The sequence below is a fragment of the Oncorhynchus gorbuscha genome, linkage group LG24, assembly GCF_021184085.1.
Source record: "Oncorhynchus gorbuscha isolate QuinsamMale2020 ecotype Even-year linkage group LG24, OgorEven_v1.0, whole genome shotgun sequence".
In the NCBI taxonomy this organism is placed as follows: Eukaryota; Metazoa; Chordata; class Actinopteri; order Salmoniformes; family Salmonidae; genus Oncorhynchus; species Oncorhynchus gorbuscha.
This window is the reverse complement of record NC_060196.1, coordinates 42,502,984-42,575,072: the sequence shown is the minus strand read 5'-3', so window position 1 is coordinate 42,575,072 and position 72,089 is coordinate 42,502,984. Positions and strand designations below refer to the sequence as shown.

General features: G+C 44.1%; 1 protein-coding gene across 1 annotated transcript; it reads right to left on the bottom strand.

Annotated features, from left to right (window-relative positions):
• Positions 1–19,127: 19,127 nt before the first annotated feature.
• Positions 19,128–70,843, bottom strand: LOC124012790 (E3 ubiquitin-protein ligase TRIM71-like). Its single transcript, XM_046326752.1, has 9 exons — positions 68,866–70,843; positions 44,467–44,634; positions 35,630–35,764; positions 29,603–29,707; positions 29,335–29,472; positions 28,758–29,093; positions 27,871–28,032; positions 27,512–27,706; positions 19,128–26,105 (listed from the first exon to the last, which is right to left on the bottom strand). The coding sequence occupies exons 1-9, from the start codon at positions 69,625–69,627 to the stop codon at positions 25,587–25,589; spliced, it is 2,520 nt and encodes an 839-aa protein (XP_046182708.1). The 5' UTR covers positions 69,628–70,843; the 3' UTR covers positions 19,128–25,586.
• Between the last annotated feature and the right edge of the window lie 1,246 nt (positions 70,844–72,089).

Sequence of the window (72,089 nt, the reverse complement as noted above, 5' to 3'; positions counted from 1 at the left end):
CTCGCTTTAAAAGCAGTGGTTCACGCTTTCAGTTTTGCGCAAATGCTGCAATCAATCCACGGTTTCTGGTTAGGGAAGGTTTTAATAGTCACCGTGGGTACAGCATCCCCGATGCACTTGCTGTTTTAGTTTCTGTCTATCGGCTAGAAGCAAAAAAATGGAGTCATAGTCAGATTTGCCGAAAGGAGGGCGGGGGAGGGCTTTGTATGTGTCGCGGAAGTTAGAGTAGCAATGATCCAGAATGCTGCTAGCTCGAGTTGCGCATTCGATATGGTGATAAAATTTAGGGAGCCTTGTTTTCAGATTAGCTTTGTTAAAATCCCCACCTACCATAAATGCAGCCTCAGGACATATGGTTTCCAGTTTACATAGAGTCCAGTGAAGTTATTTCAGGGTCATCAAGGTGTCTGCTTGGGGGGATATACACGGCTGTGATTATAATCGAATGCAATTCTCTTGGTAGATAATGCAGTCGGCATTTGATTGTAAGGAATTCTAGGTCAGATGAACAAAAGGACTTGAGTTCCTGTACGTTGTTATGATTACACCAGGAGTTGTTAATCATAAGGCATACACCACCCACCGCCAGAAAATATCTATAATAAGATAAAACTTTAAAATAAATTAACTATCCCTTTAAAGATGGAATCCGCAGTAGGGGAAACAGCACCACTGGCCGCCCCACCACTGTTGTTACTGTAGATATTGTGTTCTTCCATCTCCAGTGCAATGACGTCAAAGGGGAAAAAACAGTGCTCGTTGTTTGCAGTGACTTCTTTGATGGTGTAATATTGGAAACGGACATGGCTGTTTCACCAATAAGTATTCTAGATTTAATCTCTTATACTGTTATGTTGTAGGGAGTTTGAAGTTATTCATATAATCTACAAAGAAAACCCAAGTTATCAGAGAGCAGATTATTTTCTGTTGAATGGTGTTTCAGATTCAGTAGAATCAGTTGAATGTTGTTTTAGATTCAGTAGTCAGTAGAATGTTGTTTCAGATTCAGTAGAATGTTGTTTTAGATTCAGTATGGAACAATAGAATGTTGTTTCAGATTCAGTAGTCAGTAGAATGTTGTTTCAGATTCAGTAGAATCAGTTGAATGTTGTTTTAGATTCAGTAGTCAGTAGAATGTTGTTTCAGATTCAGTAGAATGTTGTTTTAGATTCAGTATGGAACAATAGAATGTTGTTTCAGATTCAGTAGTCAGTAGAATGTTGTTTCAGATTCAGTAGTCAGTCAAACGTTTCAGATTCAGTATGAGTCAGTAGAATGTTGTTTCAGATTCAGTAGAATCAGTTGAATGTTGTTTTAGATTCAGTAGTCAGTAGAATGTTGTTTCAGATTCAGTAGAATGTTGTTTTAGATTCAGTATGGAACAATAGAATGTTGTTTCAGATTCAGTAGTCAGTAGAATGTTGTTTCAGATTCAGTAGTCAGTCAAACGTTTCAGATTCAGTAGTCAGTAGAATGTTGTTTCAGATTCAGTATGAGACAGTAGAACGTTGTTTCAGATTCAGTATGAGACATTAGAATGTTGTTTCCGATTCAGTATGAGTCAGTAGAATTATTTTTATTTTTTAAATAATATGTTTATTATTTTCCAATAAAAAATGAAAAATATAAAACATATATACAAACATTGACAAAACAAAGCTTAATTCACACGTACAATGAAACAAAATCATATTATGAGGTACATACAGTTGAAGTCGGAAGTTTACATGCACTTTTGTTGGAGTCATTAAAACTCATTTTTCAACCACTCCACAAATTTCCTGTTAACAAGCTATAGTTTTGGCAAGTCGGTTAGGACATCTACTTTGTGCATGACACAAGTAATTTTTCCAACAATTGTTTACAGACAGATTATTTCACTTATAATTCACTGTATCACAATTCCAGTGGGTCAGAAGTTTACATACTGTCACACCCTGACCATAGTTTGCTTTGTATGTTTCTGTGTTTTGTTTGGTCATGGTGTGATCTGAGTGGGCATTCTATGTTGGATGTCTAGTTTGTATGTTTCTATGTTTTGTTTGGTCAGGGTGTGATCTGAGTGGGCATTCTATGTTGGATGTCTAGTTTGTCTGTTTCTGTGTTTGGCCTGATATGGTTCTCAGAGGCAGGTGTTAGTCGTTGTCTCTGATTGGGAACCATATTTAGGTTGCCTGTTTTGTCATTGTGGGTTGTGGGTGAGTCTCTATGTTATGTTGCTTGTTAGCATAGTGGTTTGATTAGTGTCACGGTTGTCACTTTGTAGTGTTCTGTTTTTTCAATTAAAATGACGAATACTTACCACGCCGCATCTTGGTCCTTCTCTCTATCTCCAGACAACATCCGTGACACATACACTAAGTTGACTGTGCCTTTAAACAGCATGGAAAATTCCATAGGCTAATTGACATCATTTGAGTCAATTGGAGGTGTGCCTGTGGATGTATTTCAAGGCCTACCTTCAAACTCAGTGCCTCTTTGCTTGACATCATTGGAAAATTGTAGACCTCCACAAGTCTGATTCATCCTGGGGAGCAATTTCCAATCGCCTGAAGGTACGCAAGTATAAACACCATGGGACCATGCAGTCATCATACCGCTCAGGAAGGAGAAGCGTTCTGTCTCCTAGAGATGTATGTACTTTGGGGTGAAAAGTGCAAATCAATCCCAGAACAACAGCAAAGGACCTTGTGAAGATGCTGGAGGAAATAGGTACAAAAGTATCTATATCCACAGTAAAACGAGTCCTATATCGACATAACCTGAAAGGCCGCTCAACAAGGTTTTGGAGCAGTGGCTTCTTCCGCCATAAAAAAAGCCAGACTACGGTTTGCAACTGCACAAAGGGACAAAGATCACAATTTTTGGAGAAATGTCCTCTGGACTGATGAAACAATAATAGAACTGTTTGGCCATAATGGCCATCATTATGTTTGGAGGAAAAAGGGGGAGACTTGCAAGCCAAAGAACACCATCCTAATCGTGAAACACAGGGGATGGCAACATCATGTTGTGAGGGTGCTTGCTGCAGGAGGGACTGGTGCACTTCACAAAATAGATCACATCATGAGAAAGGAAAATTATGTGGATATATTGAAGCAAAATCTCAAGTCATCGGTCAGGAAGTTAAAGCTTGGTCGCAAATGGGTTTTCCAAATGGACAATGACTCCAAGCATACTTCCAAAGCTGTGGAAAAATGGCTTAAGGACAACAAAGTCAAGATATTGGAGAGGCCATCACAAAGCACTGACCTCAATCCTGTAGAGAATTTGTGGGCCGAACTGAAAAAGCGTGTGCAAGCAAGGAGGCCTACAAACCTGACTCAGTTACACCAGCTCTGTCAGGAGTATTGGGCCAAAATTCACCCAACTTATTGTGGGAAGCTTGTGGAAGGCTACCCGAAACATTTGACCCAAGTTAGACAATTTAAAGGCAATGCTACCAAATACTAATTGAGTGTATGTGAACTTCTGACCCACTGGTAATGTGATGAAATAAATAAAAGCTAAAATAAATAATTCTCTCTTCTGTTATTGTGACATTTCACGTTCTTAAAATAAAGTGGTGATCCTAACTGACCTAAAACAGGGACTTTTTTTTACTGGGATTAAATGTCAAACTCAGTGAAAAACTGAGTTTAAATGTATTTGGCTAAGGTGTATATAAACTTCTGACTTCAAATGTATATAAGAAGACAGCATATAGTCATTACAAGCAGTGCAGTTAAGCCAAAAATAAATATTGAGTGGAGTACAGCACAGAGTAGCAGCAGATCATCAACCCAGTTATGAAGAGGGAATAGACCATTTATCCAGTATCGGCTGCCATATTTTGTAAAACGTTGGACTTCTATTGGAGGTATTGTATCGAATCTTTTCCATATGCATTACATTCCCTCAATCCCGTAACCACTATTCAAAGGTTAGTACAGTCTCCATTTTTCAAAATTGCAATATGAACCTTTTGGTTAATAGAGTACAAAGAGAGACAGCCTTCCCTTCCTGGTTATTCCCATCAACTGTACCAAACAGAGAGATCAAGTCAGTAGAATTTTGATTCAGTAGAGTCAGTAGAATGTTGTTTCAGATTCAGTAGAATATTGTTTCCGATTCAGTTGATCCTTCATCACAGAGGAGGAAGGTAGATGGTGAGCTTACATTACTGAGAAGAGGAGAGAACATTCTCTCTCTCCGGCCTTGTTTGTCTCCTCTGCTCTGTGTCACTAATGCAGATAAACATTGTGTGTGTGTGTCACTAATGCAGATAAACATTGTGTGTGTGTGTGTGTGTGTGTGTGTGTGTGTGTGTGTGTGTGTGTGTGTGTGTGTGTGTGTGTGTGTGTGTGTGTGTGTGTGTGTGTGTGTGTGTGTGTGTGTGTGTCCATCTGTATTGTGGTAGTGAGTAGCTGACGATAGGTATGAAAATGGCAGGAGGAACAGAGAGGGTCAGATGATATGACTATATGTCTGCCTAGGCAGGTTTCCAAAGACCCGGGTTAATTTGACAAAAGCAATGTCTCAAGAAAAACATTGCGACATGTCAATTGGAAACGGCCGATACAGGAACATTTTCTAAAGATCGACAACATTTTTATCCTTTCAACATGTGTGGATTTTTGATGTATGATGAAACTGTTTGTTGAATAAGTTATGATTGCAAAATCATTTTTAAGGTACGCGGAGCACGTGATGTCATCTCATAAGTATAAAACTCCACATTTCATTCTAAATTCCTACTGCTTACAAAATCAATTTGTTCAACTGTATAAAAAAAGTGTTTCTTTGCAGGACAAGGATGGTCAAGAATGCCTCAATTTCTTTGCATTGCTTTTCACCATTCAATGATTTGAAATCCACAGGTTTCATCATGACAGGGACCATGGCGATAAGTTGGCACATGAGAATTATTAGAATATGGCAAATCTCAATCAGTTCTTGCAATCTATCCATACTGGCTTTTGTGTTTAAACTGAGACATGAAACAGATAGGTGGGAGGGTATACAGGCTGTCACCAAGTTTTGTTGGTGTGACATAATTATGTCCAGCTGTTTTTATCAAAACAAGATTGTAAATGGAAACACACCGTAACAGGCAAATGACGTGATCTTCCTGTCTGGGTTGCAGGTCTTATCCGGTGTCCTGTGTGAATTTAAGTAGGCGCTCTCTAATTCTCTCTTTCTCTCTTTCTTTCTTTCTCTCTCTCGGAGGACCTGAGCCCTAGGACCATGCCTCAGGACTACCTGGCATGATGACTCCTTGCTGTCCCCAGTCCACCTGGCCGTGCTGCTGCTCCAGTTTCAACTGTTCTGCCTGCGGCTATGAAACCCTGACCTGTTCACCGGACGTGCTACCTGTCCCAGACCTGCTGTTTTCAACTCTCTAGAGACAGCAGGAGTGATCGGCTATGAAAAGCCAACTGACATTTACTTCTGAGGTGCTGACTTGTTGCAACCTCGACAACTACTGTGATTATTAATATTTGACCATGCTGGTCATTTATAAACATTTGAACATCTTGGCCATGTTCTGTTATAATCTCCACCCGGCACAGCCAGAAGAGGACTGGCCACCCCTCATAGCCTGGTTTCTCTCTAGGTTTCTTCCTAGGTTTTGGGCTTTCTAGGGAGTTTTTCCTAGCCACCGTGCTTCTACACCTGTATTGCTTGCTGTTTGGGGTTTTAGGCTGGGTTTCTGTACAGCACTTTGAGATATCAGCTGATGTAAGAAGGGCTATATAAATACATTTGATTTGATTTGAAATGTCACATTTATTTTCTATGCAAACTTTCTAAATGTCGACAAAAAAATCACTGGACAAGTTAATGGAAGCATAGCTACAGACTGCTTTTTGCAACACAGAGACAAATCTCTCCTGAATGATGTGTGTAACCTTTATTTAACTAGGCAAGCCAGTTAAGAACAAATTCTTATTGACAGTGAAGGCCTACCCCTGCCAAACCTGGACAACACTGGACCAATTGTGCACCGCCCTATGGGACTCCCAATCACAGCCAGATGTGATACAGCCTGGATTCAAACCAGGGACTGTAGTGACACCTCTTGCACCAAGATGCAGTGCCTTAGACCGCTGCGCAACTCGGGGTTCAGTGTCCCATGTAAGAATTAGGGTTAGGGTTACTGTTAAGGCCAGGATGTAGATGTGAAGCTAGGGGTAGGATTGGCCGCACAGGAAGCATGACCTGGGAAAAGGGTAAAGGCTATCCCTGACCTATGAAAGAGCTCTGGTCAATATTGTAGAAATGTCAGTTGATTGGCTGGGACAGAGAGGAGCTTTGAACAATGTTTGTGTTGAAATCTCAGACTACTCCCTGGAGCTTTCTCTCTTCCTCATATCTCTTCTTCTTTTTCTTTCTCTCACTGTCTGATTGTCTCTTTCTCTTTTTTTCTCTGTCCTCTCCATCTCACTCTGCCCCTCTCCCTCCCTCCTTCCCCTCTCCATTGGCTGAGTGGGATGATGCTGTGAGAGCGCCGTGGCCAATCAGGTCCTATAAGTTTAATCTATGTCACACATACGACACTCCTACGTCAGGGTTATGTCAAGCCTACGCCATCTGTCATGAACACTCTTCTCCGGCTTTCTATTCCTTCCATCCATCTCTCTCCCCATCCTTCTCGCTCTCTCCATACTCTCTCTCTCTCTGCGTACTCTCTATTGTCTCTCTTTTTCAGAACTGTGCTTCTCTCCTGTCGTCACATCTGCCAGTGCCACTGCAGCGTCTTAAAGCTTTGTCACAGTGGAATTGACCAAACATCTTTGATAATACTCAGAATATCACAGTACCCAGGGATATATGAATAAGAACAGTATTGCGTAAGAAGTGTTGCTCAGTTTTTTACGAGATACATCTGTCTGTACCATTTACAGGGATGGTTATTCACTGGCATCTTCATCACGCTGTCGGTGAGGTCAGCTATTCGGACCTGACAGCCAGAGAGCCAGGTCAACATTACTGTGGATGTGTGTGACTTTCTCAATTAGAGTGAACGCCACACACACACACATATTCTTGAACGCCACACACACACACATATTCTTGAACGCCACACACACACACATATTCTTGAACGCCACACACACACACATATTCTTGAACGCACACACGCACGCAAACACACCACACACAAACACACATGCATGCACGCTCGCACACACGCACACAAACACACCACACACAAACACACATGCATGCACGCTCGCACACACGCACACAAACAAACACACCACACACAAACACACCACACACAAACACACACGCACACAAACACACCACACACATGCATGCACACGCACACACATGCTCTTCAGAAGACTCAGGCCCAGATTCAATCAGATCAAGAGTTAACCGACGGTAGCCGACACCCACATAGCTGATGTTTTGATGGTGTTGGAGGCAGAACTGTGTTGGAGCTGTCAAATTAGTAAGCATCTGTTCTTAATAATTGTCACAAAGTCACACTGGTGTTAGAAGTTCAGAACGAGAAAGTGTAGGCTATATAGAAATAGTTATGCGCAAATTTAAAATTTCAACAAAATAATGAGGGTTTCTATCAGCCTAATCGAGGCTTAGATTACATCTCACGTTCTAGTGCTTGAACTTGTAAACAAGGTTGCATGGGATTTTTCTTAATGCGACTCCGTGCAAACAATTTTTTATATTTATTTAACAGGAAAGACATATTGAGAACAAAATGACTCTTTTTCAAATATGCCCTGTATAAAACAACATAAATATACACATTATACCCAAAATTCCATCTTAGGTCAGTTAAGATCACCACTTTAATTTAATCATGTGATATGTCAGAATAATAGAAGAGAGAATAATTTATTTCAGCTTTTATTTCTTTCATCTTATTCCCAGTGGGTTAGAAGTTCACATACACTCAATTAGTATTTGGTAACACTGCCTTTAAATTGTTTAACTTGGGTCAAACATTTTGGGTAGCCTTCCACAAGCTTCCCACAATAAGTTGGGTGAATTTTGGCCCAATACTCCTGACAGAGCTGGTGGAACTGAGTCAGGTTTGTAGGCCTCCTTGCTCGTACATACTTTTTCTGTTCTGCCCACACATTTTCTACAAGTTGAGGTCAGTGCTTTGTGATGGCCACTCCAATACCTTGACATTGTTGTCCTTAAGTCATTTTGCCACAACTTTGGAAGTATGCTTGGGGTCATTGTCCATTTAGAAGACCCATTTATGACCAAGCTTTAACTTCCTGACTGATGTCTTGAGATTTTGCTTCAATATATCCACATCGTCTTCCTTTCTCATGATGTGATCTATTTTGTGAAGTGCACCAGTCCCTCCTGCAGCAAAGCACCCCCACAACATGATGCTGCCACCGATGTGCTTCACGGTTGGTATGGTGTTCTCCGGCTTGCAAGCCTCCCCCTTTATCCTCCAAACATAACGATGGTCATTATGGCCAAACAGTTCTATTTTTGTTTCATCAGACGAGAGGACATTTCTCCAAAAAGTACGATCTTTGTCCACATGTGCAGTTGCAAACCGTAGTCTGGCTTTTTTATGGCGGTTTTGGAGCAGTGGCTTCTTCCTTGCTGAGTGGCCTTTCAGGTTATGTCGATATAGGACTCGTTTTACTGTGGATATAGATACTTTTGTACTTATTTCCTCCAGCATCTTCACAAGGTCCTTTGCTATTGTTCTGGGATTGATTTGCACTTTTCACCCCAAAGTACGTTCATCTCTAGGAGACAGAATGTGTCTCCTTCCTGAGTGGTATGATGGCTGCGTGGTCCCATGGTGTTTATACTTGTGTACTATTGTTTTTACAGATGAACGTGGCAGCTTCAGGCATTTTGAAATTGCTCCCAAGGTTGAACCAGGCTTGTGGAGGCCTACAATTTTTTCTCTTGGCTGATTTCTTTTGATTTCCCCATGATGTCATACCAAGAGGCAATGATTTTGAAGGTAGGCCTTTAAATACATCCACAGACAGACCTCCAATTGACTCAAATGACGTCAATTAGCCTATCAGAAGCTTCTAAAGCCATGACATCATTTACACAGTAACTGAACAAAAACAAGATCCCACAAACTCAGGTGGAAAACAGGCTGCCTAAGTATGATTCTCAATCAGAGACAATGATAGACAGCTGCCTCTGATTGGGAACAATACCCGCCCAACAAAGAAATAGAAAACTAGAATGACCACCCAAATCACACCCTGACCTAACCAATAGGCTCTCTGAGGTCAGGGCATGATAGATACAGTGAGTTATAGTTGAAATAATCTGTCTGTAAACAATTGTTGGAAAAATTACTTGTGTCATGCACAAAATAGATGTCCTAACCGACTTGCCAAAACTATAGTTTGTTAACAAGAAATTTGTGGAGTGGTTGAAAAATGAGTTTTAATGACTGTATATGCAGTTGAAGTCAGAATTTTACATACACTTAGTTTGGAGTCATCAAAACTTGTTTTTCAACCACTCCACAAATGTCTTGTTAACAAACTATAGTTGGAGTCATGAGAACTTTCTTCTGAATCTCAGTCTATTCTTGTTTTGAGAAATGAAGGCTTTTCCATGCAACAAATTGCCAAGAAATTGAAGATCTCGTACAACGCTGTCTACTACTCCCTTCACAGAACAGGGTAAACTGGCCCTAACCAGAATAGAAAGAGGAGTGGGAGACCCCGGTGCACAACTGAGCAAGAGGACAAGTACATTAGCGTGTCTAGTTTGAGAAACAGATGCCTCTGTCCTCAACTAGCAGCTTCATTAAATAGTACCTGCAAAATACCAGTCTCAACGTCAACAGTTGAGGTCATCAGACTGGGGTGAAGGTTCACCTTCCAACAGGACAATGACCCTAAGCACACAGCCAAGACAATGCAGGAGTGGCTTCGGGACAAGTCGCTGAATGTCCTTGAGTGATCCAGACAGAGCCCAGACTTGAACCCGATCGAACATCTCTGGAAAAACTTGAAAATAGCTGTGCAGCAACGCTCCCCATCCATCCTGACAGAGCTTGAGAGGATCTGCAGAGAAGAACGGGAGAAGCACCCCAAATACAGGTGTGCCAAGCTTGTAGCATCAAGACGACTCAAGTCCGTAATCACTGCCAAAGGTGTTTCAACAAAGTACTGAGTAAAGGGTAGGAATACTTACGTAAATGTGGTATTTCAATTTTGTTTTTTATATATAAAATAGCAAAAATGTCTAAAATCCTGTTTTTGCTTTGTCATTATGGGGTATTGTGTGCAGATTGATGAGATTGGAAACATTTGGAAAAAGTCAAGGGGTCTGAATACTTTATGAATGCACTGTATATATATATATATACACATTAAAATACAAAAACACAGTCATGAGAAGCACAAATAAAACATCACAAGTCACCCAGTAAACAATGGCAATGCCTATTTTAGGTATAATGCTTTAGGTATAATGTTTAGGTATAATGTTTAGGTATAATGTTTAGGTATACTGCTTTAGGTATAATGTTTAGGTATACTGCTTTAGGTATAATGTTTAGGTATACTGTTTTAGGTATAATGTTTAGGTATACTGTTTATGTCATGTTTTGTCTTAGATTGTCTTGTCATTATGCTTTCCCTTCTGTTCGTTTCCCCCTGCTGGTCTTATTAGGTTCGTTCCCTTTTTCTATCCCTCTCTCTCCCCCTCCCTCTCTCTCCTCTCTCTATCGTTCCGTTCCTGCTCCCAGCTGTTCCTATTCCCCTAATCATCATTTAGTCTTCCCACACCTGTTCCTTATCTTTTCCCCTGATTAGAGTCCCTATTTCTTCCCTTGTTTTCCATTCCTGCCCTGTCGGATCCTTGTCTATTGTTCACCGTGCTGTGTCTATGTATTGCCCTGTCGTGTCGTGTTTCCCTCAGATGCTGCGTGGTGAGCAGGTGTCTGAGTCTGCTACGTTCAAGTGCCTTCCCGAGGCAACCTGCAGTTCTTGATCAAGTCTCCAGTCTGTTCTCGTCATTACGAGTAGTATTATGCCTTTTGTTTGTAAAGTAACTTTACTGGATTAAAAACTCTGTTTTCGCCAAGTCGCTTTTGGGTCCTCATTCACCTGCATAACAGAAGGATCCGACCAAGGAATGGACCCAGCGACTACAGATGCTCGTAACACTGCCGTCGAGATCCAAGGAGCCATGCTCGGCAGACACGAGCAGGAATTGTCTGCTGCTCGCCATGCCGTGGAGAACCTGGCCGCTCAGGTTTCCGACCTCTCTGGACAGTTCCAGAGTCTTCGTCTCGTGCCACCTGTTACTTCCTGGCCTGCCGAGCCTCCGGAACCTAGGGTTAATAACCCACCTTGCTACTCCGGGCAGCCCACGGAGTGCCGCTCCTTTCTCACCCAGTGTGATATTGTGTTCTCTCTCCAACCCAACACATACTCTAGCGAGAGAGCTCGGGTTGCTTACGTCATTTCACTCCTTACTGGCCGGGCTCGAGAGTGGGGCACAGCTATCTGGGAGGCAAGGGCTGATTGTTCTAACAATTACCAGAACTTTAAAGAGGAGATGATTCGGGTTTTTGACCGTTCAGTTTTTGGTAGGGAGGCTTCTAGGGCCCTGGCTTCCCTATGCCAAGGTGATCGATCCATAACGGATTACTCTATAGAGTTTCGGACTCTTGCTGCCTCTAGTGACTGGAACGAGCCGGCGCTGCTCGCTCGTTTTCTGGAGGGACTCCACGCAGTGGTCAAAGATGAGATTCTCTCTCGGGAGGTTCCTTCCAGTGTGGACTCTTTGATTGCTCTCGCCATCCGCATAGAACGACGGGTAGATCTTCGTCACCAAGCTCGTGGAAGAGAGCTCGCGTCAACGGTGTTTCCCTGCTCCGCATCGCAACCATCTCCCTCCTCTGGCTCAGAGACTGAGCCCATGCAGCTGGGAGGTATTCGCATCTCGACCAAGGAGAGGGAACGGAGGATCACCAACCGCCTGTGCCTCTATTGCGGATTTGATGGACATTTTGTCAATTCATGTCCAGTAAAGGCCAGAGCTCATCAGTAAGCGGAGGGCTACTGGTGAGCGCTACTACTCAGGTCTCTTCATCTAGATCCTGTACTACTATGTCGGTCCATCTACGCTGGACCGGTTCGGGTGCTACATGCAGTGCCTTGATTGACTCTGGGGCTGAGGGTTGTTTCATGGACGAAGCATGGGCTCGGAAACATGACATTCCTTTCAGACAGTTAGACAAGCCTACGCCCATGTTTGCCTTAGATGGTAGTCATCTTCCCAGTATCAGATTTGAGACACTACCTTTAACTCTCACAGTATCTGGTAACCACAGTGAGACTATTTCTTTTTGATTTTTCGTTCACCTTTTACACCTGTTGTTTTGGGTCATCCCTGGCTAGTATGTCATAATCCTTCTATTAATTGGTCTAGTAATTCTATCCTATCCTGGAACGTTTCTTGTCATGTGAAGTGTTTAATGTCTGCCATCCCTCCCATTTCTTCTGTCCCCACTTCTCAGGAGGAACCTGGCGATTTGACAGGAGTGCCGGAGGAATATCATGATCTGCGCACGGTCTTCAGTCGGTCCCGAGCCAACTCCCTTCCTCCTCACCGGTCGTATGATTGTAGTATTGATCTCCTTCCGGGGACCACTCCTCCTCGGGGTAGACTATACTCTCTGTCGGCTCCCGAACGTAAGGCTCTCGAGGATTATTTATCTGTGTCTCTTGACGCCGGTACCATAGTGCCTTCTTCCTCTCCGGCCGGGGCGGGGTTTTTTTTTGTTAAGAAGAAGGACGGTACTCTGCGCCCCTGCGTGGATTATCGAGGGCTGAATGACATAACGGTTAAGAATCGTTATCCGCTTCCCCTTATGTCATCAGCCTTCGAGATTCTGCAGGGAGCCAGGTGCTTTACTAAGTTGGACCTTCGTAACGCTTACCATCTCGTGCGCATCAGAGAGGGGGACGAGTGGAAAACGGCGTTTAACACTCCGTTAGGGCATTTTGAGTACCGGGTTCTGCCGTTTGGTCTCGCCAATGCGCCAGCTGTTTTTCAGGCATTAGTTAATGATGTTCTGAGAGACATGCTGAACATCTTTGTTTTTGTCTATCTTGACGATATCCTGATTTTTTCACCGTCACTCGAGATTCATGTTCAGCACGTTCGACGTGTTCTACAGCGCCTTTTAGAGAATTGTCTCTACGTAAAGGCTGAGAAGTGCTCTTTTCATGTCTCCTCCGTTACTTTTCTCGGTTCCGTTATTTCCGCTGAAGGCATTCAGATGGATTCCGCTAAGGTCCAAGCTGTCAGTGATTGGCCCGTTCCAAGGTCACGTGTCGAGTTGCAGCGCTTTTTAGGTTTCGCTAATTTCTATCGGCGTTTCATTCGTAATTTCGGTCAAGTTGCTGCCCCTCTCACAGCTCTTACTTCTGTCAAGACGTGTTTTAAGTGGTCCGGTTCCGCCCAGGGAGCTTTTGATCTTCTAAAAGAACGTTTTACGTCCGCTCCTATCCTCGTTACTCCTGACGTCACTAGACAATTCATTGTCGAGGTTGACGCTTCAGAGGTAGGCGTGGGAGCCATTCTATCCCAGCGCTTCCAGTCTGACGATAAGGTTCATCCTTGCGCTTATTTTTCTCATCGCCTGTCGCCATCTGAGCGCAACTATGATGTGGGTAACCGTGAACTGCTCGCCATCCGCTTAGCCCTAGGCGAATGGCGACAGTGGTTGGAGGGGGCGACCGTTCCTTTTGTCGTTTGGACAGACCATAAGAACCTTGAGTACATCCGTTCTGCCAAACGACTTAATGCCCGTCAAGCTCGTTGGGCGTTGTTTTTCGCTCGTTTCGAGTTTGTGATTTCTTACCGTCCGGGTAGCAAAAACACCAAGCCTGATGCCTTATCCCGTCTGTTTAGTTCTTCTGTGGCTTCTACTGATCCTGAGGGGATTCTTCCTTATGGGCGTGTTGTCGGGTTGACAGTCTGGGGAATTGAAAGACAGGTTAAGCAAGCACTCACGCACACTGCGTCGCCGCGCGCTTGTCCTAGTAACCTCCTTTTCGTTCCTGTTTCCACTCGTCTGGCTGTTCTTCAGTGGGCTCACTCTGCCAAGTTAGCTGGTCATCCCGGTGTTCGAGGCACTCTTGCGTCTATTCGCCAGCGCTTTTGGTGGCCGACTCAGGAGCGTGACACGCGCCGTTTCGTGGCTGCTTGTTCGGACTGCGCGCAGACTAAGTCGGGTAACTCTCCTCCTGCCGGTCGTCTCAGACCGCTCCCCATTCCTTCTCGACCATGGTCTCACATCGCCCTAGACTTCATTACCGGTCTGCCTTTGTCTGCGGGGAAGACTGTGATTCTTACGGTTGTCGATAGGTTCTCTAAGGCGGCACATTTCATTCCCCTCGCTAAACTTCCTTCCGCTAAGGAGACGGCACAAATCATTATCGAGAATGTGTTCAGAATTCATGGCCTCCCGTTAGACGCCGTTTCAGACAGAGGCCCGCAATTCACGTCACAGTTTTGGAGGGAGTTCTGTCGTTTGATTGGTGCGTCCGTCAGTCTCTCTTCCGGGTTTCATCCCCAGTCTAACGGTCAAGCAGAGAGGGCCAATCAGACGATTGGTCGCATACTACGCAGCCTTTCTTTCAGAAACCCTGCGTCTTGGGCAGAACAGCTCCCCTGGGCAGAATACGCTCACAACTCGCTTCCTTCGTCTGCTACCGGGTTATCTCCGTTTCAGAGTAGTCTGGGTTACCAGCCTCCTCTGTTCTCATCCCAGCTTGCCGAGTCCAGCGTTCCCTCCGCTCAAGCGTTTGTCCAACGTTGTGAGCGCACCTGGAGGAGGGTGAGGTCTGCACTTTGCCGTTACAGGGCACAGACTGTGAGAGCCGCCAATAAACGCAGGATTAAGAGTCCAAGGTATTGTTGCGGCCAGAGAGTGTGGCTTTCCACTCGCAACCTTCCTCTTACGACAGCTTCTCGTAAGTTGACTCCGCGGTTCATTGGTCCGTTCCGTGTCTCCCAGGTCGTCAATCCTGTCGCTGTGCGACTGCTTCTTCCGCGACATCTTCGTCGCGTCCATCCTGTCTTCCATGTCTCCTGTGTCAAGCCCTTTCTTCGCACCCCGTTCGTCTTCCCTCCCCCCTCCCGTCCTTGTCGAGCGCACCTATTTACAAGGTACGTAAGATCATGGACATGCGTTCTCGGGGACGGGGTCACCAATACTTAGTGGATTGGGAGGGTTACGGTCCTGAGGAGAAGAGTTGGGTTCCGTCTCGGGACGTGCTGGACCGTTCACTTATTGATGATTTCCTCCGTTGCCGCCAGGATTCCTCCTCGAGTGCGCCAGGAGGCGCTCGGTGAGTGGGGGGGTACTGTCATGTTTTGTCTTAGATTGTCTTGTCATTATGCTTTCCCTTCTGTTCGTTTCCCCCTGCTGGTCTTATTAGGTTCGTTCCCTTTTTTCTATCCCTCTCTCTCCCCCTCCCTCTCTCTCCTCTCTCTATCGTTCCGTTCCTGCTCCCAGCTGTTCCTATTCCCCTAATCATCATTTAGTCTTCCCACACCTGTTCCTTATCTTTTCCCCTGATTAGAGTCCCTATTTCTTCCCTTGTTTTCCATTCCTGCCCTGTCAGATCCTTGTCTATTGTTCACCGTGCTGTGTCTATGTATTGCCCTGTCGTGTCGTGTTTCCCTCAGATGCTGCGTGGTGAGCAGGTGTCTGAGTCTGCTACGTTCAAGTGCCTTCCCGAGGCAACCTGCAGTTCTTGATCAAGTCTCCAGTCTGTTCTCGTCATTACGAGTAGTATTATGCCTTTTGTTTGTAAAGTAACTTTACTGGATTAAAAACTCTGTTTTCGCCAAGTCGCTTTTGGGTCCTCATTCACCTGCATAACAGTTTAGGTATAATGTTTAGGTATAATGTTTAGGTATAATGTTTAGGTATACTGCTTTAGGTATAATGTTTAGGTATAATGTTTAGGTATAATGTTTAGGTATAATGTTTAGGTATACTGCTTTAGGTATAATGTTTAGGTATAATGTTTAGGTATAATGTTTAGGTATAATGTTTAGGTATAATGTTTAGGTATACTGCTTTAGGTATAATGTTTAGGTATAATGTTTAGGTATAATGTTTAGGTATAATGTTTAGGTATAATGTTTAGGTATAATGTTTAGGTCTACTGCTTTAGGTATAATGTTTAGGTATACTGCTTTAGGTATAATGCTTTAGGTATAATGTTTAGGTATAATGTTTAGGTATAATGTTTAGGTATAATGTTTAGGTATAATGTTTAGGTATAATGTTTTAGGTATAATGTTTAGGTATAATGTTTAGGTATAATGTTTAGGTATAATGTTTTAGGTATAATGTTTAGGTATAATGTTTAGGTATAATGTTTAGGTATAATGTTTAGGTATAATGTTTAGGTATACTGTTTAGGTATAATGTTTAGGTATAATGTTTAGGTCTAATGTTTAGGTATAATGTTTAGGTATAATGTTTAGGTATAATGTTTAGGTATAATGTTTAGGTATAATGTTTAGGTATAATGTTTAGGTATAATGTTTTAGGTATAATGTTTAGGTATAATGTTTAGGTATAATGTATAATGTTTAGGTATAATGTTTAGGTATAATGTTTAGGTATAATGTTTAGGTATAATGTTTAGGTATAATGTTTAGTATAATGTTTAGGTATAATGTATAATGTTTAGGTATAATGTTTAGGTATAATGTTTAGGTATACTGTTTAGGTATAATGTTTAGGTATAATGTATAATGTTTAGGTATAATGTTTAGGTATAATGTTTAGGTATACTGTTTAGGTATAATGTTTAGGTATAATGTTTAGGTATAATGTTTAGGTATAATGTTTAGGTATAATGTTTTAGGTATAATGTTTAGGTATAATGTTTAGGTATAATGTATAATGTTTAGGTATAATGTTTAGGTATAATGTATAATGTTTAGGTATAATGTATAATGTTTAGGTATAATGCTTTAGGTATAATGTTTAGGTATAATGTTTAGGTATAATGTTTAGGTATAATGTTTAGGTATAATGTTTAGGTATAATGTATAATGTTTAGGTATAATGTATAATGTTTAGGTATAATGTTTAGGTATAATGTTTAGGTATAATGTTTAGGTATAATGTTTAGGTATAATGTTTTAGGTATAATGCTTTAGGTATAATGTTTAGGTATAATGTATAATGTTTAGGTATAATGCTTTAGGTATAATGTTTAGGTATAATGTTTAGGTATAATGTTTTAGGTATAATGCTTTAGGTATAATGTTTTAGGTATACTGCTTTAGGTATAATGCCAGGAGCCACAGTTCCATCTCCAACACCACCAAATCAAACGCTATGGGGACGTCAGCTAAAACGGATCTGATTGAATAGAGCCCTTAGTCTGACATGAGAACATTGTAGAGCTCTGTCAACAGAAAACTTCTTGCAGAACAACAAACAGATTGTTGGGATGATTGGGTGTGTGTGAATGACAATGTGTGTGTGTGTTTACTCAGGCGTAGCAACCTGGATCATCTCTCTGGCACTTTGTAGACAAGATAAGCCCTGTACAGCTAATTGGCTCCTCTGAGAACACACACACACACTGGAAATCATACATACACAGAAAAAAACACACACACACTCGCCTGCGCACACACGCAGTGTGTTGATTGGTGTGTGTGTGCAGTCATACTTAATGGTGTGTGTACTAAAAGGCACTTCCCCACCATCTGGTGGGTTTCACCAGGTGTATTGTGGGTTGTTGTGTCCTACTGACATCTGAGTCGTGACTGAAACTCTTTCTGGACTGTGTGTGTGTGTGCTCAAGTGCACCATTGAAACAGTATGAAATGTTATGTTATCTGGTTAAATGTATTAAGGCAATAGTGACATCAAGCTGTAGAGAGAGGCAACTACAGCTGGTACCACTACAGCTGGTACAGAGTAAACCAGTGGTCACCTACTTCGATCAGTTAAAAGTGTGCAGGCTTTAGCTTCAGCCCAGCAAAAAGACACTTTTTGATCACCACATTGAATGGTTTGATGATTAAACTGCATTAGGTGTGAATTATCCCTGGACCAGAGTTGTTGAACACAATGTCTGGTACGGAAGGGATGGGCAACTTGAGATGTGTATGCATAATTTGTATTTGAATCATGCAACAACATTGATAGGAGATTTGTGCAACAACAAAAAAATCCAGTTATACACAAGTATTTCAGGATTTAGCCCTAATTGATTTGAGGATGGGAATTCACATATCCTGCAGCTTCCCCTTTCTCCACTAAGGGGCACAGTGTACAAAATGTACATTCCACTACATTTTTAAATTACCCGTCATTTAGCAGACAATTATCCAGTGTGACTTACAGTAGTGAGGTCATATATTTTAATACCTTTATTCATACTGATCCCCCGTGGGAATCAAACCCACAACCTTGGCATTGCAAGCGCCATGCTCAACCGACTGACCACACGGGACCTGGATGCTAGTTTGATGGATGACGGTCTACTCCGCTGCACCATCAAAGAGTTCTAGAAGCCCAATGTTCCTTTCTATTCTTGTTTTCCCAAGAACTCCACTAAATCAGTTACATATATGAGCATTTCCCAAAAGCTTTCTGAATGGAGATACAGGGAAAATGAATGGTTTATACATGACTGTGCAAGAGAGAGAGATGAGATTAGTAGCACAGCCTACATACATCCATAATAATATGACCTTGAATGCATGCAGCTCTGTCCCCTGCAGCACACCAGGAGAGGGTACCAGAGTTCAAGGATCGCTTCGAACAAGAATGATACTAACTCTTACACAACGTAGGAGCTCAGTTGAGTTGATGAGATTTCTGTCTTCATTTTGAGCAAAACATTTTTTTAGACAACTGCAAACCAAGGAGTTGGTCCGATGTGGTTATTGTCCTCCCCGTTGCTTCAGGAACAATATAGGAGCAAGAGAGGCACAAGAGGACATTTCTCTCCAAAAGGGGTGAGATTCCTCCATGAGTGTTTGTGAAGGATATTCTTTAATTATAATAAACAATAAATAATCATAACAATGGTCAAACTTTCACACTTAATCATGAGATAGCTTGCAATTTATGAGAAAAAAAGAGCTCCAGACAGAAATCAATGAAATACAAGTTTATTTAAGTGTAAACCAAATAACTGCATAGGAAACGTTTAAAGTCCACAGAAGACAGAGTGTAGCAGGTAACCGATATATTATAGTCTACTTTGCCATATTTAGACTGAAGGCCTGACATCGGCACTTCCACACCAACCACAGTGTGAAAGGGGGAAACACACAAACGCACACAGGTATGCGCATGCACATACACACACGAAAGTACACCAACACAAAACACTCAAGGATGTGCGCCCCCCCCACACACACACACACACATATAGAAGCACCAGCAGCACCCATCTAAACTTGGCTGGTCCCTGCCTTCCTCCTACCTCGTGGACTGAGAGGAGAATACATTCAGTGGATTTCTCTTCAACAACACGATGCAGCGCACAAACACACACACACTACCTGCCTGCACACAGGATACAAAACAGAACAGGGTCAAACTATTTTAAGACACAGCCACTTCTCTAGCCGTTAACTCCTTGTTTTATCTAGACAACTTGTTAGGACAACTCCTTGTTAAAAGCTGTGATGTTGAATTAGCTGTGCATTACTAAGCCCTGGGGGTGTGTTGATGGTGTGTTGATAAACTGAGACTTAAAATTCTTAAAGATGCCATATTGTCACAAAAGCTCCATGACAGTAACATTCTAAATTGCAACTCAGTGGAACATCATTGTCATGGAATATTGGATGACAATGTGGCATCCGTTCTAATTCTCCAGACTCTGATTGGTTGGTAGTACAGTATCAGTCCTGTCCTGTGTTCCTGCTAGCAGCGGATAGGGTGTGATCTAAAATCAACATGAACTCCCAACAAACCCTTTTCTTTAAAAGCAATACATTCCAAAAGGGTCGCAGAGAGTCGTGTGGTCTGGAGTATTTGTCCTTTTGTGTTAATCAAACAATTGAAAAATGAAACGAAAATAAAACATGAAAATAAAAGAGTACATTTGAGGGAGATTATCTAAAAAGCCCCCCAAAAATTATACGGTTATTTTCCAGATTGAAAACTAATGTGTACTATGCTAAACGGACACACACATAGAACTTTTGGTCGCGTTCCAGCCCGTCTTTACCACAGTCGTGCTGCACATCTCACAAAGCCTGTAGAGGTGTTTAAAAGCACAGGAACCATATAGAAATCTCATCGTTTGCACAGCGCGAATGCAAAACAAGAATGTCCTGAAACGTGACCAATGAGACCAGTACTGAGGTCATAACAGAAAGGTTCACTACATCATCACAAGGGGGGACATGTTTCACTGTGACACCCGCATCACTGGGGAGACATGTTACACTGTGACACCCACAGGGTAGGGACATAGAACTACCTGAGTTTCTTTTATTTTTTATCTTTCAATTTTTTTTCATATTTTTATTTTCTTTAAAGATGATACAATCATTGACAGAGGTCTAAGACCTTGCAGACTTTCCAGCTGGTGCAGTTTCACTTTTAAAAGCATCTCTTCTTTTTCTTTTCTCTTAATGCTAAGAGAGGCCTGAAACAAAATGGTGGACAGAACCACAGGGGCCAATAAAACCCCCGATAACAGGAGTACAGGCGACCAATCACATCCTCCGAAGACATCACCACACTTCCCGGATATCATTGAGGGGGAATCAAGCGATTCTAGCGATGCTAGGCAGCTAAACTTGTCAATAAACCTAGCTTCTTTTCACAGATAGTGAATGAGGTTGCAAAAAACACTAGAGGGGGGGGGGTTAAAAAAAAGCTGACTGTGCAGCTTTACAAGTTGTTGTTGTACTAACCGGCTCTGCTACATCTCTGTTTTAAGGGATGGCGAGTTGAGCTGTTTTTTTCCCCATCTCAGGATTCAAGACATGGCCAGTCGAGCACTGGTTGGCTTCTGCAGAGCCTCTTGGTTACAGGAAATACATTCGCAAAGGTCAAAAGGTTAAATACATCCAATGTACTCCTAACACACACACATCTTTGGCTATATAATCATGATAAAATCATCCAGATTCAGTAACCCACCCATCTGAGTTTACAACACCCATTTATCTGTGAGACGTTGGTTCACTGTAGAGAATTTTGAAAGAATGCAACAAATGAAAATAAAAACAATGAACAAAAGTTTAAAATACATGTTTTTCCTCTTTAAGAGTGAAGACCTAAGGATCTTAAAGATAGAATTTCCTGCAACTTAATTTTAAAAAAAGATTGATTTCCTGCAACTTAATTTAAAAAAAAGATTGATGCAGACTACACATTTCATATAGTAATACTGAAACCCATCGACAGATCATATCGGTGAAGCGGTTGTGGGTTCTAAGCAGCAGGGTCTGGGGACTCCAACTCACTTGCCCTTTAATGTGCTAACGTCTCCACTGTATTAACATGTAATAAACAGGCTTATTAATGTGAAATAAACATCTTATTCACTCAATGTGTTCCTATACACCACAGTTTTGCTTTGTCAAAGAGTTTGACTTTTACACTCATCTCAAAATAAATTACTATCCTCCTCAACCAACACTACGCTAACTCTAAAGTCCACACTTGTAAATGTTCTTACTGAGGAGAAATTGTGTATTGTGTTGAAATTAGAGGTCATTCTTGTACATCTAAGGGGAGTAAGATGGAGGTCCTAACTCTTTAGAGAGAACACTCCCTCTCCCGCTAACGCATGGCAACAAATGACAAGGGGTATCTTACATGATCATGTGCCTCTGACATCACTAAGACTCTAAGGCCAATCAGCCAACAGTGACATCACAATCACTCTCACTGTTGGACAATCAGGTTACAGCTCTGCTGATCTGCAAAATGACATAAAGCAAAAGGGGGCCAGCCCCCCTAAGTGCATCCAATCAAAGCACAGGGATCTGTCCCCAACTGCTTTGATTTGCTAAACACATATCTAGGATATAATGGTCCAATGACATTCTCCATCTATGACAGTGTCATTCTGATGCCAACTCCATTTGGCACCAAACTCTCACAGATATCTTTTTGGCACAATTCTCAGATCTGCATTATTTGGTTTCTCCATATGATTAAAAGGCACAATTCACCACACTTCTAAACAACCCACTCATGGACACAGTGTGAAGAGAAGGCCATTTGTAACTTGTCATTTCAAATTAAATGGAGATCTTTGGTCTGACAGGTGAGGTAACATGTATTAAATTGTGAGTTGAGGTAAAAGTAACATGAGGTATGTTAAAAAGTAAAGTAAAGTGAAACTAAGGTATACAGTCCATAAGAGAGACTTTATGTTTATAAGTTACTAGTCAACATACTTGAGAGGTAGGCCTATGTGTACTGTATGTAACATGAGGCATTTCAAGTGTGAGGTCAAATGTGTGCTGAGGTATATTTGCAAAATGACATTTGTATGTTGATGAGGTCTGAGAATATAGGTTCTGTAACAATATGTATATGCAAGTTACTGGTTGAGGTAGGCTACATTAGAATTGAGATACACATGAGTAAATGTGAGGAATATGAAAGTTGAGGTATATATATGTTGAGGTAAATGAAGAGATGTGTAAGTTGATGTAAATTAGGATGGAAAGTGCAGGCCTACTCTTTCCTCTGAGGTAAGAAGTTCAGTCAGCGACCCACTAATAGCGCCCATACCGCTAGGCTAGGATATGCTAAGGGAGTGGCTAACTTTACAAGGGAAAGGGGTATTTACAACCCCTCTAACAGTTCCACCTCAGAGGTGATAAATCAGGAATCTGTTAGCACTCAATGGTTGTGTAGGCTGAGATGCTAATGCTAATAAGGGATGCTAGTTATGAGTCATATGAGTTATGAGTCAGTGTCACGTTAACATAGGTGGTGATGCTAGACTGAAATCACACACATATACTCTTTGGTTGCTGTGCGATATGGTCTGGTTTCAGACCTTTCTACAACGTTCTCCTCAGACGTGGGCCTGAAAAGTACTTCAAAATCAAAGCTACATAAACCTATTGAGTTTTATATGGCTGGGATTCTTGTCTCAACAGGATGTTACAGTACTGTGTGAATGTTAATAATATTTCACCACAGTTGGCCCTATATTCCTCTTCTCCCCACCTGACTGTGATTGACAGCATTGGCAGTGCTTTGAATGCATCTTTTTGGTGAGAGTTGGAGGGTTTTAGACCTCCAACACTAATGATTAAACAACAAAGTGTTTCTTTCAATTTGTAGTTCTTTAGATGCCAAACCTACAGGTGGCCGTTGTGCAGAAATTCTATCTTTGGTTGACTCCACTAGCTGGGCTCTACCAGTATATACCTCCATCTTTTGGAGGTCAGGTCCCAGATTCACAAAACACTTCTTACGCAAAAACTTAAGAAGCTTCTTAAGAAAAAAATAAGAGGTTCATAAGATAGTTCGTAAGTGCAATTCCTCAACAATATCTTAAGATGTAATGATTTTCTTACGAACTTCTCAAATATCTTCTTACAAATCTTAAGATGTTTGTTGCTAGGGAACCATTTTAGCTATCTAGCTAGCAATTGCAATCATGTTAGCATATTTCTTACTGAGATTACTGTTCTAAAATATGTTATTGGGTTTAAAATAATCAATACTGAAACTTTCAGATGAAGTTTGTGAGTGAATTAAACATGTTCAATTGCTTTTTAGATTTTCTTCTCTCACGGCCCTGAGTTTAAGACAATGGTTTAAAAACATTTCCAATAACTTTTTTTATGCACATGTTCCGGAACACTCTCTCTCTCCAGCATTCCAGACTGGAAGTTAATAAATAGGGAGGGGCTTTGCAGTGACATCACAAGGGGATTAGATTCAATTCTAGGCCCCAAGAGCAAATCGGAATGTCCCACAAATCAACACACAATCCAACCCTGATCTCATATTAGCTCTCACTGTTGTCGGTCACGTCCTGTGGACAGTTACTCAAGATGCTCTCTTTATGGAGGCATCGTTCTCCACCTGCATCATTCACAACAAGATGTCACTCCGACACGATTCCTAATCAATAACTGATACGGCAGCGTAGCCTGGTTGCGAGTTCAAACCCCCGAGCTGACAAGGTACAGATCTGTCGTTCTGCCCCTGAACAGGCAGTTATAACCCACTGTTCCCAGGCCGTCATTGAAAATAAGAATGTGTTCTTAAATGACTTGCCTGGTTAAATAAAGGTAAAACAAACAAACAACATCCTGATAACTCCAGATAAACTTCTGAAATACTTTGGTGGGCCCTCTGTTTCAGAGTAGACAAACACTCTTTTTTTTGCATTTTCATTATTTTTCTTATACTGTATATAGATCCAGCATGCTTTGCTTAATCAATCATGAACATATTCCTGTAATACTTTGATGCCTGACAGGGGAATCAACAATAGTCAATTGATAATAGGATCATTTGGGACAGCAGGGACAATCTCCCCACAACAACGACTACCTCGTGATTCCAACCAATCATCAAACCGCATCTGTCCCAGTTCCGCTGCGATCTATAATCAATAAACTAGTAAAGCTTAAAGGAGATTCTTCTGATTCTACTGATCAGTTTTACCTCAACATCAGTCTCCTCCTGTGGCTTGAGCTAACTAACTAACTAACTAATTAACTAACAATGAATCAGTCTAAACAGGCTTGGCATTACATAAAACCCTCTCTTCTTCTTTTGACAGTGCCATGACACTACACATTGAGAGATGAGGGGGCAATTCTAAACAGAGATTTACTAACTAACAAGCTACCCTAAATCTAGATAACATAAAATGACACCACTGAACGCTCTAGACTACACTACAGGTCAGGTCGGGCTTCTATAACCAGAACTAAACATGCAGCGTAGAACTACAGCATCCGAGTGTCTCAGCAACAAAACACATTACCCAAGATGCACAGCATGAATCCTATTAATCCTGTGCAAATATATATATATATATATATAAAAAAAACATTTTTATGTTGCTCTTTAAATAAAATTCAGTATTGAGGTAGACTTTCTTTTCTTCTTTGTAAAACTTGACGGACTAGACCTCTGCTCGGAGAGTGTGAGTACATTCATAAAGAACTAGATGAGGTAGGTGGTGGAGCAGTGGGTTCAATATTTCAAGAAATGTGAGAAAAGTCCCTGAGATGGCGATTTGAGGAGAGTTTAGCGAGAGAGCTTTGAGCAGTTGAGATAGAAAAAATAGAAATTACGGATATCTTTTTTGTCACTTTCACTAATGATTATCAATCATCTTAGTGGTCCCCTTTGTCATACAGTACACCACAATCTGAAGCTAAATGTAAAGAAATACAAACAATAATCAACAAATCCGTTTTCCCTTAATTTCGTAATAAAGTATTTTCGTCTGCTCTGTTCATCTCTCTGTTTAAACTGTCCTCTCTGTGTGTCTGTCTGTTGATTCCTCCTCTCTTTTAATTCCTCTCCCAAACTGAGAAACAGAGAGCAAACAAAGCGAGAAAAAGAACGAAAGAAAGCAAAAAATTATTAGAACTTTTCAAAACTTGAGGATGCGGTTGTTTCCAAAATCGACGACCACGATGACTCCGTCAGGCGTCACGGCAACACCGGAGGGGCGGTCCATCTGTCCAAAGCCACTCCCTTGCATACCAAATTTACATAAGAAGTTCCCGTTGGGCTCGAATACCTGCACCCGGTGGTTCCTCGAGTCAGCCACGATGATCCGGTTCTCCTGGTCCACAGCCACGCCCTGCGGACGCAAGAACTGCCCGTTACCGGTTCCCTCTGAGCCCAAGAACCGGGCAGACTGGCAGTCCGGCCGGATCACCAGCAGACGATGGTTGTTGAAGTCGGTGACGACCAGGTGGTCCTCGTGGTTGAAGGCGACGCCACGCGGTGAGTCAAAGTGTTTCCACAGAGCGCCTTCAAAGCCGTACTTGTTGATGAAGGACCCATCAGGGCCAAAGAGCTGGACACGGTGGTTCCTGGTGTCAGAGACCAGTATCTTCCCTGCAGAATTCACCGCCACATCCCAGGGGTAGTTGAACTGCCCGTTCTACAATAGAGTAGAGTGGAATATCATTATTAGTTCAGCTCTAAAGTTTGTGTGTATATACTGTAAGTAAGAGTGTGTGTGTGTGTGTGTGTGTGTGTGTGTGTGTGTGTGTGTGTGTGTGTGTGTGTGTGTGTGTGTGTGTGTGTGTGTGTGTGTGTGTGTGTGTGTGTGTGTGTGTGTGTGTGTGTGTGTGTGTGTGTGAGAGAAAGACTGATTTCCCTATCCCATCTGGACAAGAGGAATACATGTGTAAGAATGCTGTTCACTGACTATATTTCAGCATTCAACACCATAGTACCCTCCAAGCTCATCATTAAGCTTGAGGCCCTGGGTCTGAACCCCGCCCTGTGCAACTGGGTCCTGGACTTCCTGACGGGCCGCCCCCAGGTGGAGAAGGTAGGAAACAACACGTCCACTTCCCAGATCCTCATCACTGGGGCCCCACAAGGAGGCGTGCTCAGCCCCCTCCATTACTCCCTGTTCACCCATGACTGCGTGGCCATGCATGCCTCCAACAATTAGGCCTGTTTACCAACAACGACAACACAGCCTACAGGGAGGTGAGGGCCCTGGGAGTGTGGTGCCAGGAAAATAACCTCTCACCCAACGTCAACCAAACTAAGAAGCTGATTGACGGGACCGCAGTGGAGGTGGAAAGATTCAAGTTCCTCGGCGTACACATCACTGACAACCGGAAATGGTCCACCCACACAGACAGTGTGGTGAAGAAGGCGCAACAGCACCTCTTCAACCTCAGGAGGCTGAAGAAATTTGGCTTGGCACCTAAAACCCTCACAAACTTTTACAGATGCAAAATTGAGAGCATCTTATCGGGCTGTATCACCGTCTGGTACGGCAACTGCACCGCCCTATGCGGTTTGCCCAACGCATCACCGGGGGTAAGCTACCTGACCTCCAGGACACCTACAGCCCGGATGTCACAGGAAGGCCAAAAAGATCATCAAAGATCATCAAGGTCAACAACCACCCGAGCAAACGAGAGACTTAAAAACAGCTTATATCTCAAGGCCATCAGACTGTTAAATAGCCATCACTAGCACATTAGAGGCTGCTGCCCTATATACACTTTAATAACGGAACACTAGTCACTTTAATAATGTTTACATATTTTGTATTACTCATCTCATATGTATATACAGTATTATATCCTATTCTCATGTCTTAGTCTATGCCGCTTTGATATTGCACGTCCAAATATTTATATATCCTTAATTCCATTCCTTTACTTTAGATTGTGTGTATTGTTAGATATAACTTGTTAGATATTACTGCACTGTTGGAGCTAGAAACACAAGCATTTCGCTACACCCACAATGACATCTGCTAAACATGTGTATGTGACAAATAACATTTGATTTGGATATTATTTGATTGAGAATTTCCACCTTAGTGCCCTTCTCGCCGAACTTGAGCATGAACTGCCCGTCGAAAGTGAACACCTGCACGCGGTGGTTGTCTTTGTCCGCCACGATGATCCGGCGTTGGCTGTCGCATGCCACGCCCGCTGGACGGTCAAACTGACCGGGGCGAGAACCCAGGGAGCCAAACTTGTGGTAGAAGGCACCGCACGGCTTAAAGATCTGGACGATAGGAGTAGTAGCAGAAGGACATTTTTTTTGTTTTACTTGATATTAGGTTGCCACTGTACACGCAATCCTTCAGCTCTCATTATAGAAACAACATTTCTCCTTAGGATTACAGCTAACACCAAACCAATCCACAACATGAAATGAATGAAACCCACCTGTACGCGGTTGTTACTGCGGTCGGCCACCACCACGTATCCCTCCTTGTCCACGCTGATCCCCCAGGGCCGACACAGCTGCCCCTCCCCTTCCCCCTCACCACCGAATGCAGACACCGGGGACCCCAGGGCGCCATAGCTCCGCCCAGACTTCACCAGCACCTTAGAACACAGGCAGGGAGAATGTTAACATTCTAACTTAACATTCTACATTACCTTCTGCAATGTTAAAGTTGAATTATTCTATTGTTGCTTAAGACAGGGGTTCCCCAACTTTTTCACTCAGGCCCAACTCCCAACATTGGGGAACATACCAGCCCCCCCTGTGTGCGCGCACATGAGCCACGTCTATTTCTATGGGAACAAGCACGGTTCATGATACATACGGTTCACACCCCTCTTGTTGGCAGAGAGGACCTTATGCAGGTTTAAAGCTTTTTTCCTGCAATTCTAGCCATTTTATTATGGGGTGCAGAGAAAATGTTGCAGTTTTAAAGCTCATTTTCTTGCATCTTGCAATTTGATACATTTTGCCATGTCTAATGTGTATCCATGTGATATTTGAGAGACTCAAATATTACTACAAAATATATGGGTTAAAAAACCTAACTAAAAAATGTTAGCTGAAATGGGCTATTTGATCTGGACATTTCTAACAAGTTATAAATGCCTCTCTGAGGTCTGACATGTCTGACATGACAAGAGGAACTGCCCAATTTAGAAAATGACTGTTGTGCATTCTACTATTACAACTTTCAAGAGTAAGTTGAAAGACGGAATGAGTTCCTTTAAAAAAAAGGCACGCCCCAATGTTTGGGAACCACTGGCTTAAGATGGTTATATATATTATTTGGTTGTTGTAACTAAAACAATAATATACATTTTACCTTAAAGGGGCTACCCATGATGTGCTGGTTACAGACCAGAACTGACACCAGATATTCTCCCTCTGCTTTGGGCAAATAGCTGACTGTGTATGACCCGTTCAGGTGGTCACACACCTCGGCAGCCGACAGGTTACCATCCACTGCTGCCATCACTACTGCTGACACCGCGTCACCGCCCGAGAGGCGGGGCTCCCCGTCATGGTCGTAGCCAATCACGGTGAAGGAGGCAGGCTTGCCGCGGAGTGCGGTCTTTAGGCCCTCTCCATGAGCTTTGGTGACGGTCGCGAACGCTCCGCTACTGATCAGCCCCATGGACTGGATGGCTATGTACAGGGCCTGGGAGAGATAATAATGAGATCATATCAATAATATGGACGAGTGGATACAGAAAAATGATGTACAAGAAATTGGCAGACAAGTCAATAATTTCATTAGTCCAAAGAGACCAGAAATTTGGCAACAGTGTTGTACTATTACTGCAACAGTCAATAACATTGGCTCAGAGTGCACAGAGAGCCCACATGTCTCTAACCCCTCTCCTCTGGTCAGGGGGAGTGAACATAATGCGGTTATTTACCTGGTCTGGAGGCATGAACATGAACCTGTCGTCTTCCTGTGGCTGCAGCAGGCCTCTGAGAGACTTGAGCTCCTGGATCTGGGTCAGCATGCGCTCTCTGGCCAGCAGCACGTCCAGGTGACGGCCCTCGTCGAGCACCTGATGTTAAGTTATGAAGTGAGGAGACACAGACACCATATAATGACTTTAATGCCTTTGGACATTGTATTTAAAACTTGGTCGCCTTGCGTCCCCCCCCCTGTAGGGGGACATGCAACTTCTTCCATACCTGAGTGACGGCTGCAATGGTGCTGTCCAGCTTGGTCAGGTTCTGATGCAGCTTCTCTACCTGCAGGTACAGAGACTTGGCTTTCAGCTGGCGGATCTTCTCAACCTGGGAGAGGGGGGAGAGGGAACAGGAGAGGGGAGGGAGGGTGGGAGAAGGGTAAAGAGAGAGATTCATTCATTGGGTAAGGGCAACCTCCAGTAGTGTGAAAATGGTTTTGCTCTCAATCAGGGGTATGATTTACTGCATATATATTTTATGAATATGGATAGCAACAGAATGACATCCCTAGAGTAGAAAAGAGGAGAGATATTATTTCCACTTCATTTCTCAACTCCTAATATTGAGTAAATGACACTCATTGAAGCTAATTACACTAACATAGGCTTTGAAAAAGCACCCGCAAGAACCAGTCGCAGCAATTATTATTTTTATTTCTTTATTTTACCCTTATTTTACCAGGTAATTTGACTGAGAACACATTCTCATTTACAGCAATGGTCTGGGGAATAGTTACAGGGGAGAGGAGGATGAATGAGCCAATTGGAAGCTGGGGATGATTAGGTGGCCATGAGTGCAGCTGGCTTTTGGTAAGCTTTCTTGACTTGAACATACATTTTTGCCAATACGACTAACCTTTGTTTAACCAGCTAAACAGCTGCTCTTAGCAAAAATATATTTGGAGTTACCTTTCTAGCCAATAGGCTATGTTAGAGTTTATACTTCCTCTTGCGTCAAAATAATGAAAAGCTATTTACCAAATTTATTAATTTTTAAATGTTGATTACTTCTCCTTTCCATTATCATTCATCTGGTGAGAAGGCAATACATACAGGATTGTCTGGGTGGGGGTCTCTAGGTAGCTAGTTTGCCTGGATGGGGGTCTCTGGGCAAGAAATGTTTGAAGACCCCTGCTCTAAATGATTGGGTTCCCTGAGTAGCTGGTTTGCCTGGGCAGGGATCCCTGGGTAGCTAGTTTGCCTGGATAGGGGTCTCTGGGCAAGAAATGTTTGAAGACCCCTGCTCTAAATGACACAAAGTGTAGAATGTCAATCAGTATACAGATTATAGTGACCTGTGGAACACATGCACACCTTTCAAACCAAGAGGTTTTCTCACTATCTTCAGCATCCTGACATCTCTTTATAAATGAAAGGTATTGCCGCCAACCGACCTAGTCATGATTGTGGTAAAGTTCTGCCTATGGCTTAGTATGAAATGGAGTCGTAATGCCGAGGCAAAATTGGCACACACTACGCTCTTGATGGTTGCTAGGCAGCGCCCGTTACTACTGTATTCCTACCAGTTCTAAACTTTGCGAGGCATGTCACTTCACCCATCTCTTTGCATAGCCCACCGCATGCACTGTTTTCTAACCACATCTGGGTGGATCAATAAAGAATTACTGCGGGATGAATATCACTGATGAAAACATTGAAATAAAGTGGGCTAATGTAAATACAGGCATCAAATTGTTGCTTACTGAAACTCCAAAAGTCATCCAATTGTTACAATACATTTGAAGCAATAGCCTACCAGTGTGTGTTCAACTATTTCAGAGCCGTTGTATTCTGCTTGGAGACAAGCGTGGGGACTCGTTTTGATAAATCCATCACTGGAATCTCCAATTGGATATTGGTTACGCTACAACTAGGCTGTGGAAATGTTAGCTCAGTTGAGGTAAGTGCTGCTCATCAGAACATTTTCCCAGCATGTTATGTAGCTTATCGAGTGGAATATTTTGCTCTTCACTCTGTCGCTTAGTAACCTACGACTACTCTCAACCAAAAGCCTGTGACTTGTCTTAATCATCAATGTGATTTTGTTTCTCTGAATCTCCATCTGTATATTTGGTTAATTCTCTGGCTGGGAAAATATCTATCGCTGATCAGAAACATTTAGCATGCAATAATGTAGCCTAAATCAAGTGTAGGTCTATTATTTTGATCGGTCGTGGATAGGCAACTTCAAAATCCCGCAGAGGTTGTGAAATATGAACACTAGACGCACATGCTTTTGAAAATATAGATTGCTATTGTTTTCTATTGGTATCTTGATGATGCTTTTACATCTGCATTGCCTGCTGTTCTGGGGTTTGGGCTGATGTAAAAAGGGCTTTAAGTAGTCGTTACATGTTGAATGCTTATCAGGACAGAAAATGGTTAAGTTCGCACACTTATCAAGAGAATATCCCTGGTCATCCCTACTGCTTCTGATTTGGCGGACTCACTAAACACAAATGCTTTGCTTTTAAATTATGTCTGAGTGTTGGCTATCCGTAAATAAAAAATAAAAAAAACTAAATTGTGCCGTCTGATTTGCTTAATATAAGAGATTTAAAAATTATTCATACTTTTACTTTTGATAATTAAGTATATATTAGCAACTACATAAAATGTTTATACTTAAGTATATTTAAAACACAATTGTTCTGGTCCCTGTAGTTGGGTTTGAGTTCGTTTAGGCTATCGTGTGATTCCATTGATGACCACATGGGGGCCACTATCCTCTGTTGATGTGTGTTGTTCCTTTAATACGCTAAATCCTGTACAATAAAAATGGTTTACATTCCAAAATGGTGAAAGTCACATTGTGGAGCTGCAGACATTATGAAACTCCATCCTTCTTGCTATCATTTTGTAGAAGCATTGCCTCTAAGTAAAATGAATCATAACATATTTGGCATTCAACTCATGATTATATTTTGTATGAATGGTTGTTTTTAATGAGATTCGTGAATCTTCTTGATAGCCACATGGATATCTGTTCAGTGCATTTGATCTTGTCATGTCTTGGTGGAATCATTTACATCCAATTTAATGCATAATGCTGCATATTTCTGTGTTCATGAACATGTATACAAATACACGCTGTGTTATTATTGAGAATTAAGCCTAGTATTCAGCTAGCACACAATAAGTCATACTCATTGTCCTTTTCTTTCTATATTTCAGTTTTGCTCATTTCTGTCACTATTACTGTATCTACGAAGTGGTGGCAATAAATGAACACAGTAGCTGTACCGAGTTCATCCATCTGCTGAGCTTAAGAAGGGGACTCTTGTGAGGGCAGAATACAACTACTTTTAGACTTTAACTGGCTGACTTTCTTTTACTTGAGTCATTTTCTTGTAAGGTATCTTTCCTTTTACTCAAGTATGAGAATTGAGTACTTTTTCCCACCACTGACTGTGATCAGGGGAGCCTAACTGTGTCTTGTCTGTTTAACGAACAAAATAACTATTGATTTCATGTGCATTGCAGAGCCATGTAGCCTATAGGCTTCACACACCAGTAACATCATCAAACTCAAAATATGCCCTTCTATTCTTTTGAAAAGACATTTTATTAGTAATGTTTCTTAGGACCTGCCTAAACTAATGAATAATGGATTTCTTTGTGCTTGTGTACATTCAATGATTTTAGTCAAATAGGCGTCCGCCCACATTGGCCCACTCTATTCCCAGTCCTATATGACCCTGCATGGGCACGGGAGATATAGAAGGGGTCATGTGGTAAAAATGGGACTGTAGGAATTGGGCTCTAAAAAACGGCAGATTTTTTGTTTTGTTTACAGGCAACATACCGTAAAGTCTGCAAAGGGTAATACAGTGACATTACTGACTGAAAAGACCATTCAACAGAGGAAGGAGGGATGGGGGATGGGGGGGGGGTGTAATAACATTACTACACAAAACTTAACAAAAGACCAACCTCTTCCTATGTTAAAGAGAAGGACTAAACCCCCAGCCGGTCTGGTTCTATGTTAAATAGAGCCTTTTAGCAGAGACAAAGGAGGCTCTAAAAGAGAGAGGGGGTCTTTGTTAGACCCTGTTGGAAGTAGAAGTGTGGTTTGAATCAGGGATAATCCTGTTACGGAGACGGGAGGAGCCCCCAACCTGGATCTTTCTGTCTCACACACACAGACTTGCACACACATGCGTGCACAATTAATGGTTAAACCACACAACAGAAATCTCACTATCTCCTCTTTAGGTGTACTCCTTCTCCCTCCCTCACTCATGCATGCGCACTCACACACACAAAAGACTGCTTAGATTTCTAAGAGAAAGAGCGAGTGTGTGTGTGTGTAACGGGGTTAGCCTTTAATGACTTTATCAGGAGAGAAAAGTGAAGCTGGGTTCTGTGGGTATATATGAGGGCTTTAAAGAGAGAGCAAGGTAAGTGAAAACCTCCTCTATTATCTTCTGACCTCACACACACAAGCTGGGCGATATGGACAAAAATCTATATCGCGATAAATTGCCTGAATTTATGCGATAAACCATAGTTTAAACAAAAACTACTACTACTACTACTAGTTTGATGGTTGTAGCCATAAATTGGCCCAACAATCACCCATATTAGCAAACGTATTTATTTTAAATGTCACATTTCTCTAGTATAGGCTACTTATCGTGGCTACTCAATGAACGATATCAGCAAAATGCCGATAAGGGATCCTTTAAGGTCATTTTCGGTTTATCGTCCCAGGTCTAACATGCGCGGACACAAACGCCGTCAGCAGCTGCAGCTGTTAATGCTGCTAGCGGAAGGCTATGAGTAAAGGTTGGTTTTAATGGTAGACTGGTGAGGATCAGGTTAAAGCTATGGGTCCACACCTGACAGGTAAAAACATGAAGGATGTGTGTGCGTGTGGCAGGCCAGCAAGTGTCCTTTTGAATATATGATGAAAACCATGATCTCCTCTCGCCAGCCCCTAAACCTTTCGAACACACAGCCAAACATACCCGCTCACACAAATATGAGTATTCTGCATTTAAAAAAAATCTACTTGATATTCATCATCTCCAGCACGACCCCAAATGTGTAAATAGCAATTAGTAAGCAAGGCCTACTCATAATTGGTTAAAATCACATAATGTATATGATTATAATGATTATGCTGTTGGAAACATTTATCTTCCTTTATCTTTTTTTCTACAAAACATAGAAACATGCCATTTTCACATATGTTGATGGTGGTGCTGAAGATGATGAATATGAAGATATTTCCCTTTGCATTTCCCTTTAAATGAAATCATATTTTCCTTTAACTTGTCTGTGAGTATGTGCATATGTTACCCCTGGCTCTCTGGGTTTCACATGAGTTGATATATCTTATTATTGAGCTCCAACAGCAGCCCATTTTTATTCTAAATCCAAGACTTCCTCTTCAGAGTCAGATAGAGTTGTGTATCAGAGTCTGGAGATACTGGGTACAGCTTACTCGGTGTGTTATTGAATCTTCAATGGGTCAGGTTTCACTCTGCATTTAGGCCAGGTAAAGAGAGAGGTTCGTAAACACTGGCTGAGTCAAACACACACACACACAGACACACACACAAAGCACTAGTAAAGTCGTAAGTCATGTGGGTGGACAGGGAGAATTAGGTCCCCGCTTCCTGGTTCTGAGGCCTGGGGCCACATGGTCATACCTGTGTCAGGCAACACGTGTAAAAATCCAACATACCACACCTCACATTCCAGCTACATGCAAATACTCCCCTACACCGTTAGGTGGGTATGCAGACATGTAGAACCAAACATGTAGAACCATTGTCTAGAGGTGTGAACAGATTCCCAACAGTGGTGGCTGCTGAGGGGAGGACGGCTCATAACAACGGCTGGAACGGAGCAAATGGAATGGCATCAAACACGTGGAAACCATGTTTTTGATGTATTTGATACCATTCCACTCCAGCCAATACCACGAGCCCGTCCTCCCTAATTAAGGTGCCAACAACTTCCTGTGATTCCCACTTCATAACATGTCTACTGTAGAAACACACCTTTTGTTTAAAACAGGTCAGTCAAACAGTAACTGAACACCTGTCAAACCAGCTCTTTAACCATGTAAACTAGAGAGAGAGAGAGAGAGAGAGAGAGAGAGAGAGAGAGAGAGAGAGAGAGAGAGAGAGAGAGAGAGAGAGAGAGAGAGAGAGACACACAGAGACAGACACACAGAGACAGACACACAGAGACAGACACACAGAGACAGACACACAGATGGAGAAAAGAAAAGACTTGCCCTCCAGAGTAGCTGACACTCTCTCTCCTCCAGGGCTTTCTTGTGTCTGAGGATGATGTTCTTCACCTCTGTCTGAACCAACTTGGCCTTGATCTCTACCTGCTCCACTATGGCCTGGGCTTTCTCCATACTCAGCTAGAACAGGGGAACATGATAGGGTTAGAAATATCATACAACACCACTGGACTTGCCTCATTCTCAAATGAAGAAGAACCAACAAGGTCATAAATAGCACACTTCTTCATATATTCAGCTACAGCAGAGGTAATATAATATAACAGGGGGTTTGAACAATCACACACCTCCTCCTGGTTGGTCGATAGGAATATCAACTACATCATGCAGGAAACAGGAAGTGGCCAGGAGATATGATTGAAAGGTGTAATCCGCAGTTAAAACAATAAGAAAGTGTTCAGTAAAAAGCTGAGGGATGGAAACTCTCTCAAACGCATAGACAAAGCTGTAGATGCAAGGACTGACCATCCATGCTATCAAAAGATTGACCAATGTTTTGAGGCTATACAATGTTGGTTTACATTTACAAATGTTGGAGTAAAGCAATCCAATATTTTGAGTTCTGATGGGGTATGACAGCTGAACTAAGCTCATGAAGCATTTACTTATTTGTTATATCAAGAATCATTGGGGTACATATCATTAATGGATGTAGCAACTGCAGTGCCCGTTTAAAGACACTCTATGACACATCATCACCCTCTTATGTGACAAGGCACCTGCTCTGTTATGACATACTAAAATACAGGAAATAGACAGGACACAGGATATCTGGGGGTCAGGAATAGCACATAACCTCACACAACACAATGACACTATATCCCTCCTAGCATTGCTGGTAGTTCCCAACTCTTTCTCAACATGAGCAGTGGCCTTTGAAGTCGAAGAGTGAGTAAGAAGATATGAAGTAGTAGAGGGAGTAGTGTCACATTGACCACCATGTTGTTCTCACTCTATATGAGGGGAAGTGATGTAATGGTAAAAAATCTGAGAAATAGTTGGGTAAACACTTATTGCCGTTCACTGTGAGTAAAGTAATGCTTCCTATATTTTCAATGCATTTTTCCACAAAAGGTAGGTAAACGCTAGCCCCAAATACAAAAGATGTGTAAAAAGCATTTACCCTCCACTTTTTTACCCATTTATCCTCACCACTGATGAGGGGTTACATTTTAAAGGAAACTGCATAAATGTTAAAATAGCGTGGTAAAAATCGTCAAGGGGACCTAATGAAAATGTATGGAAAATCATTTTCAAACACATTCAATTCTATATTACTGGTATACACTGAGTATGCCAAACATTGGGAACACATTCCTAACATTGAGTTGCACCCCCCAATTTTGCCCTCAGAACAACCTCAATGGACAAGGTGTCTAAAGCGTTCCACAGGGATGCTGGCCCATGTTGACTCCAATGTTTCCCACAGTTGTGTCCAGTTGACTGGAAGTCCTTTGGGTGATGGACCATTCTTGATACACATGGGAAATTGTTGAGTGTGAAAAACCCAGCAGCGTTGCAGTTCTCGACACAAACCGGTGCGCCTAGCACATACTACCATACCCCTTTCAAAGGCACTTCAATTTATTGTCTTGCCCATTTACCCTCCACATACACAATCCATCAATAAGCTTTCACATAGATTCCCCTGGTCAGTCGATGTCATGGAAAGAGCAGGTGTCCTTAATAGCTTTTACCTGGATTCACCTGGTCAGTCTATGTCATGGAAATAGCAGGTGTCCTTAATGTTTTGTATATTGTTAGTCATTTATGTCTCTCTCTCCCTCCCTCCATTTCTCCCCCCCTCTCCTTATTCTTCCCCCTCTGTTTATCACTCTTTTCCTCCACTCTCTCCCCTTTATCAGTCTGTACCTCTCCCTCCTTCATTTGGGGGGTCAGGGGTGATTTGGACCTCACACTGTTGGGGGGAAGGGCTCTTTTGTGACATCACCAGGAGTGGAGTGTCAAAGGTCACCTAAATCCCCCTGAGGTCATTGACCCCTGATCCATGGCTAAAGACCCACACCCTGGGGAACAAAGCCTGACAGCAGGGTCCTTTCTTCTCCCGCTGGCCGTTTGGGACGGGCAGCTAAAGGTTCAGCTATATCAGGACCCCTGGAGACAACAGCAGGAAGGGAGGAGGGGAATGGCTTCATCAATACTGACAGAGAAAGAGAGGGGGGAAGAGAGAGGGGGAGAATGAGAGAGCAAGAGAGTAATAGGAGAGAGAGAGGGAGATTTAGGACTAATTGTAAGCTCAAATGTGTAACTCAAATTATATTGAATTAATGAACTGGGAGATACAGTATGGGGTCCTTGTCCTGTGTGGCTCAGTTGGTAGTGCTTAGCACTTGCAACGCTAGGGTTGTGGGTTCAATTCCCACAGGGGACCAGTATGAAAATGTATGCACGCACTACTGTAAGTTGCTCTGGATAAGAGTGTCTGCTAAATAACAGAAATATATATTTAATGTAAAATGTATTCAACTGTTAAGCATCGATATGGCTGATCATGGTATATGTGGCCAATACAGCAGCAGCTCGGGACACAGGAGGTAAAATTGACCAATCAGAAAGCAACGTACGGCAGCTCCGGCCAACCAGCAGGTCACAAGTCCAGGGTCGGAGGTCAGAGGAGATAATGGATGTGGAGTGGGCAGAACTATTCTGGTACAAAGGTGGTGTGTGTGCCTGTACGAGGTCTGTATCAGGATATAAAGAGAGGGACTAGTTGTAGAGTGACAATAATGTGGACTCTTCTTATGACGTACATAACGTAACCTTGGCTTGCTGGACTAGACCGTGTTTCAGGGTTACGCTCAGTCCTGACCAGAGTGAAGCCAGGTGTACACTACACGATGTCGGCCCCGATTTAGCTGTGCCAGACAAGTTTTTGAGATTGGAGACAAAATCCCCATGTCGTTGCTACTCGGTGCAAACGGCCGCCACCGACGCTTGTTTAATGAGACGCAATCTGAGGGCTCCAGATCTCATCTTTGATGTCCCAATATTTTCAAACACGTTTGATTTTATCGACACAAAATTTGCAATACTCTTGTAGCGTGAGGTCTGCAAAGACACGTTTTGAGAACGGTAATCAGACATAGCCAATGAGAGCTCGCCCAAGAAGAAACCAGTGAGATGATGACATTGTTTTGCATCACCCAGAATGTGTAGACTCTCGAGCAGGGGCCATGACTACTACTAGTATGCGTTTGTACTCGCCAAAGCTAACGTGTCAAATCGTTACAGCTCTGAAGTTCACAAGCAATGTTGTTCAATTCAAAATGTTAGCTAGATATTACAACTCTGTATGGCAAGCGTGAATGTCTGACTGAAAATATTTCGAGGCTGCTTTGAGCCACAGCTCGTTGTAGCTACGTAAAATCTAATCTCATCATCACATCATTGTTTTAGCGAGACAGCGTGGTATGGAGAGTCCTCACAACCAAGTGAAGAATCTTGTAGTGTGTGCCCCCTGTCTGTTCCACATTGTTCAGCGTGCGCGCCACTATGTTGGCAAGACAAAAAAAAGAAAGGAAAGATGGTTGTTTCATGTGAGAGTCTCAGCGATTTTAGGATTTTGAAAGTCGTTTACTGTACACCTTTACACACACATTCCTGTGTCGAAGTTCATAACATTGCCCAACGTTCCAAGGAGGTTACATAAAATCTCACACATAAAATCTCTCTCAACTCCTGGTAACTCTGGTTTCCACGAAGTACTGTAACAAAGCATCCCTTTCAGCATCATACCCATCTGTTTCCAAACCATTCTCAACAGTTCAGAGGGAGTGAACATAATTCTGCGGTCTCCAGTGGACATTCAGAGAATGTGTGTCAGACAGAGTGATTACATCAGTAACTGTTTTTTAACAGTTAACCCTTTGGTACTAAAAGGCAAACCTACTCTTAAAATCCATAACTAATAACAAAACACTGTACAACAATAAAGGCAACGTTTCATAAAGTAAAGATTTTCTATAACCATAGAAATAGAATGAATAGAATACTATTTATGTGTAAAAGTTTTGACCGTTCTAATATATAATTTTTAAAAAATGATTATTATGTGTGTATTGTTTATCTTATTATTGCTAGGTATTACTGCACTGTTGGAGCTAGAAACACAAGCATTTCGCTGCACCTGCGATAACATCTGCAAATCATGTATGTACACGACCAATAAAATTGGATACCATTTTTCTCAGTCTCAGAGCCAGCTGCTTGTCAGTGAACACGTGGCTGTGTGGGAGGACGTGGGTATCAACACCATGGCTGACTAGATACTATCTAGCATAATCAGTAACACCCATCTTCTCTCCCTTCCTCCGTCTTACCCGTCTCCCCTTATACTCCCCTCTTTTTTCACCCCCTCTCTTCCCCTCCCCTCATCCTGCTTTACCTTCCCTCTTCTCTCTCTCCTCTTCTCATCCTCCCCATCTCACCTCCTCCCCCTCACTTCCTCTATTTCACATGCGTAACTTGCGTAAATGCCATTCTCTGCCCTCCCCTCCTCTCCTCCCCTTATCCACTCCCTCCCCTTTGACCCCCAGTCCTATCCCCTACCCCCATCACCCCAGGCAACCCACCCCCTCCCAGGGCCAGCTGGCTATGTCTAACCCCATGCTACAGTGATAGGAGTGTGTGGGTGATATGCAGAATATTCCACATTTCTAAACTGGTGCTGGGACAAAAACAACCCTGCACATTGACTCGGTACCGGTACCCCCTGTATGTAGCCTCATTACTAACCTGTACCCCTCCACATTGACTCGGTACCGGTACCCCCTGTATGTAGCCTCATTACTAACCTGTACCCCAGCACATTGACTCGGTACCGGTACCCCCTGTATGTAGCCTCATTACTAACCTGTACCCCAGCACATTGACTCGGTACCGGTACCCCCTGTATGTAGCCTCATTACTAACCTGTACCCCAGCACATTGACTCGGTACCGGTACCCCCTGTATGTAGCCTCATTACTAACCTGTACCCCAGCACATTGACTCGGTACGGGTACCCCCTGTATGTAGCCTCATTACTAACCTGTACCCCAGCACATTGACTCGGTACCGGTACCCCCTGTATGTAGCCTCATTACTAACCTGTACCCCAGCACATTGACTCGGTACCGGTACCCCCTGTATGTAGCCTCCACATTGACTCGGTACCGGTACCCCCTGTATGTAGCCTTCACATTGACTCTGTACCGGTACCCCCTGTATGTAGCCTCCACATTGACTCGGTACCGGTACCCCCTGTATGTAGCCTCCACATTGACTCGGTACCGGTACCCCCTGTATGTAGCCTCCACATTGACTCGGTACCGGTACCCCCTGTATGTATCCTCCACATTGACTCGGTACCGGTACCCCCTGTATATAGCCTCCACATTGACTCGGTACCGGTACCCCCTGTATATAGCCTCCACATTGACTCGGTACCGGTACCCCCTGTATGTAGCCACCACAATGACTCGGTACCGGTACCCCCTGTATATAGCCTCCACATTGACTCGGTACCGGAACCCCCTGTATGTAGCCTCCACATTGACTCGGTACCGGTACCCCCTGTATATAGCCTCCACATTGACTCGGTACCGGTACCCCCTGTATGTAGCCTCCACATTGACTCGGTACCGGTACCCCCTGTATGTAGCCTCCACATTGACTCGGTACCGGTACCCCCTGTATGTAGCCTCCACATTGACTCGGTACCGGTACCCCCTGTATGTAGCCTCCACATTGACTCGGTACCGGTACCCCCTGTATGTAGCCTCATTACTAACCTGTACCCCTCCACATTGACTCGGTACCGGTACCCCCTGTATGTAGCCTCATTACTAACCTGTACCCCTCCACATTGACTCGGTACCGGTACCCCCTGTATGTAGCCTCATTACTAACCTGTACCCCAGCACATTGACTCGGTACCGGTACCCCCTGTATCTAGCCTCATTACTAACCTGTACCCCTCCACATTGACTCGGTACCGGTACCCCCTGTATGTAGCCTCCACATTGACTCGGTACCGGTACCCCCTGTATGTAGCCTCCACATTGACTCGGTACCGGTACCCCCTGTATGTAGCCTCATTACTAACCTGTAGCCCTCCACATTGACTCGGTACCGGTACCCCCTGTATGTAGCCTCCACATTGACTCGGTACCGGTACCCCCTGTATGTAGCCTCATTACTAACCTGTACCCCAGCACATTGACTCGGTACGGGTACCCCCTGTATGTAGCCTCATTACTAACCTGTACCCCAGCACATTGACTCGGTACCGGTACCCCCTGTATGTAGCCTCATTACTAACCTGTACCCCAGCACATTGACTCGGTACCGGTACCCCCTGTATGTAGCCTCCACATTGACTCGGTACCGGTACCCCCTGTATGTAGCCTTCACATTGACTCTGTACCGGTACCCCCTGTATGTAGCCTCCACATTGACTCGGTACCGGTACCCCCTGTATGTAGCCTCCACATTGACTCGGTACCGGTACCCCCTGTATGTAGCCTCCACATTGACTCGGTACCGGTACCCCCTGTATGTATCCTCCACATTGACTCGGTACCGGTACCCCCTGTATATAGCCTCCACATTGACTCGGTACCGGTACCCCCTGTATATAGCCTCCACATTGACTCGGTACCGGTACCCCCTGTATGTAGCCTCCACATTGACTCGGTACCGGTACCCCCTGTATGTAGCCTCCACATTGACTCGGTACCGGTACCCCCTGTATGTAGCCTCCACATTGACTCGGTACCGGTACCCCCTGTATGTAGCCTCCACATTGACTCGGTACCGGTACCCCCTGTATGTAGCCTCATTACTAACCTGTACCCCTCCACATTGACTCGGTACCGGTACCCCCTGTATGTAGCCTCATTACTAACCTGTACCCCTCCACATTGACTCGGTACCGGTACCCCCTGTATGTAGCCTCATTACTAACCTGTACCCCAGCACATTGACTCGGTACCGGTACCCCCTGTATCTAGCCTCATTACTAACCTGTACCCCTCCACATTGACTCGGTACCGGTACCCCCTGTATGTAGCCTCCACATTGACTCGGTACCGGTACCCCCTGTATGTAGCCTCCACATTGACTCGGTACCGGTACCCCCTGTATGTAGCCTCATTACTAACCTGTAGCCCTCCACATTGACTCGGTACCGGTACCCCCTGTATGTAGCCTCCACATTGACTCGGTACCGGTACCCCCTGTATGTAGCCTCATTACTAACTTGTACCCCTGCACATTGACTTGGTACCGGTACCCCATGTATGTAGCCTCCACATTGACTCGGTACCGGTACCCCCTGTATGTAGCCTCCACATTGACTCGGTACCGGTACCCCCTGTATGTAGCCTCCACATTGACTCGGTACCGGTACCCCCTGTATATAGCCTCCACATTGACTCGGTACCGGTACCCCCTGTATGTAGCCTCCACATTGACTCGGTACCGGTACCCCCTGTATGTAGCCTCCACATTGACTCGGTACCGGTACCCCTGTATGTAGCCTCCACATTGACTCGGTAGCGGTACCCCCTGTATATAGCCTCCACATTGACTCGGTACCGGTACCCCCTGTATGTAGCCTCATTACTAACCTGTACCCCTGCACATTGACTCGGTACCGGTACCCCCTGTATGTAGCCTCCACATTGACTCGGTACCGGTACCCCCTGTATGTAGCCTCCACATTGACTCGGTACCGGTACCCCCTGTATGTAGCCTCCACATTGACTCGGTACCGGTACCCCCTGTATGTAGCCTCCACATTGACTCGGTACCGGTACCCCCTGTATATAGCCTCCACATTGACTCGGTACCGGTACCCCTGTATGTAGCCTCCACATTGACTCAGTACCGGTACCCCTGTATATAGCCTCCACATTGACTCGGTACCGGTACCCCCTGTATGTAGCCTCCACATTGACTCGGTACCGGTACCCCCTGTATGTAGCCTCCACATTGATTCGGTACCGGTACCCCCTGTATGTAGCCTCCACATTGACTCGGTACCGGTACCCCCTGTATATAGCCTCCACATTGACTCGGTACCGGTACCCCCTGTATGTAGCCTCCACATTGACTCGGTACCGGTACCCCCTGTATATAGCCTCCACATTGACTCGGTACCGGTACCCCCTGTATGTAGCCTCCACATTGACTCGGTACCGGTACCCCCTGTATATAGCCTCCACATTGACTCGGTACCGGTACCCCCTGTATGTAGCCTCATTACTAACCTGTACCCCTGCACATTGACTCGGTACCGGTACCCCCTGTATGTAGCCTCCACATTGACTCAGTACCGGTACCCCCTGTATGTAGCCTCCACATTGACTCGGTACCGGTACCCTCTGTATGTAGCCTCCACATTGACTCGGTACCGGTACCCCCTGTATGTAGCCTCCACATTGACTCGGTACCGGTACCCCCTGTATGTAGCCTCCACATTGACTCGGTACCGGTACCCCCTGTATGTAGCCTCCACATTGATTCGGTACCGGTACCCCCTGTATGTAGCCTCCACATTGACTCGGTACCGGTACCCCCTGTATGTAGCCTCCACATTGACTCGGTACCGGTACCCCCTGTATGTAGCCTCGTTATTGTTATTTTTATTGTGTTCCTTTTTTTTACAACTTTTTTTTCGTGAATATTCTCTTAAATTCTCAAAACTGCATGGTTGGTTAAGGGCTTGTAAGTAAGAATTTCACGGTAAGGCTGTATTTGGCACATGTGACAAATAAAATAGGATTTATTCGATTTGACACACACACGCAGACACTCACCTGTACAGCCTGTCTTCCTTGCTGTGCGTCGGCCAGTAGCTGGATGGTGATGTCTCTGGAGTCCTGGACAGCATCCTGTAGATAGACCAAGCTGTGGCCCACGTGTCTGCCCACACTACACTCCCTACAGATCGGCACCGAGCACGTCTCACAGAAAAACAGAAACACCTAGACGAGAGAGGGAGAGTTCATTAAATTATGCTATCAAAACATGATCAAATATATAATATATGGTTTTCTAATGGGTTAAGTGCTTTAATATGTTACGCATTAATTGTCATGGTGAGTGTAAGAGATCAGAAACCATTGGGAGATGTTTTTTTATTGACTATGAGGTGTGTTGACATGTAAATGCTGCAGTTTGATTGAACACATCCCCTGATCCTCCTCAGGCTCAGAGGGCTGACAGTGAGATAAGACAGGGCTATATGGGGCTTTATGGATCAATACACCAATAAGAAGGGTTAGGACACACATATAAGAAGGGTTAGGACACACACACACACGTACACACACATAAGCTTATATTTGGTTTCAAGAAACTGACTCACTAAGTGAAAACTTCCAAAAAGATCATCAACAACTGATCATAACAAAATGCATTGATACATCTATCATTTCAACGCATTGAATTATATTTAAATATAATATATTTTTTAAATGATTTCATGCTGACTCATTGATAGTCACACGTAACCATTAGAATTACCCCAAACTCCTATACACTGTGATTGGTAACAAAAGACTAATTAAATATGCGCCGAGCGACAAATCCCAGAGCGACAGGGATCAATGTTGTCCAATGTGAGTAGAGCGGAGGGGGGTGGGAACGGCAATCAATCCATCAATAATGGCTACGGTCCCAGGGGAGGCATGATATAATGACTCACACACACACTTTACTTTATGCTACTCCTTTCCTTTTATCCTCTGCTCCATCCCTCTCTTTTCCTCCTCCAGCCCCTCCACACCTCCCCCCTTCTTCAACCTCTCCAAGGGGAGGGCAGAACAAAAGGATGGAATGCAGCTGCGTATAGATGGAGGGGTGAGGGTCAGACAGGAGAGAAAGTCTTCCATCTCCAACCAATGAGCTGAATCATCCTGATCATTAGATCCTAAAACACATCTGCTCTTCACTCTTCTTATCATGTTGTTTTTCCTTTCCCTTTTTTCAAAGACATCAGATAGATTGGAACTAACTAAAAAATGACTTTGATATTTCAATATGGAGGAAAAACCAACATAATTGAGCATTCAGCATTCCTTTAATTACATATTCTAATTGATCATTAGACACACAAAATAAAGTTTTGCTTTTCTGGGAAGAGACAGGAACTGGCTGTTGTGTCAAGCATGGCTGCGATGTTGAGATGAGACTTACAGAGAGAACAGTGGTGTCATGTTTTCACTGTGGATAGATTACATGGCCAGTTGTATAAAACAATTACTAAAGGGACTTCACCACCACTATCATGTCGGCTGTAACAATGGGTCACACACACAGGCTGGGGTTTCTTGTGGATGACATAACACCTGGAATGGATTTAATATTATCGACTGACCCACTAGCAGGAGGAGTAGATTCCCCAATTCCCCAGATTCATAGCCTCCAAGAAGACATCACGCACGCACGCACGCACGCACGCACGCACGCACGCACGCACGCACGCACGCACGCACGCACGCACGCACGCACGCACGCACGCACGCACGCACGCACGCACGCACGCACGCACGCACGCACGCACACACACACACGCACACACACACACACACACACACACACACACACACACACACACACACACACACACACACACACACACACACACACAATCCTAGTAGGGACCAAACATTTCTGAATTTTCCTTGTTTTAGTATCTGTGTGAGGTCTTCTGGTACCCATAAGCATAGTTAAACAAACACACACACATATTCTCTAGGCATTCCATGGGCCTGAGTGACAACACAACGCACACACGTTGACAACAACAAACACACAGAAAGCACATGACACAGAAACATGAAAAACAAGATGTGTTGAGGTGTAAAACATCATAGGTGTGCTACCACGTTAGCGGGGGTTGTAAATTCTACACAAAACATTCTAGAACCAAAGGAGGCCTTTAGGGACAAATAATTCACAGAGTCACGCACAGACACCACCCCAATCCACTCCTGATCACAACCACTGTCCTCCTAGCTATTGTAACCATTTATGCAGGCTTTATAACTGTTTATGACCCCACTAAGCAGGCTGTGTGACCCTTGACCATAAAGTCATAAAGCCAAGACCAGGCTCTGTTCTCTGCTCCCTGTGTTCAGCTCTCAGGTCCCAATAAAGCATTACTATTTTAAAAGAAGAAAAGAAAGACAGGTTCCTATGGGAAAGGGAAGGGAAAAGGGATACTTAGCACAACTCAATGCATTCAACCGAACTGTGTCTTCTGCATTTAACCCAACCCCTCTGAATTAAAAAAGATATACATATTTTACCTTCATTTAACTTTGCAAGCCAGTTAAGAACAAATTCTTATTTACAATGACGGCCTACCCTGGCCAAACCTGGACGGCACTGAGCCAATTGTGCGCCTCCCTATGGGGCTCCCAATCACGGCCAGATATGATACAGCCTGGATCAGAGAGGTGGGGTGAGCTGCCTTAAGTCAATGTCCACTGCCTTGCTCAAGGGCAGAAGGGCATTTTTCCCACCTTGCTGGCTCAGGGATTTGAATCAGCAACCTTTCGGTTACTGGCCCAACACTCCAAACCGCTAGGCTACCTGCCGCCCCTATGGTATGTGATAGTACAACTGCCAATGACAGGAGAGAATGACACATATTTGACCTTCTATGTATGCATGCATGTCACACATACACTCACCCACGTTAAGCAGAAACATTGCACATAAACCCAGCAAATAAATACACACACCAGAGGAAGGAAAACATGGAAGGTGTGTGAAATGGGTTGTGGACTGGGGAGCCTGGGAGCCTTCTGGGAAGGATGTCACACACGCTCGCTCACACACACACACACACACACACACACACACACACACACACACACACACACACACACACACACACACACACACACACACACACACACACACACACACACACACACACACACACACACACACACACACACACACACACACACACACACATAAAAACCCTTCACTGCAGAGCTACAGCGAAGTGAGTTATTGTATTTCATTAGTGCACCGGACTTTACTGCTCCCCCTCCCCCTCCCCCTTAGCACACACACGTAAACCTCCTTGTTTCAAAGTAGAATAACAACAGTAACATAAAGCTAAACAATTTACATGGTGGCCAATGGCTATCTCTGGTATACAAAGCTAAATGTTACCATGGTGGCTAGCTGTCTGGTTTGCTACAAGGTTAGCATGGTTGCTAGCTCTCTGGTAAAGAAAGCTAATGGGCTAGCAGCACGGTGGCTATTAGCACTCTGGTTTATAAAACTAAAAGGTTAGCAAGCATGGTGGCTAGCTCTCTGGTAAACAAATATAAAAGGTTGGCAATAGCATTGTAGTGGTAGTTAGGACTGGAATTCACATTCCCTATAGCCAAAGGGATATGGGGGAGGGGGTTGAATAGCCAGTAACATCACACCATGGTGTCAGAAGCTCAACCTGCCTTGGAGAAAGGCACTGAAACACTGTAAAACACTGTAAAAACAAATTGTGGAACAACCATGACTGCTTCACATTATCCCTTTCATACACAGACCAACATCCCACAAATGTACCATGTCTGCTTTGTTGTATATCTCAAAGAGGAATGGGGTAAAAAAAAACAGGGTAAATTGAACCCCACTAAAGACCTAGTCATGATTCCTGCATTTTCACAGACCCTGTAACCAAAATACAGGCGTTGGGTCTGTGTGAATGGTTCTCTGTTTTTTAGCAGGTAAATTAATTTATACTTCTAGTTTTTAACACCTTCCTCATTTGAAATACAAAACAGACTCCATGATATAACACCCCCCCCCACCCACCCCCCATAAAATGGGTGTAAATAAGTGGAGGTCTGAAAGGGGGTCATATCAAATCAAATGTTATTTGTCACATGCGCCGAATACAACAGGTGTAACGCTTACCGTGAAATGGTCCCTTACATACCCTTAACCAATAATGCAGTTAAGAAAATATAGTTAAGAAAATATTTACTAAAAAGGTCATTTGTACACGTAGGTGGGGGTAAAGTTTTTTTGGGGGCCTTCCTCTAACACTGCCCAGTATATAGGTCTTGGATGGCAGGAAGTTTGGCCCCAATGATGTACTCGGGCACTACCATCTGTAACGCCTTACGGTCGGATGCCGAGCAGTTGCCATACCAGGCGGTGATGCAACTGGTCAGGATGCTCTCGATGGTGCAGCTGTAGAACTCGTTGAGGATCTTGGGACCTATGCCAAATCTTTTCAGTCTCCTGAGGGGAAAAGGCATTGTCGTGCCCTCTTCACAACTTTCTTGGTGTGGACCATGATAGTTTGTTGGTGATGTGGACACCAAGGAACTTGAAAATCACTACAGCCCCATTGATGTGAATAGGGGTGTGTTCAACCCGCTTTTTCCTGTAGTCCATGATCATCTCCTTTGTCATGCTCACATTGAGGGAGACCTTGTTGTACTGGCACCACACTACCAGGTCTCTGACCTCCTCCCTAATGGCTGTCTCATCGTTGTCGGTGATCATGCCTACCACCGTTGGGTGGTCAGCAAACTTAATGATGATGTTGGAGTTGTGTTTGGCCACACAGTCGTGGGGGAACAGGGAATACAGGAGGGGACTAAGCACGCACCCCTGAGGGGCCCCAGTGTTGAGGATCAGCGTGGCAGATGCGTTGTTACCTACCCTTACCACCTGGGGCCGGCCCATCAGGTCAAGTCCAGGATCCAGTTGCAGAGGGAGGTGTTTAGTCCCAGGGTCCTTAGCTTAGTGATGAGCTTTGTGGGCAATAATGTGTTGAACGCTGAGCTGTAGTCAATGAATAGAATTCTCACATAGGTATTCCTTTTGTCCAGTTGGGAAAGGGCAGTGTGGAGTCCGATTGAGATTGCCTCATCTGTGGATCTGTTGGGGCGAATTGTGTGTGTGTGTGTGTGTGTGTGTGTGTGTGTGTGTGTGTGTGTGTGTGTGTGTGTGTGTGTGTGTGTGTGTGTGTGTGTGTGTGTGTGTGTGTGTGTGTGTGTGTGTGTGTGTGTGTGTGTGTGTGTGTGTGTGTGTGTGTGTGTGTGTGAATTGGAGTGGGTCTAGGGATTCTGGGATGATGGGGTTGATGTGAACCATGACCAGTGCTTCAAAGCAATTCATGGCTACCGACCTGAGTGCTACGGGGCAGTAGTCATTTAGACAGGTTACCTTCGCTTTCTTGGCCACTGGGACTATGGGGGTCTGCTAATAAGCATTTCTTATAAGAGTCCGGATTAGTGTCCTGCTACTTGAAAGCGGCAGCTCTAGCCTTTAGCTCGCTGTGGACCTTGCCTGTAATCCATGGCTTCTGGTTGGGATATGTACGTACGGTCACTGTTGGGACGATGTCGTCTCTGCACTTATGAAGCCAGTGACTGAGGTGGTATACTCCTCAATGCCATTGGATGAATCCCGGAACACAATCCAGTCTGTGCTAGCAAAACAGTCCTCTAGCAAAGCAGCCGCATCTTCCGACAACTTCCATACTGATCAAGTCACTGGTACTTCCTGCTTTAGTTTTTGCTTGTAAGCAGGAATCAGGACGATAGAATATGGTCAGATTTGCCAAAAGGAGGGCGAGGGAGAGCTTTGTACATGTCTCTGTGTGTGGAGTAAAGGTGGTCAAGAGTTCCCCCCCTGGTTGCACAAGAGTTTCCCCCCTGGTTGCACAAGAGTTTCCCCCCCTGGTTGCACAAGAGTTTCCCCCCCTGGTTGCACAAGAGTTTCCCCCCTGGTTGCATAAGAGTTTCCCCCCGTTTGCCCAAGAGTTTCCCCCTGGTTGCACAAGAGTTTCCCCCTGGTTGCACAAGAGTTTCCCCCCTGGTTGCACAAGAGTTTCCCCCTGGTTGCACAAGAGTTTCCCCCTGGTTGCATAAGAGTTCCCCCCTGGTTGCACAAGAGTTTCCCCCTGGTTGCACAAGAGTTTCCCCCTGGTTGCACAAGAGTTTCCCCCCTGGTTGCACAAGAGTTTCCCCCTGGCTGGAAGAAATGAGGTATAATGGATTTAAGTTTGCCTGCATTTGAGAACTTGTTCTCAACTGGCCTACCTGGTTAAATAAAGGTGCAATAAAAAAATATATATTTAAAAACATGACAGCCTGCTCAGAGTTTGACCAAAAGGCACCTAAAGACTCTCCGACCATGAGAAACAAGACTCTCTGGTCTGATCAAACCAAGATGGAATTCTTTGACCTGAATGCCAAGCGTCACGTCTGGAGGAAACCTGGCACCATCCCTAAGGTGAAGCATGGTGGTGGCAACATCATGCTGTGAGAATGTATTTCAGCGGCAGGAACTGGGAGACTAGTCAGGATCGAGGGAATGATGAATGGAGCAAAGTACAGAGAGATCCTTGATGAAAACCTGCTCCAGAGCACTCAGGACCTCAGACTGAGGCGAAGGTTCACTTTCCAACAGGACAAAGGCCATAAGCACACAGCCAAGACAACACAGGAGTGGCTTCGTGACAAGTCTCTGAATGTCCATGAGTGGCCCAGCTAGAACCCGGACTTGAACCCGATCAAACATCTCTGAAGAAACGTGACAATAGCTGTGCAGCGACGCTCCCCATTCAACCTGACAGAGCTTGAGAGGATCTGCAGAGAAGAATGGGAGAAACTCCCCAAATGCAGGTGTGCCAAGCTTGTAGCGTCATACCCAAGAAGACTTGAGGCAGTAATCACTGCCAAAGGTACTTCAACAAAGTACTGAGTAAAGTGTCTGATTACGTATGTAAATGTTATATTGCTGTTTTTTTCTTCTAAAAAACAGTTTTTGCTTTGTCATTATGGGGTATTGTGTGTAGATTGATTAATCCATTTTAGAATAATCAATTTTAGAAAAATTGAAGGAGTCTGAATACTTTCCAAATTGCACTGTACCTGCTCCTGGTGTGAGGAGGCACACACCATTCTAACGGAGCAAAGTTGGGTGTGTGAAAGAGAACTGAAGCAGCTGGTAGGTATTTTGTTTTGCTTGTCTGACATGCACACTGAGTGTGTGTGCAGGAGCTGGGTCTGTGAGGTCAAGGGTCAGGCAGATATCCTCCATCACAGTGACACCATGAGACCTGACACACACACACACACCAGCGTGTCAGCCTAAAGAGATTGATCCGTACATGGAAGTGTCCTGCTTACACAAGGAAGCTGACACTTCCACGTGAGTGCATGCCTCGGTGTGCAAAGAGTATCATAGTACACACACATGCACGGAAGAGACGCACACAGAAAAATGAGCAGTCGATATAAATAAGCTTCATTTAATGACAGTGTGTGTACACGCCAACAACACAAACAAAACTACTGATTTTTTTAAACTCCCAATGAAATCACCAGGTTAAAGAAATTATGACAAAAGAAGAAGAGTAGACTAAGAAAAATAATCTCTCTAAGACAGAGAAAGTGTGTTGTCAGGGGGGAACGCAACAAAGGGACACACACAGACACGCTCACTCACACACACATTGGGGCAGTTCTCTAATTGTGAGGCACATGTTGTGAATTAAGACCCTGGAATTCCAACTCCACATAATCTAACTCTGCTGGCCGCTCAGAAACACACACACACACACACACACACACACACACACACACACACACACACACACACACACACACACACACACACACACACACACACACACACACACACACACACACACACACACACACACACACACACACACACACACACACACACACACACACACACACTTCAGAGGATAAATGCCCACAGATGGAAGATACACGGAGGAGGAACTCTGAAACTTCAATGCCTGCCCTCCACAAACACACCCAGGCCAGACAGAAAGACATATCCATGAGGTGTGTTGACAGTCAACAGCCCCTCCAAGGAATAATCACAATTGTCTTCAACAAACTGCTGATGAGAAACACAGGCCTGCAGAGAGCTGGGGAAATTGCAGATGTGTTTTTGTGTGTATATATATATATATGTGTGTGTGTGTGTGTGTGTGTAAAAGGGAGAGAGAACTTGAGGAGGCCCAAATTCAGTTACGGGAATTCCTTTGCTCTTGTATCGGTCTCAGCTCTGGGTCGAGTTTCCACCTAAGGCCTCACAAACTGACTCTGTGTGTGTGTGTGTGTGTGTGTGTGTGTGTGTGTGTGTGTGTGTGTGTGTGTGTGTGTGTGTGTGTGTGTGTGTGTGTGTGTGTGTGTGTGTGTGTGTGTGTGTGTGTGTGTGTGTGTGTGTTTGTCAGATAAAGCTCTCCTTTCTGATGTGTTCTCTCTGATCGTGTTCTGGCAGTAGGAACCTAAAACCAGTCATTCGCTTGGGGAATCATTTCAGCACGACAAAGAAATAGACTCTGTGGGAGGCCCGATAGCTGCAATCCAATCCTGCTGGGCACTAACAACACAATGGTGTGGATCAAATCACATTTTATCTGTTGCATACACATCATTTAGGAGATTTTATAGTGGGTGCAGCGAAATGCTTGTGTTATGCGAAATGTGTGCAAGTGTTTTTTTTTTTTATCTCTAGAACTGGTTTTAGCCTAACAACCAGTAGTAGTAGTAGCTGAACATACTGATCAACCAGTAGACAAGGAAATGGAGAGGTTGGGGGAGGTGTGTGAAGAAAGAGTAACAATGAGAGTGACTTGTGTGTTGATGTGGAAATGAATGTTACACTGAGCTACAATACAAGGACACTCTTCTTCTTCATTAAAACAATAGGCCCATGTGTAAAACCTACCTCCCATGGGACAGGGGGAAGAGCATGAAACCGATTAGTTAAAACATTTGGCCTCATCCGTACAGTGCAGATTTTGTGTGTGTGTGTGTGTGTGCGCCCGAGCGTGCGCATCTGTCCATCCCCCAGCCTAACCCAGTGACACTTCACCCCTCACCTCTGACCCCCAGCTAAAAAAAGACCCAGAGATGGGAAGTGTGTGTGTTGGGGCCGAAAATAATGGCATCCTTTCAATAGCATAGCTCCTCCTTTGGACAGAGCTGTGTGTGTGTGTGTGTCCAATTTTCAATCACCATTGCTTGCATGACAGAGCCCATGAGAAGAAGGGATGACAGGGATCTGTCACACGCACGCTTATCAGCGAGGGAGTTTGATAAAGCTGAACCGCAGTGCACCGGGCTATGGCTGGTGAAGTGACTGGGCAAAGGCGTTTTATATATTAAGCATATATTTGAATTTTCAAATGACTTTTTATTGGGAAGGCAGATAAAGCATTTCAATTTTGGATGTGAAAACCCAGAATCCTACTCATTACTCCACGTGCTTAACCTATTCTATGTCACTTTTGCTTTGTCAGCCAAAACGGGGTACCTGGCTCAAGGCCGGAATTCCACAATCAAAGCTAACCCGGTTCATGCGGGGCAGGCCCGGGGCATTGATCTAATCCCCTCAGTGTGTGGGCTACTCCATCTTACACAACCAAGTAGATATCATATAACGGAAAAGATGTTGACTACAGAGAAGCTGACCACCATGACGACTAACTATAAAGCACAACAACATTCTCATGGCAAACCCTTTATCCTGCAATGAATCAAATAATCAATCTGACCAACTGAACTAGTTATTTGGACTTGTAGTGAGCTACAAACTACTTGTAGTGAGATTTTTTTAAACACAAATATTACGCATTCCCCAAGCTGCAGAAGTTATATCTCTATTGAAATTTGTGTCTTAGTGGTTAGAGGTCAACAACGTGAAAACTCAGTGCAACTGGCATTGAGGTGCAGAGTTGAGTTTGAGGGCTATAGAGTATGGACTAATTGATCAATTGTGAGGAATATGAGTTTGTGATTAAAATCATTCGTATGCCATATTTGTTCACTAACATTCTGGCCAAGTTTTCAAACAGGTAGAGTAAGTGAAACACAGTGTGTGGAATTTAAACTCTCCATGTCTCTTGCGAGATGTTACATTTTACATGTATGTTTACACTGAACAAAAATATAAAACGCAAAGTATTGGTGCCATGTTTCATGAGCTGAAATAAGCAGGAAAGTCTCTACCATAAACTGCCTCCACTGTCGTTTTAGAGAATTTGGCAGTACCTCCAACCGGCCTCACAACCACAGACAACGTGTAACCACGCCAGCCAAGGACATTCACATCTGGCAAAAATACAGAATAAATTATATTGGAGTAAAACAGCATGACTACGCCCACTAATGTTGGTTGAATTTAGATTTTGCTGCCATTGCCCATTTGCAAGTGTCTCGCGAATGGAAAGAGTTGACAGATCGAGAGTAACGATCCGCCAAACATCAGAAGTCATTCACAGAACCACAGAATTTCTTCATTTCTAAACTTAATTAGAATTCCAGGTAAGTTCACTGTCATTGGTCAACGTTGTGTGCAAATTAAAACTGTTGAGCAACATTACAGCTAGCTAGCATTGTAGTGTAGGCTTACTGTTACTGCACGATTTGACATGCTAATGTGAGCATCTAGCTAGAGCTAATTAGCTAGCTAGCTACAGTAACATTAAGTTATACCACTTTTAGTGGTTTATGGACAGTATGTACACCCGGTGGCTCAGTGCATCACCTGTTTTAAATTTTCAACAGAGCGGTATTAGCTATTATCAGTAGCTAGCGGACTTTACTGACTTCTGGCAGCAGGCTAGTCAGTGCAACATGTGTTTTACTCTGAAAAGCGAGCTGTTAGCAGACAGTTTGCGGCAGTTGGTCTGTGCTACATGTGTTTCTCACTCAAGTTTAGAGCTATTAGACAGTTTTTAGCTGCAGTTTGGTGGGTGCGACACCTGTGTTTTACTCTGAACAGAGCTGATGGACAGTTTTAGAACAGTTTGGTCGGTGCGACACCTGCATTTTACTCTGAACAGAGCAGATGGACAGTTTTAGAGCAGTTTGGTTGGTGCGACATGTGCGTTTTACTCTGAAAAGAGGGCTGTTAGTAGACAGTATTTAGCGGCAGGCAGATCCATGCAACACGTGTGTTTTACCCTTGTAATGTGTATATTTGTGTTAATGCAATTTAAATAAACTTTTTTTTCTTGTCATCAAGGTTGCAGGCTGTACGCGTGAAGTACAGGGATTGTCAGAAATACATTTGTTATGAGGGGCAACTGACCTTCAAATCCTTTTTGGATTGTGGTGAGTGAAACATTTCAAATTTCACACAATATCCTATGGAACAACATACTTATACTGACTCTCAGTGTTGATAGCTATCTGTGGTGTATTGCTATAATACTCAGACTGCTGTTGTAACAATTCAGTACGTGACAGTAGTAGACAGGCTGTAGACTGCATATAATTGGAATTGACAAGGAAAGGAGCACGAAGTCAGTTTTGGGGTTACGATGTTCACGTAAGGTGACCTCTTGATTTCTGTCTTCTGTTCTGTTTTTTTCTCTAAAAATACACAACATATTTAATCAATAAGGTTGTGCAATCTATTTTTGTCTTCACAGTTGCCAATAAATTTGACATTCCAACCTTGGACTTAAAAGTCTATGATGAATTGAAGACTGAAGTTGATGAGGAGGTGTTTGAGTTTCTTCTAAAGAAACAAAATCTTGGTGTGCTGGAGGTTTGTTGACCCCAAAACCCAAATCCCGATGGTGAGTTGCATATGAGCTTAGAGCTTCACATTCATCCATACAGTCCTGGCTAGCCTAACACATGTTCTGAATATGTGAGACAAGCAGATATATCTGCTGATTTCTTTTCTCATTTTGATGTTTTAAAATTTTTGTTTTTGTTTCTGTACTGACCTCTCCCACCCCTTTTAGAACAGTAGTGGGCCTAATCAATTCAAAATGTTACATTTTTGCATTCCGCCTGTCATTAACAAAAGTCCCCTTAACATGATAATGGATGTTTCCACCTAAATGTGTTATAATTACAGTGTGAAACACACCGGTTAAATGTTAACATGATTGCTAGATTCGTTGAGCTCCTCTGCAAGCAGCTCCTTATCAAAACGCAGTGACAATGAGGGGGACTCCGAGGACACCATTATATTGCAGCAGAGTCCTGCTACAAGAAAGACAGCCGAGGATAATCGTCTCTCATGTAAGTACTGCACATTTCCAGTTTAAACAAATGCCAAACTTGAAGATTGAATGATAAATGACCAATGAAAGTTGTGAGAGGATGATCATGGTGTGTTTTATTATACTTGCTATTTCATTGCTGTTTTAAAAGTGTTAGTGTGTTCCTTTTTTAAATTACTCCAACGTAGACGATTGAAGACATTCTGAAGAACAAACCTGGAGGAGAGAGGATCATGAATGAGTATGCTCGTGTAACGGATGTGAAATGGCTAGCTTAGTTAGCGGTGCGCGCTAAATAGCGTTTCAATCGGTTACGTCACTTGCTCTGAGACCTTGAAGTAGTAGTTCCCCTTGCCCTGCAAGGGCCGCGGCTTTTGTGGAGCGATGGGTAACGATGCTTCGAGGGTGACTGTTGTCGATGTGTGCAGAGGGTCCCTGGTTCGCACCCGGGTATGGGCGAGGGGACGGACGTAAAGTTGCTGTTACATTGATGCTGTTGACCCGGATTACTGGTTGCTGCGGAAAAAGGAGGAAGGTCAAAAGGGGGGTGAGTGTAAACGGATGTGAAATGGCTAGCTTAGTTAGCGGTGCGCGCTAAATAGCGTTTCAATCGGTTACGTCACTTGCTCTGAGACCTTGAAGTAGTAGTTCCCCTTGCTCTGCAAGGGCCGCGGCTTTTGTGGAGCGATGGGTAACGATGCTTCAAGGGTGACTGTTGTCGATGTGTGCAGAGGGTCCCTGGTTCGCGCCCGGGTATGGGCGAGGGGACGGACGTAAAGTTGCTGTTACACTCGGACAAAAAGCCTAACAGATAGCAGAAGACACGATGTGGTCAAGATATTGGTTGCACAAATGACAAGTGAACATGGGTATATGTCATATACTCATTACATACTGTACCTTACCACCTAACACAATTTTTAGCAGAAGTTGTGATTTACACATCAATCTTTTTGTTTGGCTCTCAAACAGGAAAGTGTGTGTTTCTAGGACAAGTCCTTCAAGGCCTGTTAAAGAGGACCACGCCATGGTCATCATTGCCTTGTTCCCATACCTGGCTGATCCTAGGAGCAAGTTATGTAAGTAAATTAAAAACAAAGTCTAACATTTTCAACTCTCTTACACCTTAAACATTTTTCAGGATGTCAATATTCAAATGGTTGTTTTACTGTTGGGTGATGTTTTTATTTAAACTAAAGATCTGTTAACATGTCTGTATGCCCACCATCTCTGCAGTCTCTCCTAAGCTCAACTCTGGTGGTATAAAAGCCTAGTTAAGTTCTGCACTGCGAGAGTCAGACCTGTTGAATGAGCAATTCTTCATCTACGGGCGTATCTGTAGTTTTAAGGATAAGAATGAACATGAAGATATTTTAACCTGCTCACTCAAACTGAATTATACACTGCTCAAAAAAATAAAGGGAACACTTAAACAACACAATGTAACTCCAAGTCAATCACACTTCTGTGAAATCAAACTGTCCACTTAGGAAGCAACACTGATTGACAATAAATTTCACATGCTGTTGTGGAAATGGATTAGACAACATGTGGAAATTATAGGCAATTAGCAAGACACCCCCAATAAAGGTGTGGTTCTGCAGGTGGTGACCACAGACCACTTCTCAGTTCCTATGCTTCCTGGCTGATGTTTTGGTCACTTTTGAATGCTGGCGTTGCTTTCACTCTAGTGGTAGCATGAGACGGAGTCTACAACCCACACAAGTGGCTCAGGTAGTGCAGCTCATCCAGGATGGCACATCAATGCGAGCTGTGGCAAGAAGGTTTGCTGTGTCTGTCAGCGTAGTGTCCAGAACATGGCGGCGCTACCAGGACAGGCCAGTACATTAGGGAGGACAACAACCCAGCAGCAGGACCGCTACCTCCGCCTTTGTGCAAGGAGGAGCAGGAGGCGCACTGCCAGAGCCCTGCAAAATGACCTCCAGCAGACCACAAATGTGCATGTGTCTGCTCAAACAGAAACAGACTCCATGAGGGTGGTATGAGGGCCCGACGTCCACACGTGGGGGTTGTGCTTACAGCCCAACACCGTGCAGGACGTTTGGCATTTGCCAGAGAACACCAAGATTGGCAAATTCGCCACTGTGCCCTGTGCTCTTCACAGATGAAAGCAGGTTCACACTGAGCACATCTGACAGACGTGATAGAGTTGAGCACATCTGGGACATCATGTCTTGCTCCATCCACCAACGCCACGTTGCACCACAGACTGTCCAGGAGTTGGCGGATGCTTTAGTCCAGGTCTGGGAGGAGATCCCTCAGGAGACCATCCGCCACCTCATCAGGAGCATGCCCAGGCGTTGTAGGGAGGTCATACAGGCACGTGGAGGCCACACACACACTACTGAGCCTCATTTTGACTTTTTTTGAGGACATTACATCAAAGTTGGATCAGCCTGTAGTGTGGTTTCCCACTTTAATTTTGAGTGTGACTCCAAATCCAGACCTCCATGGGTTGATAAATTTGATTTCCATTGATAATTTCTTGTGTGATTTTGTTGTCAGCACATTCAACTATGTAAAGAAAAAAGTATTCAATAAGAATATTTCATTCATTCAGATCTAGGATGTGTTATTTTAGTGTTCCCTTTTTTTTGAGCAGTGTACTTTACTTTAGGAGCATTATTACAATGCAGAAGATGGGAGTGGATATCTAGCATGGAGACTGGAATCTGTTCAAAGGAAGCATCAGAGGGACGACAGAAGACCATGCATCAGTCACTGACGTGTAAGGGATTTTGATTGGAGTTAGTCTCATTCATGACACATGACCAGAGAATAGTTGCATGTAAACATCTGTATAATCAAGTGTTTCTTAGAAATACTGAAAGAGTAAGATACTTAGTATTAATTCTGTTTCTGAGTCAAATAAATCCTACTTTTCATCTGGTGGCTTTACTGCATGAGCCTTGCTTTTTATATCTTATGACACATTACCATATACTTGTATAGAGCAGACAAACCCAGTAATCTGTCAAAGTTTCACCATGTTACAGGTGGTCCAAAAGCAGATAGACCCCTTCAGAGAGAAACTGCCCAACAACAGAAAGCCTGTGTTGAGGCCATTGGCCCTGATGAAGAATACGGCTGTTGAAGCAATTGTAAAGGAGAAGATGAAGCAGACCTGCGCATATCGCCAAGAGATGGTTCATGACCCAGTGAAGTCCTCTGAAATATTCACAGTTTCCAAGATTCCAAGACATAGCAGGAATGGTATGTGGATCTTCGACTGCTTTGAAACTATCAGGACAATTGTTTTCTGTTCTAAAACAGTCTGATTAGCACTGTGATATATTACATGACGATAGTGCCACACCATAATGTTAACTGTTCTGTATTGACTTATTCCATCTTGTCTGCAGATTGGAGCAAGATTTCAGTCTGATGTTTGGTAACGCAACCTCTGCAAAGTTCCTGGAGAAGTGGCCTACTCTCTATAAGCAGGAAGTCATTGACCAAAGCCGTGGCCTCACACAGACAGGCAACCTGCAAGACCTGGTTCAAAATGCTGAATCCACAACAGAAGTGGAAAATGGTCTGCTGAATAAAATGATTATACTAATGGAAGGGAGCATTGTTTTTGAAAGCAGAATGGAATGATGTAACTTCAGTGAAAATGTGTACTTTCAGGACGGGACAGTGACATGTCCTCCATTTTGGTCCTTGTTCACCTTCTGCCACCGTCCCCTCATGGACGCAAGAAACCAGGAAAGACCACAGCCAGACACACCAGTGACCACATTGTGAAGTTTATCAAGATGAGGTTACAGTTGACTGTTCTGTCCCCATTCCTAATCCTAATAACTACTTTTAAGATTATGGACAAATCATGGTAAGATCATGTGTAGCTGTAATTTACATTTTCACAATGTTTGCGAACCGTGATTCATTTTAATAGCACACTAATGAAGTTCTTGTGTCCCAGACTGGGACCAGCATCCAGGGGCATCTGGAGAGCGTCATGGAAAGCCTTCAACCCTATCTGCTTGCTGTGGGGACCCAGAGGAGTGCGATTCACAAGTAATTCATTGTGATTGATAAACATGCAATACCTTGTCACCAGACTCTCTTGCCTGTTCTGATGAGCTTTTCAAAGATCATTTGTCTTCGGTACCTCGTACAAAGCATCTTGATAAAGCACATGAACCTTGTTCTGATCATGGTGAAGGCCCCTCTACAGCTGAATATGTAGCAGGAAGTCATTCTGATGACTTGCCATCAACAAGTCCCCCTTCTGACTCAGTCCTTGTCGATAAGAGTCTTGTAGACAGCTGCGCTGCAACCATAGCTGACCTTACAGTGGCAGGTGTAGGTGAAACAACCACTAACTCTTTGGTCATTTCCATGGAAGAGACAGTTGATGATATTCATATTCAAGCTAAAGAATCTGTGAAGAAGTGTGTCTATACAGGAGCCTATTAAAAGAGACATTGAGTGTAAAATTGATCAGTGTTTTGAAAAACTGTCAAATCCTTTTGGTGTATTAAATTCTGAAAGTAAGATAAGGCCGTATTTTACAGACAAGTGGGGAAGGGTCGACCCAGTTGAATACGTTCTTGGTACTAGATTTGATACACGACACAGACTACTGGAGGCTATGATCAAATTGTTGTTACTGATCCATTTGTTTACATCCCCATTTTGAAAACATGACAGGTTATTTACAAACACCCTGAACATAAAGGAGATGATGCAGACTGATTCCAGTTCAAGGAGACTTTATGACTGACGTGGTGGAGATCTGTTCAAGAGCCATGCTCTGTTTTCAAAACAAAAGCATGCAATTCAGATACAGCTTCTCTATGATGCTTTTGAAACTGCAAATCCTCTTGGATCATAACGGGGAATACATACATTAGGAGCAAACGACGTCAATTTACGGAATTCTTCTCCAAAGTTCAACTCATTTCTGCTTAATATTCATTTGGTGGGCTTTATTTCATGCCCAAGACATTAAAAACATATGGCTTTTCTAAAATACTTGATCCAGTTGTGCAGGATATTACCGTACTTGAGAGGGATGTAATTATGGTCCCCTTGTATGATCAACCAGTGTATGGAACTATTGTCCAAGCTACAGGTGACAACCTTGGTCTTCACTGTTTATTTGGTTTAGTTGAATCATTCAGATATTTTTGCTGCTTTTGTCTTGCTGAGAAAGAGGACTTTCAAACTGCATTTGATGAAGATTCACCCAAGATAGTTATGCGAACTCAAGCACTTCATGCAGGACTCCGCCCCAAAAATGAGCCAAATCCCAGTCTTCCCTCTGTGATGGGTGTTAAACGTTCTTGCATTCTAAACTCCTTACAGTACTTCAATACATGTGAAAACCTCCTTGTCGATATTATCCATGACATCTGGGAGGGATTGGCACAATATGACATAACTGCTAATACTGCACTTGATAGACAAGTACACAACATCAACTGAAACAGGCAGGAGAATAAAGAGCTTTAACTATGGTTACATGGAGCAAAACAACACACCTCCTGTAGTGAATTTAGGAGAGGACTAATGACTTGGGGTTAAACGCTATCCAGTCCTGGTGTTTACTTCTCAATCTACCACTTCTCTTTGGAGACTTAGCTTGTCCCAATGATCTACACTGCTTTTACTGTTGCTGTTGCTTCAGATTGATATCAATGGAGAAAATTAAATGTTTACTAAGGTTATTACAATTTTTCTTAATCGCAGAGCACCACAGGTTATTCAAGCAATTGTTTCCAAAAAAGAGGCTGCTACCGAAGCATCATTTTATGGTGCATTACCCCAGATGTAGGCTTCAAATTGGACCCGTTTTGCATAGCTGGTGCATCTGCTATGAAGCAAAGCATAATTTCTTTTTTTTAAGCAATTAAAAAGCTTTAAAAATGTAACTAAAACATTGGCAAAAAAAACACCAAAGTCAAATAGCAGACAGTTGGCAGACATTTGACCCCAACAGAGGCATGATCGGTCCAGGTAAAATGTTATCTTTAAATGTGGTGGACTGTGGCTGTAAGATGGCTGAGACTCTTCAGGTACCAATTGACACCACGGTTGTAAATGTTAAATGGGCCAAACACTATGTATCGTTCAGGTTTAGTTGTTTGTCTTAAAGTCCATTGTGAGATGACAGTTTTTCAGAAAATCCACCATGTTGTTAAAGATGAGAGGTTACTGTTGGTTACTTTTGCAATAACAATATGTCTTGATTAGCATTTTAATGCATATCGAGTTGGGTGTACAACAGAGGGACCTTATGTAGTTGATGATAAAGAGCTTTTCTGTCACAAAGCATTTGATATACAGATGTCTTACAGTTGTGATGATTCAAGTTAGTTTATTGTCCCATACTGTTTCCTGTGATTGTAAAAAAAACTGCACAAAACCAAGATGTATTGTATTGCAATATTGGATTTTTTATTTACTTTTAATAAAGGGGGGACAGATGCCAAAATGTAATTTTACAGAGGCCACAATTTTATTTTCTCATCAGTGTTTTTGATATGTGAGATGCCAATTTCACAAAATCCCCCATGTCATTGTTAGATGTATTGAATTGCAAATATTGAGCTTTTTTATGTACATGTATTAAAATGAACCAACATTTCATTTCAGTCCACAATTGTATTTTATTATCATCAGTATTTTGATGTATGTATTGCAAATGTCTTACATTTAAGAATAAAGTGCTTTGTTAAACTTCTTATGGCTGGGGGCAGTATTGAGTAGCTTGGATGAATAAGGTACCCAGAGTAAACTGCCTGCTACTCAGGCCCAGTTGCTAATATATGCATCATATTAGTATATTTGGATAGAAATCACCCTGAAGTTTCTAAAACTGTTTGAATGACGTCTGTGAGTATAACAGAAATCATATGTCAGGCAAAAACCTGAGAAGAAATCCACCCGGGAAGTGGGAAATCTGAGGTTTGTAGTTTTTCAAGTAATTTTCTGTCGAATATACAGTGTCTATGGGGTCATATTGCACTTCTTACGGCTTCCACTAGATGTCATCTGTCTTTAGAACCTTGTTTGATGCTTCTACAGTGAAGGAGGGGGGAATGGGAGCTGAATGAGTCAGAGGTCTGCCAGAGTGACATGAGCTGACCCCGCACGTTCACGTGAGAGTTAGCTTGCGTTCCATTGCATTTCTACAGACAAAGGAATTCTCTGGGTGAAACATTATTGAAGATTTATGATAAAAACATCCTAAAGATTGATTCTATACTTCATTTGACATGTTTCTACGAACTGTAACGGAACTTTTTGACTTTGTCTGCTCGCGCCTCATGAATATGGATTGCTGGGCTAAACGTGCGAACAAATAGGAGGTATTTGGACATAAATTATGGACTTTATTGAACAAATCAAACATTTATTGTGGAACTGGGATTCCTGGGAGTACATTCTGATGAAGGTCATCAAAGGTAAGTGAATTTTTATAATGATATTTCTGACTTCTGTTTACTCCACAACATGGCGGATATCTGTATGGCTTATTTTGTTGTCTGAGCGCTGTACTCAGATTATTGCATGCTGTGCTTTTTCGGTAAAGCTTTTTTGAAATCTGACAAGCGGTTGCATTAAGAAGAAGTTTATCTAAAGTTCCATGCATAACACTTGTATTTTCATCAACATTTATGATTAATATTTCTGTAAATTAATGTGGCTCTGTGCAAAATCACTGGATGTTTTGGAACTACTGAACATAACGCGCCAATGTAAACTCAGATTGTTGTATATAAATATTAACTTTATCGAACAAAACATACATGTATTGTGTAACATGAAGTCCTATGAGTGTCATCTGATGAAGATCATCAAAAGTTAATGATTCATTTTATCTCTATTTCTGCTTTTTGTGACTCCTCTCTTTGGCTGGAAAAATGGCTGTGTTTTTCTGTTTGGTGTGCTTTCGCTGTAAAGCCTTTTTGAAATTGTACACTGTGGTGGGATTAACAACAAGTTTATCTTTAAAATGGTGTAAAATACTTCTATGTTTGAGGAACTTTAATTATGACATTTCTGTTGTTTTGAATTTGGCGCCTTGCACTTTCACTGACTGTTGTCATATCGATCCCGTTAGCGGGATCTAAGCAATAAGATTAAATACCGACTTCTGATTTATTGACGTTAAGTTTACTTTTACAAATGCCACTCTTGACTGATAATATTAAATTCTATATTGAGTGAATTGGCAGAGTTTTTATTTTAAGCAAAATAGAGTAATAAACACTGAATAGAGTAGAAATAACTGAAAATTGAACTCTGCAACAAGATACATTTTTACTCTATTTAGACTGGGACCAAATGTGATCTTTGAGTAAAAATGTATTCAATTTGAGTAAGAAATGACACTTTCCACAGATAATATAAAATTCTATATTGAGCGAATTGGCAGTAGAGTTGTTTCCATGTTAAGCTAAATAGAGTAAATGACAGTTTGTAGAGTTAAATATAAACACCGAATAGAGTAGAAATAACTCTGAAAATTGAACTCTGTAACAAGAGTAATTTTTACTCTATTTAGACTGGGACCAAATGTTATCTTTTGTGGAGTATAATTGTATTCAATTTGAGTAATATTTACTGTGTACTGGTGTGTGTATGTGTGTGAATTCCGGACACACAGCATTCCCCACAATAGATTTTCTGCCCCACCCCCCAAACATTCCCCACTCTTCGATCAAGACTTCTAAGAGGGGAGTCGGTTACACGTGTGTGGTGTGTGAGTGCACGCTCACACATACACTAGACACATAGCTGTCCATTTCCAAACAACTCGCATTCCACGTTGGCCTGTAAAAGAGACCACCCCCACTTGAATACCAACCAACCCTTTACACTACTCAACTCTACCCCCAACACCTGCCTCCAACTCCAGTGTGTTGTGTGTGTGTGAACGTGTGTCTAGTTTGTCTGTGTCTAATGTGTGTGCATATAGTGTTTGTGAATGTGTGTGCCTGGCGAGGGGGCAGTGTGTTGGCGAGGGGGCAGTGTGCCTGGCGAGGGAACAGTGTGCTGGCGAGGGGACAGTGTGCCTGGCGAGGGGGCAGTGTGCCTGGCGAGGGGACAGTGTGCTGGCGAGGGGACAGTGTGCTGGCGAGGGGACAGTGTGTCTGGCGAGGGGGCAGTGTGTCTGGCGAGTGGGCAGTGTGCAGGCGAGGGGGCAGTGGCTGGCGAGGGACAGTGGGCAGGGACAGTGTGTCTGGCGAGTGGGCAGTGTGCTGGCGAGGGGGCAGTGTGCTGGCGAGGGGACAGTGTGCTGGCGAGGGGACAGTGTGTCTGGCGAGTGGGCAGTGTGCTGGCGAGGGGGCAGTGTGCTGGCGAGGGGGCAGTGTGCTGGCGAGGGGACAGTGTGCTGGCGAGGGGGCAGTGTGCTGGCGAGGGGGCAGTGTGCTGGCGAGGGGGCAGTGTGCTGGCGAGGGGCAGTGTGCTGGCGAGGGGGAAGTGTGCTGGCGAGGGGGCAGTGTGCTGGCGAGGGGGCAGTGTGCTGGTGAGGGGGCAGTGTGCTGGCGAGGGGGCAGTGTGCAGCCATCTGGTCAGTATGGTTGATGGTGGTCCAGAGTCTCTACAGATCGAAAGGTCACTTTTCCTCTTTGTACTGATCTTCCTCATCTGCGTACAGACCCCAGTGTGTACGGCAAAGGTTGGAGAACTGGGTCACTGTGTGTGTATCTGCCCTCAGGGAAAGGAGAGGTGAGGTAGGGTGAGGCTGGGTGAGAGGAGAGGTGAGTTAGGGTAAGGCAGGGTGAGAGGAGGGGTTAGGCAGGGTGAGAGGATAGGTGAGATAGGGTGAGGGGAGGGGTGAGGCAGGGTGAGAGGAGGGGTGAGATAGGGTGAGGGGAGGGGTGAGAGGAGAGGTGAGGTAGGGTGAGAGGAGTGGTGAGATAGGGTGAGGGGGTGAGGGGTGAGGGAGGGTGAGGCAGGAGGAGGGAGATAGGGTGATAAGGGGGTGAGGGGTGAGAGGAGGGGTGAGGCAGGGAGAGGAGGGGTGAGAGGCTGAGGGAGTTAGGATAAGGCAGGGTGAGATCGGGTGAGAGGAGGGGTGTGGCATGGTGAGAGGAGGGGTGAGGCAGGCTGAGAGGAGGGGTGAGGCAGGCTGAGAGGAGGGGTGGGGGTGAGAGGAGGGGAGAGGCAGGGTGAGAGGAGGGGTGAGAGGGGTGTGGCAGGGTGAGAGGAGGGGTGGAGGGGTGTGGCAGGCTGAGAGGAGGGGTGTGGCAGGCTGAGAGGAGGGGTGTGGCAGGGTGAGTGGAGGGGTGAGGCAGGCTGAGAGGAGGGGTGAGGCAGGCTGAGAGGAGGCAGGGTGAGAGGGGGGTGAGGCAGGCTGAGAGGAGGGGTGAGGCTGAGGGAGGGGTGTGGCAGGGTGAGAGGAGGGGTGAGGCAGGCTGAGAGGGGGGTGAGGCAGGCTGAGAGGAGGGGGGTGAGAGGGGTGAGAGGGGTGAGGCAGGGGTGAGGCAGGGTGAGAGGAGGGGTGAGAGGGGTGGCAGGCTGAGAGGAGGGGTGAGAGGGGTGTGGCAGGCTGAGAGGAGGGGTGTGGCAGGCTGAGAGGAGGGGTGAGGCAGGCTGAGAGGAGGGGTGAGGCAGGCTGAGTGGAGGGGTGAGGCAGGGTGAGAGGAGGGGTGTGGCAGGCTGAGAGGAGGGGTGTGGCAGGCTGAGAGGAGGGGTGTGGCAGGGTGAGAGGAGGGGTGTGGCAGGGTAAGAGGAGGGGTGAGATAGGCAGCGACATCTAAAATAAACAAAACCACTAGAACTAATCATCAGCTAGAGGACTAGAGGCAGTCACATCACAGTTCAAACACACCATTGAGTGAGTCATGAGTGAGACATTACTGGAAAACAGAGCCCTTACTGGAAACTTGAACTCTTACTGACAATTTGACATTTCTGTATGTATGTGTGTGAGTCACTCCCTCCAACAGAGGCCATCTGGTAAACTAGTCGTATAATAACGAGTGAGGACAACCAAGACTTGATTTTAAGTAATGTTGCTCTTGTGGAATGTCTCTGCTTGACCACTACAGATATCACAGACACCGAGGTGCAGTTGCATGTGAAAACAGCATGGTTTACATTTGCTCCATTGTTAATGTTCTATTGGACGCCCTCTCTACTCCCTCGCTGAGCCACTACAGTCTTCTCTTCCCTCTGCCTAGGGGTTCTTTGCCGTCAGCGAAACATGTGTGGTGTTGGAGTGAGGGGCCTCTCCCTCTGGCCGGTGGGGTACAGCGTAATCAGTGTGTGTACAGTGCACGTGCATGTCTGTGTCTCCAGGAAGTAGGTGAAGAGCCACTGAGCTCATCTTTGAACTCCAGGCCATATGGCCCTCTGTGAGGCCCAGGCTACGGCACACTTACTCTAATACTATTACACTGTGTGTGTGACTACACATAATGCTATTACAGGGCAGGAAGCTGTGTGTGTGGTTACTACACACATAATGCTATTACACTGTGGTACCAGGGGGTCAGGGGTAAAGCTGCCTGGTATCACTCAACTAGCTGGCATTACAAACAGAACTGCTGGGCTTTAGACAGTTAATGTTGGTGTTTATTTTTGACATGGCTGTGTGTGTGTGTGTGTGTGTGTGTGTGTGTGTGTGTGTGTGTGTGTGTGTGTGTGTGTGTGTGTGTGTGTGTGTGTGTGTGTGTGTGTGTGTGTGTGTGTGTGTGTGTGTGTGTGTGTGTGTGTGTGTGTGCTAATGTGAGAGTGTCTAAAGTCCACACCTATGGCCATATGAAGACCAGCTGTAAGGACTAAACCTATAGCTGGAAGAAACAGTGTAGTGATTTAGGGAGAACAGTGTAGTGATTTAGGGAGAACAGTGTAGTGATTTAGGGAGAACAGTGTAGTGTAGTGATTTAGGGAGAACAGTGTAGTGATTTAGGGAGAACAGTGTAGTGATTTAGGAAGAACAGTGTAGTGATTTAGGAAGAACAGTGTAGTGATTTAGGAAGAACAGTGTAGTGATTTAGGGAGAACAGTGTAGTGATTTAGGAAGAACAGTGTAGTGATTTAGGAAGAACAGTGTAGTGAAGCAGTGCTCAACCAGAAACCCTGTGGATCCACAGAGTGAAGGCACTACCTCCTGTTCCATACACTGTTGGCTAAGGCCTCATTTCCGTTTGAATGTGTGTGTGTGTGTTTGTGTCCTTACCTCGTTGTCGTGGTTCTGACAGAAGCTCATCCTGTCCTGGAACAAAGGTAGCAGGGAGAAGTTGTAGTGAAAGGACTGGGCCAGGGAGACACCCACGTCTCCCCCCCCTTCTCCACCTCCTCCGATGGGGATGATCTTGCCTCGACCCGCTTGGTGCTGGTGCAGGCTCTCAGCTAGCCTCTCAATGAAGTGATCCTTGGTCAGCCGGACCCTCTGGTGGGCACGGACGCAGTTATCACACAGGTACTCCTGGCAGTCCAGGCAGTGGGAGCCGGCCAGGTTCCCCTCGTCACAGGAGCTACACGTAGGCTCTCCCAGGCGGTGCGGGCGGAGGAGTCCGCCGTGGGGGTGGTGGAACCCGGGTATGGAGCCACCGCTGACCCCCCGGTGGTGGCCGTTGATATTCTGGCCGAGTTGGAGCTGCTCCTCGGAGCTCACCACCACATCCAGAAGGTTACTGAAGAGGAAGTTGGAGGAAGGGAGGGAGTCCACTCCGGCTTCAGAGATGGAGACCTTCTGATTGCAGGTGGGGCAGCTGAGTTTGAGAGGGTCCCCAGGGCTGCGCTGGCCCTCCAGACACTGCCTGCAGAAGGCGTGGAGGCAGGGGAGGACATGGAGGCGCCGGGAGGAGAACGACGAGGAGGAGGAATGAGATGAGGAGGATGAGGTGGAGGAGTTGGAGGAAATAGGAGTGGAGGAGGAGCCACAGAGCTCCTTGCAGAGAGGACAGGTTTGTAGGTCGGAGTCTGAGAATGAAGCCATCTGAGGAGTTTTAAACAAGGCTACACTTTATAAGAACATCCACTCAGGTATTACTGGGATATTCATTTGGGAAACGTACGTTTGTTTCTCCCCTTGTGTTCTCTTCTGTGGAAAACAGGTTCTTGAGGTAGGTCGTTTTTACAGTCAAAATGCTCCACATACATAGGATAGGTCCTATAGGTGGTATCTCTCAAAAAGAACCGTCAACTGACGACAGATACGCAAATAAAGTCCGCCCTTTTATAAGATTCTCTTCAAATCAAATTAGCAACATTAATTTCAGTTCACAATGATACAATATCTTCACTTGGATACGGATTTAGAATAATTATTACAGGCTACTCACTACAATTATGGCCAACTTTACATAGGCCTAAATCTATTCTGTCTTTTTGTGTGGGCTAATCCGAAAGAGCCACATTTAGAGTTCACTGGTTTTTGTTTATTCATTCGTTTGTCGTTGTTTTTGTTGTAGATGTCGCGGCCTGGCGGGTTTATAGAATAGTCCGAAAACAGATTTTGTACAGGATCCCCTTCAAAGTGCCCAAAGCTCCTTTTTCCTCCCCAACCGACACAGCATCACACTACTCAATGCAAATATTTCGTCCCGTTTTCGCGTCAACGTTGTCGGCCCTCTAGTCCACCATCCGGGCCCTCTCCAACGCCGTCAGAGGCTTGCAGAAGACGGTGGTTTCGGTTCGCTCTCTCTCCGCCGACAAGACCGTAAATTATTCATCAAAGCATTGGCTCAACAGCAACTCGATCTCATTGCCGCTCTATAGGTCCGTTTGGCGACAAAAATATCCCCAACCGTCTCCGTTTTTAAACCCCCCCCCTTCTATATGCACAGTCCCACAGTCGAAACCAGCTCCAGGCACGTATGCATTTACGTATGCGTATCCCCCTTCTTTCTCTCTCCCTCCCTCCCTCTCTTCGAGAGGAGGAATGCACAGGGCTTTTCTAAGCGCCTCTCTGGAACCTTGAAAGGGGGAAAGGCACGAGCCTCCGAGTCACTCCAATCGCATAAGCCTGGAGGAACTCCGGGCTTTTTATAGAGATTCTGTAGTCCCAATTTTTCTATCTGTAGTTCTGTTTTCTGTTCTGGAAAACGCGCTCTGAAACACAGACACATACACAACACGGTGCGCTCCTATTGCTGGCCACGCGCTCGTCCCGTCCTTGTTTATGGGCGCGTGTTGCTGACTGATCCTCCAACCGCTTTAATCTTACTGGGAGGAATGGACACACACTTCCGTCCTGGCTGGGAGGAGGGGAGGGGAGTGGAAGAGAGAGGACGGGAAACGGACAGGGGCTTGGCTTATTGCTTGTGCTGCGAATGGGGGCGAGGGGTTCCGGAGGCTCTTGCCATTGTGATGGACGTGTGCTATAGGCTCAGGCAAATTACATTTTCAAAAAATAAATAAACGTTTCCAGACAGGTGATTTAGAATTGTATTTATTCCCCGACTCCAAGTCTGAAGGACCTCTTGTAAAACAATTTAGATGAATGAATGTGTTGTAATAACTTGAGGCGGCAGGTAGCCTCGTGGTTAGAGGGTTGGGCCAGTAACCGAAGGGTAGCTAGTTTGAGTCCCAGAGCTGCCAGTTAACCCACTGTTTCTAGGCCATCATTGTAAATAAGAATTTGTTCTTAACTGACTTGCTTAGTTAAATTACATAAATAACAATGCAACTTTCTTCCATTAGAAGCACCTGTCTTTTTGTAAACATTTATGCTAAAGTCACTGATCGATGGGTTCAATGGGGACACATGAATCCCCTGTAGATTTACTTATTTGATATTACATAAATCTCCGTGTGTGCATGTGTGCTTGTGTGTGTGTCAGGGACGAACTGGTCATAGGGCAATTCTGGCAAATTCCAGGTGGGCTGGTCCATTCTCAGCCCAGCGGGCCTGTCTACATTTTCTGCAAAGTTATCACTATTTGGCTAAAAATGGGGGCTTCAAGGAAAAACAATTGTTCGGTGTGGGGGTGTCGATAAATGGGCTGTCATGATAAAAATGGCAGCACCAATTTCTGGTCCCTGTCTGTCTGTCCGTCTGTCCGTCCGTCCGTCCGTCCGTCCGTCCGTCCGTCCGTCCCCATCCGTCCGTCCGTCCGTGCGTCCGTCCGTCCGTGCGTGCGTGTTTACACTTGTGTGTGTGTGTGTGTGTGTGTGTGTGTGTGTGTGTGTGTGTGTGTGTGTGTGTGTGTGTGTGTGTGTGTGTGTGTGTGTGTGTGTGTGTGTGTGTGTGTGTGTGTGTGTGTGTGTGAAGTGTGTGTGTGTATATGTGTGTTATGACTGACATGACATCCTAGAAAGTAGCCTTGACTCAAATAACCAACAGGAAGCTTTGTCACCGTTGGAAACAACACACTAACTAAATGTATGACATGTACGGTAATATGATCGGCATGTATGCAACAGTGATGTGTTCCAGAAAACCCCATGTCTGACATG

Coding starts and splice junctions, on each gene's coding strand:
- LOC124012790 (XM_046326752.1), bottom strand. CDS start 69,627: ATGGCTTCATTCTCAGACTCCGACCTACAAACCTGTCCTCTCTGCAAG. Junction 29,473..29,602: donor CCATTGCAGCCGTCACTCAG/GTATGGAAGAAG, acceptor ACTTAACATCAG/GTGCTCGACGAGGGCCGTCA. Junction 29,094..29,334: donor TGTTCATGCCTCCAGACCAG/GTAAATAACCGC, acceptor TATCTCTCCCAG/GCCCTGTACATAGCCATCCA.